Here is a 70,540-nt window from a genome sequence, read left to right on the forward strand (position 1 = left end):
GAGCCAGCGCTGTCCAAAGACATCTCCGTGGTCATGTGGCCGGCATACTAAATGCCGTAGGCGAACAAAACGCTGTTACCTTCCTGCCAAATGTGGTTCATATTTTTCTACTTGCATTTTTACATGCATTCGAACTGCTCGGTTGGCAGAAGCGAGGACAAGTAACGGGAGCTCACTCCGTTACACAGCGCTAGGGATTCGAACCACTGAACTGCTGATCAACAAGTCAAGCATTTTAGCCACTGAGCCACCACATCCCTTTCAGGCATCTGCTGGAGGCTATTAAGAAAGACTGGAGGCTGCTTTCTGCCTTTAAGAACATGTTTCTCCATTTCTGCTTTGGGGAAATATAATATTCTACCTCTTTTAATATTCCCCAAAATATTTCACTCTCCAGAAGGGGGAGGGGGACTTCCCCACACAGGAATCTCCCACGGGTGCCAATCATACAAGCTACAGAGGATGGGTGGTGTAATTCAGCATCTTCTGAGGAGAAGAGCTGATCTGGAGCCAAGTATGCTTTTTCCTCTGGATATCAGATTCCTTTCGGGCCTTGCTCAAAGTGTTTACAGGAAAAGACAGAAAGCTTGGGTCAAGTCTAGGACGGGTCAGCACTTAAGCTACGATGATTAAACTTTATGGCACGAATTTATTTGACTCACTGACGCATCCTCGGATGAAATATGTGACGTCAATTAAAAGACCGTTCTAGGAAGAAGTCAGAAAGTTCCTGAAAGTTGGAGCATCATCCCAGGTGGGCTTTTTTTTTTTTTAAAAAAATGATATTCTGTAATACAAGAAATGATGTTTTCTTGGAATTTAGTTGCCATGGTGAGGCAGATGTGAAAGTGACCTGGGAAGAACCCAGCTGCAGCAGAACATGTGACGTTGATCACATGAGCCATCTTCAGTATGATTCATCTGTAGTTAATGAGGAATCTGCCTCTGGTTTTCCTTTTCAGTTTGTCCTCTTTTTGTCAGGCTTAAACCTGACTTTTCTTGCTTGCCTGGAGTCTCTAGAGATGAAAGTTGATTTCTCCAGGGCTTAAAAAAAGGAGAAAAGGCTTGCAAGGAGCAGTAGAGAGAACCAGGGCACAGAATATGAATTGAACTGCAAAAGCAACTGAATTAGAACCGAGGTAACCACGGAGGCTCAGTGGCTAAGATGCTGAGCTTGTCAATCAGAAAGGTTGGCAGTTCAGTGGTTCGGATCCCTAGCGCCATGTAATGGAGTGAGCTCCTGTTACTTGTCCCAGCTTCTGCAAAGTTAGCAGTTCGAAAACATGTAAAAATGTAAGTAGAAAAATAGGGACCACCTTTGGTGGGAAGGGAACAGCGTTCCCTTGGTGTTTAGTCATGCCGACTACGTGACCACGGAGACATCTTCAGACAGTGCTGGCTCTTCGGCTTTGAAATGGAGATGAGCACCGCCCCCTAGAGTCGGGAATGACTAGCACATACAGTATGTGCAAGGGGAACCTTTACCTTAAAATCCAAAATAGTTGCACTCGGGCTAGAAGCACCAAATACTTTCTTCCTTTTTCAATGATTTGCGTGTTTATTTGGAAAGGGGGCACTGCGACTTGCAAAAATTTTCCCATGCATACATTTAAATGGGAAATTAACTGATGGTTAATGGTTAACTGATGGTAGCCTCAGTTAACCACTTGATAAATTTGCAAGAGGGTCCCATCCACTGCAAGATTCCAGACTGAGGAACAATTTGTTTCCGATTAATCCCAGCCTAATTTCATTTAAATGCCGTGTCCTTCCTCCAAAAGGCTCAAGGCAATGTTAATGAGCTTTCTTGTTCGAGTTCATTCTCCTGGCAAGCTAAGATGGGTTAGTCTGAATATAAAGCGATTGCTGAGCCCTTTCCTCTCATCCTGGCCTTGTACTGAAGGGAATCTGTATCTAAACCAGAGTCCCATTCATAATCTGCTGTATCAGGGAACGGCAACCTGCGGCTCTGGAGCCGCATGTGGCTCTTTCATCCCTCTGCTGCAGCTCCCTGTCACCGGTCGGCTCCAAAATTGATAGGGCTTTCCGTTGGGACAGGTAGAGGAAAAAGGGACGCTGAGCTAGGAGGAGACTCTATGGTGGGGGAACTGGACTTCCGGTTGGCTCCAGAATTGAATGGAAGGCTTCCGTTTAGGACCCTTATGGCTCTTTGAGTGTTTAAGGTTGCTGGCCCCTGTGCTAAACACACACACACACACACACACACACTTTTTAAATTGCATAGTGGTTCATTTTTATTTGCAAAATCATTTATCAAACATGTACTGGCTGTTCCTTTGTCATTCAACAATCTAACTGAGAGCTAGCCAATGTGTTCAACTGAAAATGATGCCTTTTTTTTCTGGGGATAAGTGCAGGGGTGTCAAACTCAAGGCTTGGGGGCTGGATCCGGCCCGTGAGGTGCTTAAATCTGGCCCACGGGGCCGCCCTGGAAATAGCGAAGGACCAGCCCGTGGTGCCTCTGCCAGCGATAACATTTTCGCTGGCAGAGGGTTGCAGGAGGCCATTGCAACTGACAACGGAGCTCACGAGGGCTGCGTGCGGCTCTCCCAGGCTCTGTTTTCACTGGCAGGTGGTTGCAAGAGGGCATCGCAGACGGAAACAGAGCTTGGGAGAGCTGGCAGAGGGTTTTTGCTGGCAGAGGGTTTGGGCCACCAAGGTCACCCCCAAGTGACATTGAGTTGGCCAGGCCCACCCCAGCCATGCCCCCCCGCTCCCCCGAAGTCTAACACAAATCTGATGTGGCCTTCAATGAAAGCGAGTTTGACACCCCTAGCTAAGTGAATAGGAAAATGAGATAGCTCTTCCTTTTTTTTTGTCTATTTACTGTCCTCTCCACCTACTTCTGTCTCCATATGGGAAAGCTTTCTCTTCCCCCAAAAAAACTTTATTAAATTTCAGAGAAATATAAAATACAAAGAAAAAGGAATCTCAGGAGGCAAAGTTCTCATCTCCACTGACTCTCCCAGGGTCACGAATGTGATGGGTGGCCAACAGAATCACTGTTAGAGATGGAGGGTAAGATCTCTTGTATTTTTCGGACTATAAGATGCACCCGAGTATAAGACACACCAAGATTTTGAAGAGGTAAATTTTTTTTGCAAAAAAAGGAGGAGGGCATGCAGAGCTTTGGGGTGCTTGTAGAATGCTCATGGGGGCTGTGCGGCCCCAGGAGCACTTTGCAACCATCCAAAACCCTCTGCACGTCCATTTTTGCAAAGGGGAGGCCAAAAATGCTATAGAATGCATAAAAATGCTTCAGTGTATAAGGCACAACCAGATTTTCACCCTCTTTTTGAGGGGGGGGGAGGAAGGTGCATTTTATACTCTGAAAAATATGGTATATATATATACTCGCCATGTCAAGTTGCCAGATCTGATTCTCAAAGATACTCTGTAATATATTGCTCTTCCCATGTAAGTCAGCCTTCTCAACCTGGTGCTCTTTAGATGCACTTTGGGCAATTCTTAATTCTTGCAACTGCAGGCCCAGCATATTTAGAAACCACAAGGATGGGGATCACTTTTCTGTTATAATTTAGATCCCTCTAGTTAAATATGTTAACTACAAAATACAAAGTAATTATAATTTCAGTTCAGGTGTCAAACATACTGGCAGAAACCTTAATTAAAATCAACAGGTAGATTACATGCAATTAACACCATCTCCTTCTCTCAGGAAAAAGTGCTATAAAATTCTGATTTCTATCTCTTTATACAATTTCCTTTGGCAAAGGATCCTACAAAGGAGCTAAATTGAAGCTAAATTCTTCAGTTTTGCAAATTCAGTAGTGGAGATGCACATGACACCTAGTGGCTGTTGGCTGTAACTACATCATCCCATTGTAAAATGCCTTCAAGACATCACAAACTACAAACAGCTATCAATCAGGCTTCAACCAGGAATTTTGGTGAACATGGATGAATTGCGCAAAATAACCCCAGAGGTCTAGTCTAGTCTAATCTAGTGGAAGAACAGATCTCTTAAGGCGGTTCTTTTGCAATAACAAAAAACAAGACGGAAGATTTGCAACATTCTCAGCTTTTGTTGGCAAAAGCTGTTGTGGCCTGCCAGCTGCCAGCAGAGCTGGCGGCAGACTCGGACAATGAGGAGGTTGGGGAAGAATGTGGGCCAGTTCTGGAGTCTGGGGAAGGCTCTGATGGATGCTCTGCGTCGGAAGCAGAGATAGAGCCAGGCCCATCCAACATTTCCCCGCCACCAGAGAGGCAGCTGCCTTTGGAGGCTGAGTGTGGAGGAAGAACAGCTGGGGCCTGTTCCAGATGCACGTATATGCAGAGATGTTAGGAGAAGAGAACAATGGAAAATAAAGAGTCAACTTGGGAAGCAAAGCATACGTGGATGCTGAATAGCCCCTCCCTGGCTGGGGAATAAAGAGAAGGAAAGGGGAGTGGTGGTCGCAGGAGACAACAGTTCGGATTTCTGAAGATTTGGCTCATCGTGTTTTGTGCCACAGAGGCTACTTACCAGAACTTAATTTGCAGCAATCTGGCAATTATTGCAAGGAATTGCTAAGGACTATTGCCTGGACTTCTCGGTGTGTGAATGCAATTAATTCACAGGAGATAAATAAAGAGGGATTTTTCGGGACAAGGAGTCTGCTTCTTGCTTCTGCTAAGGCTGGGTCAGAACAAAAGCATTAGTTGTAGAAACCTTTGAAAGCATTCAGCACAGACTGAAGAGCAATGGAATAACGGTGGCTTTGCAGCCCACATCCCCCATAGCAACCACTAAAACATTTTTGGAAAATGACCAAGTGCATATGACATAAAGTGGAAAAAAATGCAGGTGTTCCCACCAGGAACTCATCCCCCTCCCACCTTTGTCAATGGATCATTAAGGCCTGAGCCAGTCTATTCTACATAACAAAGATCTACCTCCTTCAGGCAGAACTATAATAGGAATCCCAAAGTCTTTTCATTACACCACCACCCAGCAAGTCAACCAAGCTTGGAACTCAGGACAGCCTTCAGAGTTTCCCCTGCATGGCCCCATGGGAGTCTGACAACTAATCAGAATGCAAGCTCAAATTCAAAAGCCCAGAGAGGGCATAAAACCCAGGGACTTCAGCATCTCCTCCCTTTTTTCTCCTTCACCCAAGATTTCCAAGGCAGGTGATCCTGTCCACCATTAAAACCAGCTTTCCAAACAGCCTCCATGTTTTCAGTGTCTTTCTCCCCACTTGGAACTGAACCCAGAAGGACATTTCTTCCAACAGTACACACTTAGTGCCTAGAGCAGGTTTGAGGCATATGGCTGGGAATTGAAGCCCCCAGGTCATAAAAAGAGCCATAGTGGCCCACCTCTGACTTAGCAGTTGAGGCGGAAAGCGATGATTTTAAATCTGCCACTCAAATGCCAGGGATTTCCTACAAAGAGAACATGCTCTGGCTTGAACCTCCATGCATGATATCTTTTAGGGGCCTTACTACATGTTCCACTTTTCATACTAGGCATTCCTTTGGAGAGTAAACTGCCTTGGGTGGAGGCTGGGTGACTTATCAAACATTAACAACTAACAGAGGCAGTTTGGCCTAATGGCGAAGACACCATGCTAGAGAAGGTGAAACTCGCACCTGAGACATGAAACTTTGGGTAGTCACACTCTCTTCCCCCAACCTATCTCATGGGGTGCAGTTATGCGGAAAATTGGAGAAGGACCAGGAATGTTCACTGCCTTGGGTTATTTATAAAAACAAGACAGGGGACTTTTTAATTGGACCCAGAATTATGGTCAAAAGTCATAGCAGCCCAACTTAGGATTTGGGGAAGGAGATGCAATTGTTGGGGAAATTTTGGATGGAGCAGACATGATGATAGTGGTGGTTTATGGGAATTTAGACACCATTGTGGATTTTCTATGACTTACCGTATTTTTTGGTGTATATGATGCTCCAGACTATAAGACGTACCTATTTGGGGGAGGAAAACAAGAAAAAAATCTGCCCTTGCCTCCCAGCATCCATCTGGCCCATTCGTCAAGTCTCGTTCGGCACTGCCACAGCCCATTCATCACGGCCGCCCATTCGCTGTGGCCCGTTTGCCGCCACCGCTGCGGCCCATTCGCCCGTTTGCCGCCACAGCCAATTTGCCACTACCATAGCCCGTTCAGCGCGGCCCATTTGCTGCTGCCGATCCCCACCGCCTGGAACCAGCCAAAAAACGCAATGCTTGGAGGCCAAAAATGCGACATGTGGAGGCTGAAAACAGCCAAAGAGTGGAGGCTGGCAGGTGGGTGGGATTTCGGCAACATTCGGTGTATAAGACGCACCACAATTCTCACCATTGTTAGTGGGGGGAAAGTATGTCTTATACTCTGAAAAGTACGGTAAATAAAATAATAGATTGTTAAGACAGGGATTTGCAATTTAAAAGGGATTCTGCGATCTCATTATGGGATTAGACAGCATTAATCTCAGATGACATTTCCTTTACCACTTTGCTACAATTCCTTTATTTATTTATTTTTTTAAAAAACACACTAGTTAAAAAAAAAGACACAAACCTCCACAGTATGTAATGAATCTCACACATTACAATAAAAATAATACAGGCAGAAAATACAACTCAATGAACAGCCACAAACTACTGTGCTAACAGCTAAAGTCCTTGTTTTCATTTGCTCCACAGAAGATGCAGTCCGTAACCAACCAAGAGCTGTTTCTCTGATAAAAGTCAAACTTGTGGAAATTAAGAGTCCTTAAAAAGAAGAGATTTGAGAGAAGTACCTTTACGTTGTACCAGTTCCAGTGAGCAGAAGAAAAGCTCTGATATTATTTCCATGTAAATTATCTCTTTCGATTCTGTTTAGAATGCAGCATCCAATTCTTCCTAATATAGGTAAAGGTAAAGGTTCCCCTCGCACATATGTGTTAGAAGTTCCCGACTCTAGGGGGCAGTGCTCATCTCCGTTTCAAAGCCAAAGAGTCAGCGCTGTCCGAAGATGTCTCCATGGTCATGTGGCCAGCATGACTGAACGCCTAAGGCACACGGAATGCTGTTACTTTCCCACCAAAGGTGGCCCTATTTTTCTACTTGCATTTTTTACCCGCTTTGGAACTGCTAGGTTGGTAGAAACTGAGACAAGTAATGGGAGCTCACTCCATTACGCGGTGCTAGGGATTCAAACCGCTGAACTGCTGACCTTTCGATTGACAAGCTCAGCATCTTAGCCACTGAGCCACCCTTTCTCTTCCTAATATAAACCCATCCAACCCATCCAATTTTCCACTACTGGCGGTGGAAATTATTCGGGAACATTAGTATTTGAGCTAAAAATACTACACCCTTTAGCTTGTAAGAATTTAATTCAGATGGGGGCTTTGACAAACGCAGGGAGGGGGCGTCTGACCCTCTCGGGTGCCAATTAGCTCTTCCGTCCCACCATATTCACAGTGGGAACAGCTCGTCCTGTTTTAAGTAGATCCAACCTAGCAACCTAGCAGCTCTGGGAGATCCACGCACTAGAGGATCTTTTAGATAATAGATAATAGATCAGAAGGCGAAGCCGTGCAGATGTTCATTTGCCTGGTGAGGTCAACCCCACCATCTGGGGCTCCTGGTCAGTCTCTGCAGGAGGCCTTGGCAAAGTGAGGCTGCTTTCCTCTTATGGCCCCACAGATGGGGGTGGGTAAGGATCCCCAAATTGTATGAGCTGCCCAGTCCAAGGGATGCCACCGGGAACCAATCCACCACAACAGGAAGGACTGGCAGAAACAGCAGATAAAAGGGAGGCCCCTCCATGGCTCTCCTATCCTCCATCGCCCAGGCCGAAGGAAGGGTCAGGGGCCAGGAAGCAAGGCCATGCCTAAGCGGGCAAAGCCATCAGTCTGGGGGCTCAGAGCCTGTCTCCCTGCCACCTGACCCTGGGAAGAGCGGCAGCTGGCCAGGCCCGCAGACACTTCCTGCTCCAGGTAATGCCGAGGAAGGCTTTAGAGAAAGAAATGAAGACTCTTCTCCATTAAGCTAAGGGCTTCCCAGGGGTTGGGGGTGGGGGAGAGGCTGGTTGAGCAAAAGGCAAGAGTTTAATATGGCCTTGTTTTAAAAAGTTTTATCAAAAAAAGCTTCTGGAATCACTTGAGCCCTTGAGGTAATTCCGGGGCTGAAGGATGCGGCCAATTTGTATCTTCACTAAAAAGAGAGGGAGGGAGGAAGAGGGAGGGAGGGGGAGGGGGAGAGGAAGAGAGGGAGGGATGGATGGTGGGAGAGAAAGGGAAGGAGGGAGAGGGGGGAGAGAGAAAAGGAGAGAGTGGGGAGAGAAAGAGTGGGGAGGGAAAGGGAGGGAGGGAGAGAGGGAGAGAGAGGAAGGGAGGGAGAGGGAGGAGAGTGGGAAGGGAGAGAGAGGGAAGGGAGGGAGAGAGGGGGAGGGAAAGAGAGGGAGGAAAGAGAGGGAGAGGCAGAGAGAGGGGGGATGAAAAGTGAGGGGGGAGAGAATCGGGAGTGAAAGAGGGGGGAGGGAGAGAGGAAGAGGGAAAGAGGGAGGCACAGGAGCTGTGCCAGCATGCCAGAGGCTGTGGTTTGGAGGCCTCCTTCTGGGCGCAGGGCTGTGGAGAGCCAGATCAGGGCCTGGAAGGCGGCTCCCTTCCTTTGCTTGTCCCCTCAGAGTCGCGGCTTCCTTGGGGGCTGCTCTCACTCTGCTTCAGAGAAGAACCACCGGACATGTCCGCCTCATCCAAGCCAACAAACAAGGCCACCCTGCTTTCCTCCTCTTCCTCCTCCTCATGTTGAGCTCTTGCAACTAAAGGCTTCACCGGTGAATCAATGCCTGGCACATTAAAGACAACACAAGAGAAGGGTCACAAAAGTGGAGCTGGGCCGCACCACCGGCCCCACGGTTGAGAACTTCATCTCCCAGACATGACCCCTCCTTTGATTACCAACCCTTAAAAAAAATGGAACAGCCAAAATTCCTTGAGAAAGAAAAATTAGCACTTCCTAGTTGAGATGCAAGGCATATCGCTCTTCTATTATTTGTATTAATCTAAAAAAGGGATGTTAAACTCAAGGCCCAGAGGGCAGATCTGGCCCACGGAGTGCTTAGATCTGGCCCGCAGGGCCGCCCTGGAAAAGCAAAGGACCAGCCCATGGTGCCTCTGCCAATGAAAATGGAGCTCGGGAGGGCCGCATGCGAGATCCTCCGGAGCTCCATTTACACTGGCAGAGGATTGCAGGAGGCCGTTGCAGCCTAAAACGGTCCTCGGGATCCTGTTCTTGGTGGCACAGTGCTCAGGCCACCACAGACATCCCCAACACATGTGATGTCAAGCTGGCCACACACACCCTGCCCACCTCTCCCCAGCCCCCCCCCCCCCCAGGTCAATGAAATGGAGTTTGACCTCCCGATCTAAAAGAAATATCTGCAAATATTAGTTCTCGATCAGCTGAGTTTGCAGGGGGAGATTCTCCAAAGAACTTGACAATGTAATATTGCCGTCTATGCCCTTTTGGTTCTTGGCTTCTCCCAAAAATAACGTACTGTTGAGGTGGACTAGGTGATCTCCAAGCCCCTTTCAATCCTAAAATAGTATGGTCTGTCAGCTCTGGATGATCTGTTGAGCACAGGCAGCAATGAAAGGAAAACCGGGCATCCAGAAAAATCAAAAACACCTGGCTTGTCAAAAATAGGGATCTGCCAGCCACAAAGATCTCTTTATCCAATGGGGTCTGAGTTGCTCTTCTCGCTAGAGATCCTCCAAAGGGAAAGAGGTCTACCTGCTTGTCCTTCAGCCCCTGCAAATCCCAGATGGACAGTGGGGGGCCCTCCTAAGGCTAAGCTGATCTTGCTTTGGGGCAGTGGTGAAATCCAATTTTTTTTACTACCGGTTCTGTGGGCGTGACTTTGTGGGCATGGCATGGCTTTGTGGGCATGGCAGGGGGAGGATACTGCAAAATCCACATTCTCTCCCAATCAGCTGGGACTCGGGAGGCAGAGAATAGATGGGGCGAGGCCAGTCAGAGGTAGCATTTGCCGGTTCTCCAAACTACTCAAAATTTCTACTACCGGTTCTCCAGAACCTGTCAGAACCTGCTGGATTCCACCCCTGCTCCTGGGGCGCTAAGGTTGCTCGCTGACTCCGACTTACTCAGCTCTTGGTAAACCGAAGTAGCTTCTTTGGCCAAGAACAGGGGTGGCTTTTGAGGAGACCGTATCTCCATCCTCATGAACTCTTCACAGCAGTGCTTCCACTGACCTGGATGGCAATCAGGAAAAAGGCCGAGTTAAAACAAATATTACTACTACTACTACTACTACTACTACTACTACTACTACTACTACTACTATTATTATTATTATTATTATTATTATTATTATTATTATTATTATGATGTTAATCTTTGGTGAGATTCACAGCCTTTGGGGCTGGTTGGTAGCTCAACAGCTCGAGTCCTAACCAAGGACCTAAGAACTGTTAAGGTAACGTCGCAGGATAGAAGTTGTTCCAAGTGGGGTGGTTTTTTGTAGAGTCAGAATGTTCAAGTCAGGTAAATTTATAATTTTCAAATAGCGAAGTAGCCCTTTAGGTATTGCTCCAAGGGCTCCAATTACAATTGGGACAACACATGATTTGTTTTTCCACAGTCGCTCAACCTCAATTTGCAAGTCCCGGTATTTTGTGATTTTTTTCTTGCTGTTTATCTTCAATTTGTGCATCACCAGGTATTGCAATGTCAATGAACCATACTTTTTTCTTTTCAATTATTGTTATGTCAGGTGTGTTGTAGGCCAAGTGCCTGTCAGTCTGGATTCTGAAGTCCCACAAGATTTTGACTTTCTCATTCTCTAAAACCTTCTCAACCTGATGGTCCCAGTGGTTTTTGCTGTACTCAAATCCAAACTTTTGGCACAATTTCCAGTGAATAATCTTAGCAACGCGGTCATGGTGTTGTAGGTAGTCAGTTTGTGAAATTTTGCTGCACCCACTGATCAAGTGGTCAACTGTCTTATCTTTCTCATTACAGAGGTGACATTTGCTGTTGTTTGTTTGTTTGTTTGTTTATTGGATTTATATGCCGCCCTTCTCCCAAAGGACTCAGGGCGGCGTACAACATTAAAAAAAACCACATATTACAAAAGTTAAAAAGGAAATTAAAAGTATCCAAAAACAAACCCAATTAATATTAACAATAAAAATTTAAAAATTAGATTAAAATTAACAATTAAATTAATCATTTATTTTATTCTGTTCAGGCCAGGCCGGTGATTGGCCGGTGGTTACCAGGTTGGTAGTAACATGTTGAATTTTTGCCTTCATGCAGTTTGTAGCTAAATAATAATAATAATAATAATAATAATAATAATAATAATAATAATAATAATTATTATTATTATTATTATTATTATTATTATTATTATTATTATTATTATTATTATTATTATTATTATTATTATTATTATTATTATTATTATTATTATTATGTGAGATTCACAGCCTTTGGGGCTGGTTGGTAGCTCAACAGCTTGAGTCCTAACCAAGGACCTAGGAACTATTAAGGTAGAGTAACAGTAGAGGATGTAAGTTGTTCCATGTAGGGTGGTGTTTTTTTATTGTTGTTGTTGTTATTATTGTTATTATTATATACTTTATTCATTAAACATGAAACTTAGCCAACTGAACATTTAAAAATGCATTACAAATTACTGTTTGCTGCCAGCTTCCTAGGTTGTTGTTGTTGTTATTATTATTATTTGGTGAGATTCACAGTGTTTGGGCTGGTTAGTAGCTCAATTGATCCTTGTTTCTTTCCTCCATCCATCTATACCATTTATCCCATATCTGGTAGTATTCTGATTCTTCTTTTCCCTGGATTTCTTTAGTTAGTTTGTCCATTTCAGCACAGTCCATAACCTTTCTTATTATTTCATCTTCGCTTGGAATTAATTTGTTTTTCCATTTCTGGGCAAAGGCAATCCTTGCCGTCGTAATTATATGTAATATTAAATACTGGATTTCTTTTTTGTATTTCGCAGTCATTATTCCTAATAAAAAAAACTTCAGGTTTCCACTCTATTTTGACACCTGTTATTGCCTCTAGCCACTTTTTGATCCTTTTCCAAAAGGGTTTTAGCCTCCTAACAGGTCCACCATAAGTGGTAATATGTTCCATGTATTGATTCACATTTCCAACATTTTGGGGAGGTATTTGTTGAGGTTTTAGCTAACCTTGTTGGTGCCAGGTGCCATCAGTAAAACATTTTGTACTGGTTTTCCTTGTATGCAACTGATAGTGTCATTTTTAAATTTATTCCCCAAAATTTTTCCCATTTATCTAATTCAATATTATAGCCAAAGTTCTGTGCCCATTTTATCATTTGTTCTTTCACGATTTCCTCTTCCATTTTATGCTTCAGGAGAAATTTGTATATTCTCCCTATCATCTTTCTATCTGAGCTTTGAATTATTTTATCCAATTTGTGTGGTTATATTTATATATTATATTTATTAAATTTATAGACCGCCCCCTCTCCCCGAAGGGACTCGGGGCGGTGGTGTATAGACGACACAATAAAAACAGTATACAAAATTAAATATTCTTAAATATCCGTAAAATCAAATTAAATACTAGGCTGTACAGTATGATAAAAATTAAAACAACCTAAAAACCTACCCCTAAAAATTTAAAATACAGGCTAGAGGGACACAAAAACTATAGTTAGGCCAGGCCAGCTAAGTTGAACAGGTGGGTCTTAAGCTTCTTACGGAAGGAGCGGAGATCGGTGGTTATTCTAATATCGGGGGGGAGGTCATTCCAGAGGGTCGGGCCCATCACAGAGAAGGCCCTACTCCTGGGCGTCGCCCGCTGGCACTGCCTAGTGGACGGCACCCGGAGGAGTCCCTCCCTGTGAGAGCGAATCGGCCGCAGGGATGTATGGGGCAGGATGCGATCCCGCAGGTAACTAGGTCCTGTGCCATGGAGCGCTTTAAAGATGATAGTCAACACCTTGAAACGCACCCGAAAAGCCACAGGTAGCCAGTGCAGCCCGTGCAGGAGAGGTGTTACATGAGAGTACCTAGTACCTCTCATAATTGCCCACGCGGCCGCATTCTGGACCAACTGCAGCCTTCGGGTGCATCTCAAGGGAAGCCCCATGTAGAGGGCATTACAATAGTCCAGTTGGGACGTCACTAGCGCATGGGTGACTGTGTGAAGGGCGCTCCGGTCCAATAGGGGGCGCAATTGGCGCACCAGTCGAACCTGGTGGAACGCCCCCCTTGCCACGGCCGTCACATGGTCATCCATTGACAGCCGGGCATCCAAGAGGATGCCCAAATTGCGTGCCCGCTCTACGGGGGCCAGCTGTTCGCCCCCGATGGCCAGTGATGGAACCCACTGGTTGAACCGGGGCACCGGTAACCACAGCCACTCCGTCTTGGAGGGGTTGAGCCTGAGTCTGTTACTGCCCATCCAGACCCGTACGGCCTCCAGGCACCGGGAAATCATTTCGACGGCCTTGTTGGGGTGGTTCGGGGTAGAGATGTACAGCTGAGTGTCGTCAGCGTACAGATGGTACTCGACCCCAAAACCACGAATGATCTCACCCAGCGGCTTCATATATGTGTTGAATAGGAGAGGCGAGAGGACCGACCCCTGCGGCACTCCACAAGTGAGCGGCCTCAGGGTCGACCTCTGCCCCCCTGTCAGCACACATTGCGCTCGGCCAGAGAGGTAGGAGGAGAACCACCGCAAAACGGTGCCCCTCACCCCCAACCCCTCTAGACGATGCAATAGGATACCATGGTCGATGGTATCAAAAGCAGCCGAGAGGTCTAATAGGACCAGGATGGAGGAGCAACCCCCATCTCTGGCCCTCCAGAGATCATCCACCAACGCGACCAAAGCCGTCTCCGTGCTGTGGCCGGGCCGGAAACCGGACTGGCGCGGGTCTAGATAATCAATTTCCTCCAAGTGGCGTGGGAACTGTTGTGCCACCACAATCTCTACAACCTTCGCCAAAAAGCAGAGGTTGGAGACAGGACGATAGTTAGCTAATATAGCTGGGTCCAGGGAAGGCTTCTTGAGTAGGGGCCTCACCACCGCCTCTTTTAAGACGGCTGGCAAGAACCCCTCTCTCAAGGAGGCGTTGACTATCTCCTGGAGCCAGCCTCGTGTGACCTCCCAGGATGCCAGTATAAGCCAGGAGGGACACGGGTCCAATAAACATGTAGTGGCTCGCAGTCGCCCACGCAACCTGTCCATATCGTCGGCAGTAACAGAGTCAAACTCCTCCCAGGGTGGCCCCTCAAGACTCGCCTCCGGCGTCCCTCCTAGACCACTGAAGGGGACCAACTCGCTACGGATCTGAGCGATTTTGTCCTGCAGATATTCCTCTGCTCTACCCTGCAAGGGGGCTTCCCGCGGCCTCTGTAAAAGGAGGGAGCGGGTCACCCAAAACAGGGCGGCAGGGCGGTTGTCTGCGGGCGCAATAAGAGCGGCACAATATTGACGCTTGGCCACTCTTAATGCCACAATGTAGGTCCGTAAATAGGCTCTCACCTGTGTTCGGTCAGATTCAGAGCGTGAAGATCTCCATCTACTCTCTAGGCATCTCTTGTGGTGCTTCATCACCCTCAGCTCCTCGGTAAACCAAGGGGCCTGGGTGGATCGCTGCCGCAGGAGAGGCCGCAAAGGCGCAACCCGGTCCAAGGCCCCGGCAGCCGCACTGTTCCATGCGGCCACCAGGTCCTCCATCCGGGAGCGGGTCAGGACTACAGGAAGTGGCCCAAGCTCCGTCTGGAACCTGTCAGGTTCCATCAGGCGCCTGGGGCGGAACCATCTAGGACATTCCGGTTCCGCCTCCCCGCGATGGGGAGTAGCGCCCGGGAAGTCGAGCCGGAGAAGTGAGTGATCTGACCATGACAGGGGTGTAATAACTAGTTCCCCTACTCCCAGATCACTCCTCCACTGGTCAGAGACAAAAATAAGGTCCAGCGTGTGACGTCCCTCGTGTGTGGGGCCCTGAATTATTTGGGTCAGGTCCATGGCTGTCATGGAAGCCATGAACTCCCGAGCCACCTCGGATGATCCCCCTGTCGACGGCAGGTTGAAATCCCCCATAATCAATAGCTTGGAGGTCTCAACCGCCATCTCGGTGATCACCTCGAGGAGCTCTGGCAGGGCCGCTGATGCATAGCGAGGAGCCAAGTATACAATCAGCAAGCCCAACTGTTTCCCTGGGCCCCACTTCACGCATAGGGACTCACACCCGGATATCTGTGGCACAGTGAACTCTCTCGGCTCCAGACCTTCCCTTACAATAACCGCTACCCCACCACCCCTACCCAGGGCCCGAGGCTGATGAAATGCACGGTACCCCGGTGGGCACATTTCCATGAGGGGGAGACCCCCCTCGCGGCCCAACCAGGTCTCCGTTATCCCTGCAAGGTCCGGCTCCCTCTTCTGTTTTGGTGTCATATAATTTAGTATCATTATTGTGTTTAGTTTTGATTTGCAAGTAGGCTAGCCAGTCAACTTTCATGTTTTGTTCTGCCAATTCTTCAATTGTTTTTAAATTTCCCTGTCCGTCAATTAAGTCTCTGTATCTTAGCATTTTATTCATATCTATAAAATTTGGATGGATCGTCCTTTCTGTCGGTGATAGCCAATTCGGGATTTTCACATCATGGATTTTTTTTATTTTGAGCCAGTTTTGCAATAATGTTCTTCTAATTAAATGTTTTTGAAAATGTTTGTGCGTTTTATTTTTATCATCCCATAGGAATGTATGCCAGCCTGCTTGCAAATCATGGCCTTCTAAGATCAAAATTCTTTTATTCTTTAACTCTATCCAATCCTTCACCCATGTTGTTACCACTAATGTGTATAATTCCCAATTTGGTAATGCTAGACCTCCCCTCTCCTTGCTGTCTTGCATTGACTTTAGTTTAATCCTCGCTTTTCGTCCTTGCCAAATGAACCTAGCGGTTATTTTGTTTAATTCTTGAAAGTTTTACCTGGGTTAATAGGTGCGGCTTGCAACAAGAATAAATATTGGTAAAATATTCATTTTGACTGTGGCTATACGTCCCATTAGTGATAGCTGAATATTTTTCCAGCTTTCTAAATCTTTCTTTATTTGTGTCACTAGTTTATTATAATTATCGTCTTTAATTGTGGAACATTTTGCAGACACCCAGATCTCCAACTATTTCACTTTCTTAGTTATTTGCATTGTAGTTGCTAATTCCAGTTCCTCTTCTTGCTTTTTTGTCATGTTCTTGGTTATCATTTTTGTTTTGCCTTTATTGATTTTTAGTCCTGCCATTTCGCCATATTCTTCTAATTTTTGAATTAATTTCAGACTGGATTCTAACGAATCCTCTAGAACAAATACTAAGTCATCGGCATAGGCTTGGGCCTTATATTCTTCATTTTTGAGTCTCAAACCTTTTATTCACTGTTCCTTCCTAATTTCATTTAATAAAATTTCAAGAGTTAATATAAACAGCAAAGGAGAAAGGGGGCATCCCTGTCTGGCTCCCTTTTTTATTTCAATCTTCTCTGTTAGTTCTCCGTTCATCAGAACTTTGGTTGTCTGACTGTTATAAAGTTTTTCTATCATTTTTGTAAATTTTTCTCTGAATTTCATCCTGTCTAATAGTGTTATTATAAATTTCCAAATTAGGTTGTCGAATGCTTTTTGTGCATCAAGGAAAACCAGTACCATTTATTTTTCTGGATGCACCTTGTAATATTCTATTATGTCTAGGATGACTCTTGTATTATTTTTAATGTGTCTGTGAGATAAAAATCCGTTTTGCTTCGGGTGTATTTGTTCATTTAATTCTTGCTGCCATAATTGCTGCAAATATTTTATAATTGGAATTTAGTAATGAAATTGGTCTGTAGTTTTGGATTTCCTGTAGGTTAGTTTCTTCTTTCGGGATTAGATATTATTGCTTCCGTTCTAAAATTGGATTTTTTGTATGTTATAAAATAAAATAAAAAACTTATTACAAAAAAAAAGAGGCCAATATTCTCCATTCTCCATATTTAAATACTAGCAATTCCATTTCAGAATAAGTGTTTTCCCCATAAAAACGTGTATCACTGTAAAAGCCCTGTGAAGCGGTATATAAGTTTTAAGTGCTATTGTTATTTGGCTTTTGGGCCCTCCCTCTGAGGGGAGGGCCCAAAAGCCAGATTCTGCCAGTTTTGTCAAATTCCATTATGGCTACGGAGGGGAGGGGGGGTTGCAAATGTTGAGGCTGTTGTGCAAGGGCAACCAGGGTGTTAGAATACTGCATCCAGTTTTGGTCACCACTCTATAAAAAAGATGTTGAGACTCTAAGAGTGCAGAGGAGAGCAACCAGGATGATTAAGGGACTGGAGACTAAAACATACGATGAACAGTTGCAGGAACCGGGCATGGCTAGCCTAGTGAAGAGAAGGACCAGGAGAGATAGGATAGCAGTGTTGCAATATTTGAGGGGCTGCCACAGAGAGGAGGGGGTCAAGCTATTTTCCAAAGCACCCAAAGGCCAGACAAGGAATAATGGATGGAAACTGAACAAGGAGAGATATTCAACCTAGAAATAAGAAGGAACTTTCTGACAGTGAGAACAAACAACCCATGGAACAGAAGTTGCCTTCGGAAGTTCTGGGAGCTTCATCACTGGAAGCTTTCAAGAAGCGTCTGTACTGCTACCTGTCAAAAATGGTGTAGGGTCTCCTGCTTGGGTGAGGGATTGGTCTAGATGAGCTACAAGGTCCCTTCCAACTTTGTTAATCTAAGTTTGCACACTTTCCTCCGACCAGGAAAAAGGAAGACGAGCCACTTACTGAAATCAAAAAAGTGCTGCGAGAAAGCTTCCATCCACTTGCAAAGATCTTGGCAGTTTTCTGCTTGGAAAATCTGAGCTGTGGCCTCGCCAGGCTCAGGGTTGATGATGGAGAAAAGGTTGGCTTTTTCCCCAGCTCCTTTATCCACAGGACGAATGTGAGTCTCCTAAACGTTACACAAAAAACCATACTGTTCCCTTGCGCACATTGTGTGATCTCTTTTAACCTGGTTTCAGCTGAAACACACACACACATCACACTTTCTGCTCTTCTCTTGCGTGTCCATCCACCCAAGCAACCCTTCAATGTGCAGCTTTATTATTTTTTTTACATCTTATTATCCTGGTGGAAAAATAAATAAATAAATGTCCCAAGAACTGACAGTCCAACACAACATGCAGAATATTTTCACAGATTTTTTTTAAAAGAGGCTCTACAGTTGTTTGAAATCCACGGAGCTGTTTGCAGCTTGTCTGGTGCATTTGTTCATTTTAAACCTTTCATTCTAAAAATAGAAGATTAAGTTATGCATCCATAAATCTGGCCTCCGGTTAATGCAGGTAACCATAGAGACCAGTAGAAAATTAAGGCAAGGAGTTTTGCATTCAATAGTTTAGAATGGTGGGCATTCCCACGGCGTTCCCACCAGGAACTCATCCCCCTCCCACCTTTATTTTAAGGCCTGAGCCAGTCTATTCTACATAACAAAGATCTACCTCCTTCAGGCAGAGCCATAATAGGAATCCCAAAGCCCTTTCATTACATCATCACCCAGCAAGAGTCAATCAAGCCTGGGACTCAGGACATCCTACAGAGTTGCCCCTGCATGGCCCCATGGGAGTCTGACAACCAATCAGAATACATGCTCAAATTCAATAGCCCAGAGAGGGCATAAAACTCAGGGACTCTCAGTATCTCTTCCCTTTTTTTACTTCACCCAACATCTTCAAGGCATGTGATCCTGTCCACCATTAAAACCATCTTTCCAGTGTCTTTTTCCCCACTTGGAACTGAAGCCAGAAGGACATTTCTTCCAACAGTTCATTTAGCATCTGTGCCATGTCTCGTGCCACAAATGCTTTCACGAAGCAAAAGCTGTTCTCTGATAAAAACCACTTTATTCTTCCTTTGATTATTCAAGGGATGGAAGATGCTGATTTCAGCAGTAATAGGCCCCTCCTTCCGAGGCTGCAGTGCATCTGCAGCAGAGGGAAAACCTCCAAGGAACTGCCTATTAAGGATTTTATTTGAAAGCAGCTTCTGTAGCAGAATAGATTTAAGCAAGCTGCCAGGCCGATATCTTCCAAACGCCTTGCTGTAGCAGACAATACTTGACAAGAAGTCAGGAACGGATCTTCACTCTAATGAATTGAACTAATTGTCTCCTGCAAACTCCCCTCCCCTTTCCCTCCACTTTATTCCCTTTGGGAGGGGCCATTCACCGTCCTCCTGTGTCTTTACTCCTGAGTCGGCCCCTTGTTCCTTAGCTGTTCCCTTTGTCTGGCGACTCTGCGCATGCGCACTGGGAATGGGCTTCAGCTGTTCTTCTGCCCCACTGATGTCTGACTCTGAAGGCAGCTAATAACTGGCATATGGCCCTGGTCCCATCTCTGCCTCCAACACAGAGGCCTCATCAGAGCCTTCCCCAGATTCCAAGACTGGCCCATGTTCCTCCTGTTACATACTAGCTTCAACCATAGTGGTTTCCATCAAGGTCCTCTGTTCTGGCGGGAACAGAGGTTTAATCTCATTGGTCAAAGGGTCTGACAGCTCCCTATAAAAGGGCTGCTGTCAGACTCAACCTTCGCTGGATTGTTTCACTTGTTGCATTTAATAAAGAGCTGTTGTTACCGTTAGCCTGTGTGTGCCTATCTATTACCCAATCTAACACTGGCGACGAGGATGGGATTGGAAGACAACTAGGCAAACCAAAAAGAGCGTAGCAATCCAGCAAGCACATCCAGCGCGGCTTCAAGCAGCCATTTTTGAGCAGCAAACTCAAAACTCCCTCAGGACACAAAATGGCCATGCACGCCCCACCGATTCCGTATGACCCAGTCACCGAGCACTGGAACTCATATATGCTACAGTTTGACTGCTTCCTCGAGGCCAATGACCTCATGGGCCTTTCTGAAGGCCGCAAAAAGAACATGTTCCTCGGTTACTGTGGACGGAAAGTGTTCAAGACTGCCAAAGACCTGTCAGAACCAATGCCGCTACAATCAGTCACTTGGTCCATGCTCCAGCAGATGCTGAGGACCCACTACGCTCCCAAGCCGTCTAAGCACGTTCACCGGCATGAATGTAACATTCGCAACCAGTGGAAAGGTGAATCAATCAATGAGTAAGTTGCGGCGCTACGAAAGGCCACAGCGTACTGCGAGTTCCGAGACCTAGACAAACTCATTCTTGACCACATAATTTGCGGTGTGTGGGACATTAATTTACAGAGGAGGTTACTTGCCAAGTCTAACTACGAATTGCTTTAGACGAGTCCAGGGCGTCAGAATAAGCCGTCAAGTCCACAGAGACACTGCAGCATCAAAACACTCCGTAAGAAGTGCGGAAGAATACACGCATTCACCGCGAGGCTGCAGAGGCCGAGAGCTCTGAAGGCGAAGATGACAGCTGCCGCATACGCAGTAGCCACGCCAAGCTGGCGTGCAAATTCGAACAATTCCCGCCTTGCGCTAGCTGCAGAGGAGACCATGCCTGATCGGCTTGCTGTTTCCACGATGCTATCTGCCAGCGCTGCGAGCGAAAAGGGCACATCACAAAGGTGTGCAGAAGCGAGCACCCCACGACGACCTGGCAGCCAAAAAGCCAAGCTAACCGCCAACAGAGGCCCAACCAAGGGGCATGGCAGAAGCCACCACGGCACTCAGGGGGCGACGCCAGAGTCACCTATCACACCTCAGTCAGCCAAGTCTGAACTAGGCAGCCAAAAAAGCTGAAGGTCACAGTCCTCATCGAGGGCTCTCCATGCAAGATGGAGATCGACACGGAGTCATCACTGACCATCATGCCATGGTCTACGCTCAAGTGGGCGATCCCTAGCCTAAAGAAGCAGCATCTACGCGCCCCTGACATCCACCTTCACAATTACCAGGGGAACCAAGTCCCCATCGTGGGCCAGGGCACTTCTGGGTGCAATTCAAGAAGTACAGCGGCCAACTTCCAGTGACAGTGGTCAGCGGCGATCTGCAGAGCCTCCTGGGGCTTGACTGGTTCGAAGCCCTGGGCCAAGAAGTGACTGGTATCAACGCCTTGAAAGACGAAAGCGTTGAAGCGATTTTTAAGGAGTTCGAAGATGTCTTCAGCACCGTTCTGGGTAAGTATGTGTGGACTCCAATCTCCTTTAATTTGGACCCCAACTTAGCCCCCATAAGGCTAAAGCCCAGGAGAGTACCTTTCGCTCTTCGCCCCAAAATAGATCTGGAAATTGACAAGCTCGTAGGCCAGGGAATCCTAGAGCCGGTTGATCACGCACACTGGGAGACCCCTATAGTGACACCTGTCAAATCTGATGGGTCTGTCTGCATCTGCGCAGACTACAAATGCACAATCAATAAAGCGTTACAAAAAAACCGCTTACCCTCTGCCAATTGTACAGCACCTATTACATTCATTAGGCCCTGGCAAAGTATTCGCTAAATTGGACGTGGCGCAGGCATACCAACAATTGTCTGTAGATGGCACTACGGCGGAGGCCCAAACCATTGTGACACGCAGGGTGCATTCAAATGTCACCGCCTGCAATTTGGTGTTAGTATCGCCCCTGGACTGTTCCAAAGCGTCATGGAACGGCTTTTGCAGGGGATTCCAGGAGTCGTCCCCTATTTCGACGACATCTTGGTATCGGCTGAAAATGAGGCGCAATTGTTCAAGTGTGTACAAACTGTTTTGGCTCGAATTAGAGACAAAGGCCTCCATTTCAAAAAAGAAAAAATGCCAAATTAACGTGCCAAGGCTTGAATTCTTAGGGTACCTAATCGACGGCTCTGGGATTCACCCGACCACCCAAAAAATTCAAGCAATACAGGACGCCCCTACACCTCGCAATCAAACCGAGCTGCAGGCTTCTTAATTTCTACAGCATCTTTCTTAAACAGAAAGCCACCGTTGCTGAGCCCTTACACCGTCTCCTGGCTAAGAACGCAAAGTGGTCCTGGGGCAGAGTCGAAGCCACCGTATTTGCCACGGTAAAGACTTCTCTCGGCGGACACTTTCCTGGTACAGTACAGCCAGACCCTGCCACTGGTGTTGACCTGCGACGCTTCACCATTCGGCATCAGAGCTGTCCTCAGCCATCTCATGCCCAATGGAAACGAGGCTCCAATAGCCTTTTATTCTAGGACCTTGTCCGCTGCCGAGTGGAAGTACAGCCAGCTGGACCGTGAGGCTTTGGCTGCAGTAGCCGGAGTAAAAAGGTTCCATGAGTACCTATACGCCCGTGATTTTGAACTCATCATGGACCACAAACTGCTACTGGGCTTACTGGCTGGGGACCGACCTATGCTTGTGTCGTTATCGCCACGGATGACCAGATGGGCCATCTTCTTTGCTGCCTACTCCTACAGTCTCATCCACCGACCAGGCTCCACTTTGGGGCACACCGACGCCTTGAGCTGCTGCCTGCTGCCAGAACTTCTTGCTGACCCTACCCCCAAGACGCCAGTCCTTTTCATTGGCTGCTGAGAGACTGGTCCTGTCTCGTCCAGTGACGTTGCCCGTCACTCTGCAAAGGACTCCACCATTTTAAAAAAATTGAACTGGGTGTGGAGGGGGTGGCCCAAGGGGCCTGTTGGGTCTGAATTCAAAATGTACCATTGTAAACGTGATGAGTTATCTGTTGTAAATGGCTGTTTGTTGTGGGGGGACCGGGTCATTTTTCCACCCAAACTGTGCATTGCAGTATTAGAGGCTTTACATGTAGGGCATCCTGGAATTGTCAGGATGAAGTCTTTGACTAGGAGTTACGTGTGGTGGCCTAACATGGACAGGGAGATTGAAGAATGGGTGGCTACTTGCACACCGTGCCAGGAGTCCAGACCAGCTCCCCCAGAGGTGCCCGCTAAGGAGTGGGAGCGACCTCAAGCATCGTGGTCTAGGGTGCACATTGATTTTGCTGGCCCAATTCATGGCCAGACATTCCTTGTAGTTGTGGACGCCTACTCGAAATGGCTAGAGGTAGTCCTGATGACCTCCACTATAGCAGAAGTGGTAATCAAGGTACTACAGAGACTTTTCTCCACACATGGCCTGCCCGACGTCTTGGTCTCTGACAATGGGCCCCAATTCACGGCCATGCAATTCGAGACCTTCTTACCGTGTTTCCCCGAAAATACAACATGTCCTGAAATTAAGGTCATGCCAGATTTTCGCGGTGGGCAAAAATATAAACCCTCCCCCTAAAATAAGCCCTAGTGAAGGGGTGGGTTTAGCCAGAACAGGGGGCAGCCCTTCCCTTCCCCGGTCACCTCAGGGCTTCTTGGCCCCTTAATCGGATCAGTTGGGCTGCTCCGTTCACAAAAGTGCTGATTCGCGGGTGCCGCTCAGGCCTCTACCTACAGCAAATGCTGGTCGCTCTTGCAGCCAATCGCTGCTGCAAAAGAAGCCAGAGCCCAAGCAACACAACCCAAATGCCTCATGCCCTCCTTGCCTAACGGTGACAGTCACAGCTCACAATTCCGTCCACGGAACAGGAAAAGAAGGCATTAAAATCCATACTCTTGGGACATCGGAAGAAGCCCTGCGAGGAGACGCTGCTACCAAAGTGCAGGAAATCCCCCCTCCCAACCTGCAAATCATCCTTTCAAAGAGGAGTTTCACCAGGATGAAGGTGACACAAACGCCGCCTTAAGCCACCTCTTCATCCTGGTGAAACTCCTCTTTGAAAGGACGATCTGCAGGTTGGAGGAGGGGGGAGAGATTTCCTTCACTTCGGCAGCAGTGTCTCCTCGCAGGGCTTCTTCCGAAGTCCCAAGAGTATGGATTTTAATGCCTACAGGAGGTAGGAGCTTCTCACCTGCATATTCACATTGAAGGCTTGAAATGGGGCGTTTTTGCGAATGGCTTGAAAATGGGGAGAGAGATATTTCTGCCTCTTCCCATTCTGAAGGTCAGCACAGACTGAGAACAGGATACGTAAGAGACGAAATCCCCCCTCCCCATTTTCAAGAGGTTTGAAAAGCGCCACATTCCAAGCCTTCACATTATCCAGGATTGTAGGATTGAAGGCATGTGGGAGGGAAGATTTTGTCAGTCTGTGACCTTCAGAACAGGGGAAAAGGCAGGAATATCCCCCTCCATATTTTCAAACGGTTTGCAAAAACGTTCCATTTCGAGCCTTCAGCATATTGCAGGTTTGAAGGCTCGGAATGAGGCATTTTTGCGAACAGCTTGAAAATGGGGAGGGGAGATTTTCCTTCCTCTTACCCTGTTCTGAAGCTCAGCACATAGGATAAGAGGCAAAATCCCCCCCACCCCTTTTCCTGGCAATCGTTCTTTCCTTGGGATTTTAGCGCAGACGCACATCTCCCAAATGCTCTATCCGAAGCCTTCTCTGCGTCTGTGCAGAGCTCCCAAGGAAAGGATGGTGTGTGTGTGTATGTGAGAGAGGTCCCTCACCCCCCCCCCCCGCAAGGCAGCCACATCCCTCCACTAACCTGCTTTCCTGCTCCATTCTCCACTGCCAAGTGCAGGGCAAGAAAAGTAGTTTGTTAGTTTACTTCCAACTTCGCGAGATCTTTTTTTTTTTTTGCGAGAACTTTGTTTTGTTTTGTTTTGATTTTGATTGGATTTATATGCCGCCCTTCTCCCAAAGGACTCAGGGCGGCGTACAACATTAAAAAACACACATCCCAAAAGTTAAAAAGAAATTAAATACATATCAAAAAAAAAAAAACACCCAAATTTATAGGACAATACATTTAAAAATGAGCTAAAATTAACAGGCCAGGCCGGCTTGCTGGAAAAGCCAACTTTTTAGGGTGCATCGGAAGGACCGGAGGTCAGGGATTATGCAAAGCTCCGGGGGCAGCTCATTCCAGAGGGAAGGCGCTACCACAGAGAAGGCTCTCCCCCTGGGGGTCACCAGCCGACATTGTCTGGCCGACGGCACCCTGACGAGGCCAACTTTGTGGGATCGTACTGGACGGTGGGAGGCTACTGGTGGCAGTGGGTGGTCTCGCAGGTACCCTGGGCTACAAAGCGAAGGTTGGAGACCGGACGATAGTTGGCTAAAGAAGCTGGGTCCAGGGAAGGCTTCTTAAGGAGGGGCCTCACCACCGCCTCCTTCAAGGCGGTGGGAAAGAACCCCTCTCTCAATGAAGCGTTGGTAATTGCCTGGAGCCAGCCTCGTGTCACCTTCCGGGAAGCCAAAACTAACCAAGAGGGACACGGGTCCAGCACACAAGTGGCAGCACTGAGTCTCCCCATAATCCTGTCCATGCCTTCGGGGGTCACAGGGTCAAAGCCATCCCAGATTGTCTCCACAAGATTCATCCCCGTCGACTCGCCCGAATCTACCCAGTCAGATTCCAAGCCTGTCCGGATCTGAGCGATTTTATCCTGCAGATACTGGAATTTTTTTTACCATAGGCACACAGTCTACTTTTCTTGTCCTGCATGTGGAACGGAGAATGGAGCTGGAAAGCAAGTTAGTGAAGGGATGTGGCTGCCTTGGAGGGGGATGGTGTGTGTGTGTACGTGTACGTTCGTTCTGCCAGGAAGAGCTCCCCCCCTCCCGCGAGGCCAGAGCAGCACAGTCAGCTGTTCCGCAGCCAGCAAACAGGGCAGGTGAAGTCCAGGATGCAAGGAGAACTTGGGTCATTGTGGCCGCAGGCAAGCAGATGGTGGGACGGAGAGGGTGGGGCTGGTGGGCTTGCTGCTTCCTGCACCTGAAAAATAATAAGCCCTCCCCCTTTAATAAGCCCAAGGCCATATTTCGTGGGTCAAAAAAATAATAAGACCCTGTTGTATTTTCAGGGAAACACGGTAGCAGCACAGGGAATCAGACATGCCCTGGTCACGCCATTCCATCCGGCCTCCAATGGGCAGGCAGAGAGAATGGTGCGATCTGCAAAAGAGGCCCGTCTCTAGGATGGGCCTGGGAGATTGACAAACACGGGTTGATCATTATCTGCTAATCCAACATATCACACCCAGTGCCACTACAGGGAGAAGCCCCTCTGAGCTTCTCATGGGTTGCCGGCTAAGGTCCCACTTAGACCGGCTACACCCAAACTATTCTGCCGCATTGCCCTCTGAATCCACAAGCAAAATTCGGAACTTTAGTGTAGGGGATTCAGTTTACACCCACAACTATGCTGGGGGAACTCTGTGGATTCCTGCCACAGTGATAGGCATCACCGGGCCTCGCTCTTATCTCGTAGAGCTCGAGGACGGTCGGAATTGGAGAAGGCACGTTGACCAACTCCGTGGCCGCCTCTCCAACTCCACTCTTAGACAACCAGAGGTACCTCCTGCACGAGTTAGGCAAAGCCCTACCCAAACGGAGCAATACGCCACTCCTTCCACAGGTGGTTCAAGCCCAAGGGTACCGGGGAACTTAGCTGGTTGTGTTGTAGGCCCGCAGCGAGCTCCGAGCGAACCAGCTCTAGAAGCTCCAGACGCGTCCTGTGAAAGGTTCCAGGATTTTCCACCAAGCGGAGCTGCGGAGCAAACAGGTCCGTCCAACCTGCTCAAAGAACACCCTCCGACTGAACTGCGCAGGTCAGGCAGAGCTACCCAAAAGCCCGCCTACCTGCGTGACTACGTGACCAGTAGGATTGTTCCATCTAAGAGGGGAGGGGTGTTACATACTAGCATCAACTATAGTGGTTTCCACCAAGGTCCTCTGTTCTGGCGGGAACAGAGGTTTAATCTCATTGGTCGAAGGGTCTGACAGCTACCTATAAAAGGGCTGCTGTCAGACTTAACCTTCACTGGATTGTTCTCACTTGTTGTATTTAATAAAGAGCTGTTGTTACCGTTAGCCTGTGTGTTCCTATCCATTATCCGATCTAACACCTCCCCAACCTCCTCGCTGTCCAAATTTGCTGCTAGATCTACTGACCGCTGGCGGGCCACAACACTGCCCAAATCTGGGAAGCTCTTTGGCCTACGGAATATCCAGCTCCAGTCCATTGTGAAAAGGTACCCCCTGCTTTTTAAGTCTGTATTTCTCACCTGGGGCAACGCCACCCTTCATACATACATACATTTAACCAATGAAAGATGAATAAAAGTGGAACAAAACCCTGACCATTTAATCTTAAAACAGTTAAGCAATGCTTGGCTTTACCCGGTTGATGGGAACAGACAAGGCAGGCTCCGCGTCGGCCTCTCTTTCTTCGGGGGCAGAGAAACAGAGCAGCTGGCCCCCTCTCAGCACACAGTATCGCCGCCTCCAGGATTCCCCCGGGACACCCCCTGATGGCTGTAAGAAATATCATCAGTCACAGATCGCCCTCCAAAGATTATTTCACTCGCAGGCAAAGTACAAACCCTTATCGGGACATAGGAAGTTAGTCCCCACCCCTCTCCTAGGAAAATGAGATATTTTAGGAAATATTAAAAGGGCAGAATATTTCCCCCTAAAAGGGAGGCAGAAACTCAGCTTCCCCCACCTTTGTCAAAAGGCCATTAAGGCCTGAGCCAGTCCATTCTACATAACAAATATCTACCTCCTTCAGGCAAAGCCACAGTAGGAATTGCCTAAAGCCCTTTTATTACATCATCACCCAGCAAGGCTCAACCAAGCTTGGGACACAGGACAGCCCACAGAGTTGCCCCTGGATGGCCCCATGGGAGTCTGACAACCAATCAGAATACAAGCTCAAATTCAAAAGCCCAAACAGGGAATAAACCCAGGGACTCTCAGCATCTCTTCCCTTTTTCCTCCAGGACCTCAAACCATGTGGTCCTGTCCACCATTAAAACCATATTTCCAAACAGCCACCATTGTCTCCAGTGTCTTTCTCCCCACTTGGAACTGAACCCAGATGGAAATTTCTTCCAACAGGGAAAAGAAAAATCTCAACAAATGGCCTCTGTGACACTGATGACAATATTTTATGAAGGGCGAAAGCGAGTCTCGAAAGGATTGATTGGGACAACCGGGGGCCTCTGGCATCCGCCACCCAGAGACCCACTGAAAATGTTGCTTGACATTTGAATGACAGAAAGACATCTTCTCTCCGCTGGGCGCGTCATTCAGTCTCTTCACCTAAATTCATAGGGTGCCTTGACTCCCCGCACTCACAGATGACCCAATATAATCCAGACAAAACCTTTCACTAAAAGGACTAGGTACCCCAGCCATAAATCATTGATGAGAGTAGTGCTTCCAGGACCTTTGCTGGAATGGCCCTCTTGGAACAAAACCAGTAGCGATAAAATTCAGATATGATAAGGTAAAGGTTCCCCTCGCACATATGTGGTAATCATTCCTGACTCTAGGGGGCAGTGCTCATCTCCGTTTCAAAGCCGAAAAGCCAGCGCTGTCTGAAGATGTCTCTTTGGTCATGTGGCCAGCATGACTAAACGCTGAAGGCGCATGGAATGCTGCTATCTACCCACCAAAGGTGATTCTTATTTTTCTACTTGCATTTTTATGTGCTTTCGAACTGCTAGGTTGACAGAAGCTGTGACAAGTAACGGGAGCTCACTCCGCTATGCGGCGCTAGGGATTTGAACCGCTGAACTGCCAACCTATTTGATCGACAAGCTCAGCGTCTTAGCCACTGAGCCATCGCATCCCAGATATTATAACAGGAGGCACAAATTGAAGAAGCCCTCTCCTTGCCAACATCGCAACGATACAGATGTGCAGTCTCAATGTTCCGAGACTGCAGCCGATACTTTTGCCGCTGGGTGGACAATCGGACCTAAACTGTCCGGCAGAGGCGGTGAACAGGAAGAATATGTCTTGCTGATCTCAGGGACATCGCAAAGTCCCTGATCGATCCAAGAGAAGTTCTTCAAGCCGGTGACAAAAAGTCCAGCCACCAGGCTGATGAAGTCAGGGCGGCTCCAAAACAGAAGGATATGGAAAGAGAAAGTGTTTCCAGCTTGTGAGGAATTTTTACCGTTTTAAAAGAGACTGCCTATAAAAAACTTAGTTAATTTAAATTTGAGAACAGAAGAAATAAGCGGCGGAATTAGGCTTTGAATGGTTTTGGACAGTGAGTTACCTTACTTTTTAAATGTTATTTTCATGGATGGAATTTATGCAAGCCTTTTAAACCGAATGGATAAAGTTTTCTTCTTCTTTTTTATCATTATTTTTTGCAACCAATGGACTAAAATTCTCCTTCATTACTGCGTGTGTTTTCCCCTTTTTCTTCTCTATTTCATTCAAGAATTTGACTTTTTAAAAACTTGGAATAAAAAAAGATACAAAAAGCAACAAAGAACATTGTAACTACAGAGGGGAAGACAACACTGCTACTCAGAGGCTGGAGGTTTGTGTATTGGAAACAAAACACTTTTACTTTCCTCACTGATTATTCTGGCTTGGCACTTCAAGGTCTCAATGTTTTGTCTATAGAGAGTGATAAGAAGAAAAGCATACAGATGTTCCTTTGAAGCATATCTTTAACCAGAGAAAAGTGAAAATAAGACCTTATTGTGAATTTATGCTTAATCTTGTAAAAACCTTCCAAGCCAGAGCAGCAGTATATGTCAGCTGCAGATAATGGCACAATCTCAACAGCAGAAACAAACTTTAAGTTTGCAAAAGATATTGTTAGAAATTCAGAAATTATCAAACACATTTGAGAGGATGGAGAAGAAGTTGGAAAATCTAGAGCATCTAACAGTAAAATATGATGAAGAAGTTGGAGATGTTTATCAAGTGGAAAAAGTGGAGGTTAGAGTCGTAAAAACCGAAGAGAAAAATGACTACAAAGAAATTAAATCCGCTGATATCTATAGTGATTGGTTTGTGTCTGGAAATGGAAAGAGTGGAATACGGAAAGAGGAATTAAATGGAGGGGAACTCTACCCAAATGGCAAGATACAGAAGAAGAAAAAATAAAAGAATTTATGGATTTAAAGAGAGAAATTTTGTTAGCAACATCGTTGAAAACACCACTGACAATTAAAGATAAGCTGATTAAGGAAACAGAAGAAGGGCATAGAAATTACATGAGAGACTTAATAAGCAATGAGTTGCAAAGAGGAGTCCATACAAATTTGATTAAAGAGATGATTAGAGGACTGATACCACAAATGGCAGAAGACATGAGATTGTTTTGCTACTGGAAAGATACAGGTTGACAGATGAAAGGGTATAATCTAAAACTAGTTAAACTTAGTGAAATTTAGTGACAATAGATATAGTTAAATAAATAATTGATAATGATAATAATGTATACATATGTATTGCTATGATAAGTAATACTTGGATATGAATATTGAATGGTACCTATGAAAGGAAGATTAGAAATTTTTTTGGTTATATTAAAGGTTAATAAAAAAGAACTACGTTAAATTTAGTTAAGTTTTATTTATTAGGGGGGGAAATGTTATGATAAAGGACACAGTCAAATACAGAAGGAATAATGATAACAACGTATATATATATGCATGGGTACAACATAAAGAAAGTGGATATAAACTGTAAACAGTGATTTGGAAAGGAGGATTAGAATTTTTTGTTATTAAATATTATGGATGTTTAGACAGAAGAGGCCATAATGATTCAGTGTTATTGGAGGATATTAGAAATAGCAAATGAAATGCCAGTATGTGGTTATGTTTTAAATCTTGATATATTTTATGATGAAGGATGTTTAAACAATTATAGTCAAATGAAAATGGAGGTATGATGATGGCAATATGTATAAATATATCTGAGTTAAAATACTTGAGTTATATGAATTATGGTTGATGACTGTGGAAGAGATGCACGAAAGTTTTTTGTAACCAACTGATACACTTTCTACAGTATGTAAAGAGGGAGGATTCTTTGTGTTGTGTCTGTTTTGATATATATACATATATATATGTATGTGTGTGTGTGTGTGTGTGTGTATGTATATATATATATATGTGTGTGTGTGTGTGTGTGTGTGTGTGTGTGTGTGTGTTTGTGTTACAACCCCTGGTATGCCCAAATATTTCCCTCCCATATTTGGGCATACCAGGGGTTGTAACACAAACACATACTTATTTCCCTGGCTTAGCTGATAAAGGAGGAGAACCGGTGGTGTAGTGGCTAGCAAGTCTGCCTAATATGTAACACATCCCAGGTTCAAATCCCAGTAAGGGTATGGCTAGCTGATGAGAGCTAAACAGCTTGAAATGGATCCATACTAAGATATATACAGCCCGGGTTATTAGCTGGAGTTTGTGTTTTGGTATTCCCTCTGGGCAGCCCCTCCCCCCCCAGGTGAGTGCGGCCTCTCCTTCTGGGAGAGGTCTTCTGGCTGGACCCACTACCCTCCTTCCGACCAGGGCAGGGAGCGGAGAAAGCAGGAGGACCATCCCTTTCTTGAGAGGGGAACAGATCTGCTGCCTCTCAGTGTCCAGCACAGAGGGAGGGATGGAGGGAGCTTCTACCTGTTCTGACTTAGAGTTCCCAAAAGCACGAAGCCGACTCCTCATCCCAATAAAACCCCTTTTATTTAGTTTAAACTGAATTCCTCTCCGACAAAGTCCCGGCCAACAGTCTTTCATGAGATTTCACAACTATGGACCTTGATCAGGCTTGGAGAGTTGCCAGGCCGATATCTTCCAAACACCACTCTGTAGCAGACAAAGTCAGGAATAGATCTTCACCCTAATGAATTTAACTCATTGTCTCCTGCAAACCCCCCCCCCTTTCGCTCTTCTTTCTTCCCTATGGGAGGGGCCATTCCCCATCCACCCATGGCTTTACTCCTGAGTCAACCCTTGTTCCTTAACTGATCCTTTCTCTCGGCAGCTCTGCTCATGCACACACTGGGAACAGGCTCCAGCTGTTCTTCTGCCCCACTGATCTCCGACTCCAAAGGCAGCTGACAACTGTCGGACGGCCCTGGCCCCCTCTCTGCCTCCGATGCAGAACCCTCATCAGAGCCTTCCCCAGACTCCAGGACTAGTCCAGGTTCCTCCCCAACCTCCCCACTGTCTGAACTGACACCAGCTGGCGGGCCACAACACCACCCTACTCTTGGCATCCAAGGGGCAGCCTGGGTTATCAGTGCCCTGGGAGGAGAGGGACTGCCCTGCGGGATCCAGTTGAAGATGGCAAAAGGACTGCCAAGTCATCCTCAAGATTGAAGAGGCATTTCAAAAGGCTGCTGTCCAAACAAAATGTCCATCGGGCATTTTTACCTGTTCATTAAGAAATCCAGTCATGGCATCACGGGTCATGCAGTCCGGCTGAGCAACCAGGCGACAACAGAGGGTGCCATAGAGCGGAAGCCAAGAAGGAGAATCCTCTGCAAAGACAACCCAGGACAAACCGGCCTCTTAGGCCCCATGCTCTTTGGCCAAATTCACAATGAACAATAACCGAACAGGCGTGGAGCTAAGAGCCACATCCTAATTTATGAATTCACTCCACAGTGAGATCTTTAGACCGGAAGAAAAGCGAGAGAGAATGAGGCTGGTGCCAGGTCTGCTCCTTCCCCAGGAGATTTCCCCAGGACAGAAAGGGCACAGGGGCCCTCTCTCTTCCATGGGCCTGGCCACTCCTGGCCTTCGGGAAGCCAAAGCTCTTATATCAGCAACATGCCACCCAAATCCCCAGCCACAGAGGGCAGAGGGGTGAATAAAAATCGATGATATTTTTAAAAATAAAAAAAAGTTTAAATTAAATCAGATTTTTTTTATTTTTATCAAATTTATTTTAATAAAATGCTTTTATTAAAATCTATCTAAAAGATAGTAAAAAAATCTATCTAAAGAGTAAAAAAATCTATCTAAAGATAGTTTCTATTTAAGGTAAAAGTAAAGATTCCCCCACACTTGCGTGCTAGTCGTTTCTGACTCTAGGGGGTGGTGCTCATCCCCCTTTCAAAGCTGAAGAGCCAGCGCTGTCTGAAGACATCTCCATGGTCATGAGGCCGGCATGACTAAACGTGGAAGGTGCACAGAACGCTGTTACCTTCTCACCAAAGGTGGTTCCTATTTTTCTACTTGCATTTTTTACGTGCTTTCGAACGGCTAGGTTGGCAGAAGCTGGGACAAGTAACGGGAGCTCACTCCGTTACGCGGCACTAGGGATTCGAACTGCTGAACTGCCGACCTTTCTGATCGACAAGCTCAGCGTCTTAGTCACTGAGCCACCGTGTCCCAGTTTTCTATTTAAGATACATTAATTTAGTTTATTCAGTATGAAATGGAGCTTAGTGAAGTAGCATGAGGCTGTATATTCTGCAATATTTACATTTTTGGTAAACTCATTCAATGAATCCAAGCTCTGCAAGTGGAGATGACATGCACTGCATTGATACATTCACAGAATTTCACAGTAAGATAAATAGTAAAACACAGTTCAGGAATATTCTTTCATTCCCTTGTTTTGCAAATCTATGTAGACTACAAACTGTATGATTGTTTGAAAAGAAATGCATCTGTACCACCAGGCTCTACGTGTGAGGAGGAAGGGCAAGCCGTAAAAATGAAAGTGAAACCATCTAAGCAGCCTATAAATATAATATTAAAGAGCTCCAGTCATTTCAAATCCATCATGGAAGCACAGTGGGCATCCCCTCACCTGTTGCCTGCCGCGTCCCTCACCTTGTTGTGTCCCTGCCGCATCACAGGCCGTCCCATTAAAGTGAATGGGGTGGTCGGTGAGTCAAGAGTGGGTCAGAGGAGGAGCCACTGTGGGACAGAGATGACAGTTGCTCTTTAAATATTATGATTTGAATTACGATTTTCTTCTGTCATTCCATACAGATGTCCAGGGAGAAATGTTTCCTGAACTCAGACAGGAACAAAATTCCACCTGAATGGATTGGAGGGACACAAGGCACAGCTCAAAAACCAATGCTTCTCTGAAGCCGTCTTGGAAGGATTTGGGCAGTGGTGGGATTCCAAATCTTTTCCTACTGGTTTTATGAGAAAGTGCTTTGCGCATGCGCACAGCACTCAAAGACCGCCCTTGGTGTCAGCGCTGGTAAGCTGAGCTGTTTTTTTTAGCTCAGCTGAGGCGCAGCAATCTGCTCTGCCGCGCGAATCAGCTGAGCTAAAAAAACAGGGAAATATAGGGCAGGAAACGACGGGGGTGGGAGGGCAGGGCCAAATGGCCCTCCCACCCAGTTCTCCGAACGACTCAACATTTATTTGCCGGTTCTCCGAACTACTCAATATTTCTGCTACCAGTTCGCCTGAACTGGTCCAAACCAGCTGAATCCACCTCTGATTTGGAGGGATACAACATGTGCAACGTAACTTACCGTTTCCCAGGAGTGTAAGGCTGTGGGCGTTGAAGCCGTCCTTGACGTTCTCCAAGCTCAGGCAGGCAGAGGCCAGCAAGCTGTATTTCACACCACTGGTTAAGAGAGAGGAAACACATACACACAGATGGATCCAATGGCTCTCTCTCTACATTTGGCCTTTACTATCCATGTTTCCCCCAAAATAAGACAGTCTTATATTTTTTTGCCACCAAAAAAAAGGCACCAGGTCACCCCATTTGCAGGCATCACCCCTGGCCTCCTTTTTGCTGTCAAATGCCTTCAGGCAAGGCTTTCCTGAAAGTCTCTGCAGCCAATAACAGAGCTGTGGATCAATCCAAAGGCTTTGTAGGCTGCAGAAGAAATGGGCTGGCAAGCCAGGTGTTGGGGTGTGTGTGGCCTGGCTGCAACTGTCTAAAGGTAAGTAGTAGAGCAGCTCCATCCCCCTAGCCCCATCCTAGCTTAACTTTTACCTGTGCACCCTGGAGTGGGCGGGATCTTAATTAGGGCTTATTCTTGAGGTAGGGCTTATATTGGGGACACATGCGAAAATCAAGCTAGGACTTACTTTTGGGGTAGGTGGTATATTTGGGGAAACAGGGTATTTGTACCTCTCCCAAAAGCCAGGGGAGAATTGGTGGGGAAGGACGGACGGGAGGCGATGGTGATGGCAATGGTAATGCTTGGAGCGTCCAGAACACATGAGGTGCTCACAAAGCTTGTGTGAATGACCTACCTGTCCCTTGGCCTCAGCCACCTTCCCTCTCCCAAATCCCTCTTTTGCTTTGTGGCTGAGTTAGAGCCGAATCAAGGGCCAGTTTCCCTCAACAAACAGCTTCCTTCCTTCCTGATATGCTGGCACTGCCCAGGCATTCTCGCTGAAAGCCAAACAATCACCGCTGGACACTTACCATATTTTTCAGACTATAAGACACACTGGAGTATAAGACACACCATGATTTTGAAGAGATAATTTATTTTTTTAAGTTTTTGCACTCTGCATGCCTCCCAAACCCTCTGCACGCCTCGTTTTTTGCAAAAAAAAAGGGGGGGGGGCATGCAAAGGCTTTGGGAGGCTTGTAGAGTGCTCCTGGAGGTGGGGGGGGGAACCAAGCAAAAATGGCCCATTTGAAGGAGGCCAAAAATGCTGTATTCAGTGTATAAGACGCACCCAGATTTTCACCCTCTTTTTTGGGGAAAAAAGGTGTGTCTTATACTCCAAGAAATACAGTATATCAAAATAATCCAGTAGCTGATTTTTTATCTGGAATTTGCATGGCACAAGCAGAGACTGTATCAAGGGTCTCCTGGCTATTTGTCTGTGTGTCTGTGTCTGTGTCTGTGTCTGTCTCTCTCTCTCTCTCTGTGTCTGTGTCTCTCTGTGTGTGTGTGTGTGTGTGTGTTGGCTTATCTGCCCGTGAGTTTAGGAGCTCTTCGCAGCTTCAAAGGCGATAAGGGGTTTCTCTTGTGAGAACACAAGAGGGATTTCTTAAAATTCTGCTTTTCTGTCCACAGGCCCCGGAACCATGTAATATGTAAGGATGAAGAATGGCTTTTTCAGCCCATAAATTCAAAGAGTTCTACATCAACCTATTTTTTGGAAAAAAAAAATTACTTGTATGTTATGGTCCCTCACCATACTGGATGATTCCCCTGCCCATCTTGTGGAGAAGAGTGGCAATGCCAATGGAATGGACCAAGCCATAAATACTCTCCTGGGAGAAGTTAGACCCCCAAAATGAGTGAAGCAGATATGATAATGAAGCAGTTTGCTTTTCTGCATTAACCGGTCCAGACACACTCACCACCTCTGAGCCCCCCCGACTCCCCCCCCCCGGACTTCCTGCCCGCTATGTCTCCTGCTTGGGGGGGGGGGGCTCCCACCCAGGGACGCATTGCAGGCACCAGAGGCAAAGGGTCACCAACTTGTCGGACCTCAGGGACCACTACATTCATAATTTTAAATCCCTTGGACCACCAATATGATTTTTTAAAAAGAAAGATAAATAGTATTTAGTGCAATATAAGAAAATGCAAATAATTTTTCAGCAGACCACCAAAATCTTCTTGTGGACCACCGGTTGGTGACTGCTGAACCGCTTCCCCCACTTCAGGAGAGACAGAAAGTAGATTTTTGGAGCTGAACGGCTCCATAGACAGAAACCACCCTAAGACCCCACCCACCCAGTGGTGAAATCTAATTTTTTTTACTACCGGTTCTGTGGGCGTGGCTCGGTAGGCATGGCTTGGTATGGTCATGTAACTATGTAGTCATGTAACTGGGGGATCAAAAGACAGAAACTCATTTTAACAATATCCTGCTGGAGCAGGGTTGGACTAGATGACCTGCAGGTCCCTTCCAGTGCTGAATTATCCTCTGAAGCTGCGTCGTGCCAGGTTTGTAATCCTTCCTTCTTCTCCTTTTACCCTCCCTCCCTCCCTTTCTTTCTTTTTCTTTCTTCCTCTCTGTCTCTTTCTTTCTTTCTTTCTTTCTTTCTTTCTTTCTTTCTTTCTTTCTTTCTTTTTCTTTCTTTTTTCTTTCTCAGCACCTCCCACCCTCCCATTTTTGGCCTAGCAGGCCTCAAGGAAGCCTGCTGAGAGCAAAAACGGACCCCACCACCCGTTTTTGGCCGTGCGATGTGCGAAAGTCTGAACTTTTTAAAAAAACCTTTTTTAGTATTTTTTGCTACCAGTTCACCCAAACCAGCCCAAACCGGTAGCATTTCACCCCTGCACCCACGCCATCTGAACCCCCCCCCCTCCCTATCCAAGCTCACTCACTGTGTGGCTGTTTTGGTGAGTAGGAGTGTCTCAAGGTCCTTTTGGTCCAAAGCAGAGCTGAATTTCTTCCCGGTACTTTTTCCCAGGGAGGTCTTCAATTTCTTCACCAGCTTCCTGGGGGTGTTGGCAAAGGTCAAGGGGTCTTCCCCGCAGCAGCAACTGTACACCTCTACCTTCAGCTGGAAGTCTGGCCCAGCTCCCTCGCTAGACAGAATGGGGGCAGGTTTCAGAAGGATGATCCTAATTTTTTTTAAAAAGCTACTACTTATGTTTTTGCTATTGCTTTTTTAACTTGGCTGCTCTTCAGCCAATTGGAAATGCTCCCAGCAAAAATTGAAGCAGCCCCAAAAAATCCACACATAAAAATTTAAAAGCACAGAGCAGCATGTGCAGAAATCAGGAGACTCAAGCAAAGCGACAGTCCCTAAATTTGCTAGAAAGTTGTCCATGACTGGAAGAGACAGGGCAACAAGGTCAGCCAATGAAGAGGCATGGCAACTGGGTCAGCCAATGAGGGCTGTTTGGAAACTGAAACAGTATTTGCTGTGTGAGCAGCAAGGAGACAGCAAGGAGCCTGGGCGTGGCTTAGCTTAACTTCTGTACATAAGCTAGACTAGTCTGCGGCTCTGAACTGAAACTGTTCTCTCTTCTTCCTGTGTTTGTACCTACTTACAACTCTTCTCTCTAAGATAAAGGTTCCCCTCGCACATATGTGCTAGTCGTTCCCGACTCTAGAGGTCGGTTCTCAACTCCGTTTCAAAGCCAAAGAGCCAGCACTGTCTGAAGACATCTCCGTGGTCATGTGGCCGGCATGACTAAATGCCGAAGGCGCACAGAATGCTGTTACCTTCTCACTAAAGGTGGTTCCTATTTTTCTACTTGCATTTTTATGTGCTTTCGAACCGCTAGGTTGGCAGAAGCTGGGACAAGTAACGGGAGCTCACTCTGTTACACGGCGCTAGGGATTCGAACCACCGAACTGCCAACCTTTCTGATCGAGAAGCTCAGCATCTTAGCCACTGAGCCACTGCGTCCCTATCTCTTCTCTCTACCATGTTGGAAAACCTGCTTTTGGTGTTGTATATTTACTTTGTGTGTGATATTATATATAAAAAGAAGTTAATGAATCCTGCTGAATCAGTCCCCTGTGTGTGCGTTCTGGATGTGATTGCTGCTGCAAACTTTGACAAAAGTGACTGAGAAAAGCTCTCTTTTCTCCCTGAAAAACCACCCCCTGTGCACATTGCTGCAGTCCAGTTTTGGTTTTTGAGGGCTAAAGACCCCTTGGTGTATTCCTCAACCGCCAGGAACGAGCCAGTCACTCTATTCCCCAGGGGCATTCACAGCTACTGCAGTTTTCAGGTTCAAGCGGAGATGGCGTCACACGAAGCTTACATGTTCTAAAATTTTAAAGCAGTGGATTTTGGGTGCCCTTACTGGTACGGGAATACTCACAATATTGTTGTATTTTCTAAACAGATGTCCGTGTCTGCCTTACCCACAATGAGCAGGTCTGAATCATACACCTGAGCTCCCATTTTGAATAAGCAAAAAACAGAGTAACGTTCAGTTCCTGCAAGGGGGAAAAAGGCAGAACACTTCAAAATAATGTGTTGTGTCACACACTGTACAGCAGCACAGCTGGCTGGAGAATTCTGGGAGTTGGAGTCCACAAGTCTTAAGGTTGCCAAGTTTGAGGACTTCTGCTGTATAGTATGTAATTACTTATTTATGGGATTTACTGACTGCTTCAATCCAGGGTGGATTTGATTTAAATCAAGTCGATTTAAATCACAATTTAAATTACTAGTAAAAAGGCTTGATTTAAATCAACTCGATTTAAATCATAATTTTTAAAGAGCCACTGTCATCTCTGTCCCGCAGCGGCTCCTCCTCTGACCCGCTGTTGACTAACCGACAGTCCCAATATTGCAGAATATACAGCCTCATGCTACATAACGAAGCTCCATTTCATGCTGAATAAACTACATTATTAATGCCTCTTAAATATACAACTATCTTTAGATACATTTCTACTCCAAAAGCATTTTTTAAATAAATTTTTTTAAAAATCTGATTTAAATTTCAAAAATCCAATTTAATTTTTTTAAAAAACATCATCGATTTTTATCCACCCTGCTTCAATCTTAGGGAAGTCACACATTGTACAGGGAATGAAGTGTAGTAATAAAATAAAAGTATGCAAAGAAGAAACAATGGAACCAGTAACTGGTTTGATGTCCTTAATGTTTGTACAACTTAGCAAATCTCTCAACTTTACAAATGAACTTTAAATAGCTCAGAAATTCATCGGGGGTTCTGACCATACATTACGTCTGGAAGTTCAAATTCTTGAAATCAACTTTGTCACAAAGCGATTAATTAAAACACAGAGAGAGAAACTGCACCAACATTATGAATGCAGAATAGGGAATTGGAGTATTTGGCTGTGTGAGCACCTCTGAACTTACAGAAACACAAAGTTAAGCCCCACGGTGGCGCAGTGGTTAGAGGGCAGTACTGCAGGCTACTTCTGCTGACTACCGGATGACTGCAATTTGGCAGTTCGAATCTCAACAGACTCAAGGTTGACTCAGCTTTCCATCCTTCCCAAGATCATAAAATGAGGGCCCAGATTGTTGGGGGCAATATGCTGACTCTGTAAGCCGCTTAGAGAGGGCTGTGAAGTGGTATAGAAGTCTAAGTGCTGTTGTTTTTGCTATAAATCCATCCGTGGGGAGGGGAAGGTTGCAAAAACAGACCAGGGCTAATCTCAGAGGTCTAGCCAGCATCTCTTCTAGCTACTGCACTAACAGCAGACAAACATTTTGGTGATTTTACTTGCCAAGTATATTTTCTGTCTCTGAGAGTTCAGCCAAACACATGGAAGGACTCACTTCTGTCACTGCATGCTTTTCTGAAGAGCACATGTTCAAAAGCAAAAGGTTCTCATCAGCCGATTTCAGACAGCTACAATTCACAAGCTCAGCTATAAACTGACACTTAAAGACCTCGACTGTGAGAATAAATGCTGGATGATGCTTTGCATTGAATCAGCACTGATGAAAAGCTTCAGCTTGGCTAAAGAGGTTGCATCACCGCCCAAAAATAAACATACGTACTGTCTTTGCTGTTGAAATGATCTGAGTTTTTCCACATCAATGGAATTCGTAGATCTAAAACAAAGAGAGAGAAAAAATAAGTCCGTTGCACTCCTAACCCAATCCAAAAATTCAGAATAGATTCTATTTTCTACTTTTTCTAGAAATGTTCTCTCTCAACATTCAGTGTTAATTCAGTGTTAATAATGCTGGCTGGGGAATTCTGGGCATTGCAATCCACAAATCTTGGCACAAGTTGCCAAGTTTGGAGATCTATGGCTTACTGCCATGAGTTGTGGTGGTGCAGTGGTTAGAATGCGGTATTGCAGGTTACTTCTGCTGCCTGATGGCTGCCTGCAATTTGGCAGTTCAAATCTCACCGGCTCCAGATTGAGTCCTTACCATTCTTCCGAAGTCAGTAAAATGAGGACCTAGATTACTGGGGACAAGATGCTGACTCTATAAACCGCTTAGAAAGGGCTGAAAATTGGAATATAAGTAAGTGCTATTGCTATCAGGGTAGGTGTAAAAGTAGCATTTGGAAAGCAAGTTTTCTGTTTGTTTTTCAGCTCACTGACATTATACCCAAGTGATTCCCTCTCCACACTGAGACTGGAAGCAAATTTTTGCTTCCTTTCTACTCAAATCGGTACTGAAAAAGTAAAACTATGCTTTTTACAGTAGAATCCCAGAATTTGCATAGGTGCAAAAACCTTTTAAATGTTAAGGTAATGGAGGAATTTATCCTCCAAGCCAAGTCTCATCGGAGCCAAGGAGATGAAACTGGAGCTGGCATTTAAGTGGGAAGAGGCATCAGTGTGAGCTACCAGCCAGATCAGCATAGTTTACAGCTATAGTCCTCGAGTTATGAATGGAATGGAGCCTGCCTATTCCATGCGTAACCCGAGGATTCGTGGGAATGAATCTCATACTTTGAATGGGATCACTCCCTCCTTTCTCCCACATATTCGCTAATCGAATGCAAGGCTCGTTAAGTGCGCATGAGGTATTTTGGGGTGGGGAAGAGCTACTTCAGACCACCCAAGGCCTCCCCTGAGCCACAGATACCTCATTCTCCCTCTCTTGGGGTCCCCACAATTGCTTCCTGCCCCATCCTTCTGCATGTGGTGACTTACTTTGTGAAGATCTGTCTCCTCTCCGGGCTGTATCTTTGCTTGCTTCCTCCTTTCTCATCTACAAACAGCTTGGAGAAGTTCTTCGGTGATGAAAAGGAGGCACTGAAGCCTGCGCGTGGCCCTCCAGCCCCCCTTTCCCGCCTCCAGAGCCCTTTTCAAGCCGTTTGGCGGTGAAAAATACAGACCAGAAGTGCACGCTTGAAAAGGGCTCTGGAGGCAACAAAAGAGGCCTAGAGACCTGCACACAGCCTTCCATACCTCCTTTTCATCGCCGGAGCCTTCTTCAAGCCATTCATGCACATTTCTGGTCTGCATTTTTTGCTGCCGAACCACTTGATAGGTGGGATAGGGGCGGGTGAATGTTGCAGAGCCTCTCCAGTCGTTCGTAAGAGCAAACAACTGCTGTGGTGCTGCAACATTCATAATTTCGGGGCCCGTTCCTAAATGCTAGGGGGCGCTTATCATGTAACTTCGAACATTCGCTAAGGGAACGCTCGTAACCCAGGGATTACCTGTATTGTGTTCTCCAGTTGCAGACAACAGAAAACAAACATACCTGAAATGCCAACCTTCCCTCTACAGGCTACACGATCTTTAGCTGCGACATCTGAACCTCTAACAAAAGAAATAAAAAACACTAATTAGAAAGAAAAAAAGTTCATCATTTCCCCTTCTCTTCCAAGGTAACCTCATCAGTAATCAAATAAATGGATACCACTAATAATTTAAAGCTAAACCTTTTAGGGATTTAAAACCACCTACATTCTTGCATTCATTAAAACTCAGGTGACCCTGAGAACACAAATAAACCGCCAAGTGTTTCAAGGACCTTCTAAAAGGATGCAAATGACCAGCTGTCTGTAAGGAATATAAATCCTTCCATTCCCCACTATCTTATCAGAGCTGAAGAAGCTTCCTAGATGAGAAGCGAAACAGCTTCAAAAGAAAAGAAAAATCAGGAAAGTCCAGTTGCCTCCTGAAAAAGCACTTTTGCAACAACCATGACCTGGATGAGGGAGAATCTCTACAGACTAATAGATGGAGAACTGCGGGAAGAACACTATCTGACCCTCAAACTAAGGGCTTGTGATAATATGAGCTTTGGCCAGCAGATAGCGCCAACCCATCATTTGTAACAGGGAAACGGGAAGAGACAGATTGCAAATATTGAGTAGCCAAGGGGCCTCTTGCTCATTGTTACCTTTATCTCACTCTCTCTTACTTGACTGTGGCTGATTGCCCCATTGGGTCTTGATAGGATCAGTTGAGAAATCTACAAAGTTACTCTTGCCATGTGGACAACCACGAGGCTGGCCTAAGTCAAGGAATAATCTGCAGCCCCTCCAATGCTGCTCCTGTCGCGAATCTCCCCTTCAATCTGTTTTTAAAAGCATCTTTTAAAGGAGCTTCACTACTTTTTTCTTTGTGCTTTATCCCGGTTACAAAGTGCCCACCAACCCAGGGAGGAAGCTGGGATAAAACCCCAAGGGTGGGGGGGGTCCTGTGGCTTAAGAGGAGGGAGCCTCGGTCAAAGACGGGAAGGGAAGCAGAGAAAAGGCCAAAGGGGGGGGGAGGCAGGGCCTGGCAGACCATCTGGCGCAATCCAGACTGGGATGGCTGGAGATGACTGGGAGAGCAGAAACTTTCCAGGACCATGAAGAGATGTGGGTGGGGGTGAGTTGACTGGAAGAGCAGAAACTGTCGAAGACCATCAAGGGTGTGTGTGTGTGTGTGTGTGTGTGTGTGTGTGTGTGTGTGCATGATTTTCCGCTACACCGGGGCCGCAAAAACTCTCTGTGTGTATCATTTTCCGCTCCACCGAGCACCAGAAGCTGCCGCTGCCCTGCTTCCCTTCTGCCTCAAGGTATCTGCCGAAGCACTCCGGGGCCCCGGGAGTGGGAGTGTGGCTGCTCGGCAGCTGCCCATCGATCCCTTCCAGAGCTGGCCTTTCAGGCAGCGTCGCCCCCAGCCCGCGGGGTAAGCGGCCTCAAAGGAAGCGCTTCCCAAAGACTTTCGCCCGCCCTCCTCCCCACCCCTGGGGGTGGTGGTTTCTCTCTCACCGTCCCTCCGCCGCCGCCTCGTTCGGCCGCCGGAGTTGGGCGCGGAGGCCCCGCAGACGTCCGTGGCAGAGGGCCAGCGCCTTGGCGGCGCGCAGGGCTTGGTCCCGGCTGGTGCTAGCGGCCAACAGTTTGCAGAGTCCGTCGCGCATCCGCGTCTCCATCTCCAGCTGCTCCTGGGAAAGCGAAGGAAGCGTCAGAGCAAGAGGGCATCCCGACCACCGGCTGACACGCGTCTCGCGTCCCCGTCACCCCCAAGAGGTCGTCGGGATGGGGCTTCGGGGATATATCTTGCGCCGCCCGTCCTTCTCCTCCCGGGGAGCCGCGAGGGATGTTTTCGGAGGCTCCTCTCGGAGCCCCGGCCCCTTGCCTCCTGTTCCCACCCACCCCCCAGCGCCCCGCCGCTCTTACCGCCGCCATGGCCGCCTTCGCTTTTCCCGCCTAGGCCGCTCCCCACGCCCCGCCCCGCTCGCCGCAAACCCCCGGAGGCCGGGCTGCCGGCTTGCGCTTCTGCCCCGGCTCTCTTTGCGATCGCCCGGTGGCCTCCTTTCCGTCCTATCTGGCCCGGCTTCTCCCGACCCCACCCACCCCCCGCCGCCCCCATTGTGCACGTCGCGTGTCGGGATCTCTTGTGCTTCCATACAAGGGAAAAAGAGGCGCGAGGTTGGAGCCAAAGCCGGATTTCTTTCTCAGCAGAGGGTTTGACTAGATGACCTCCAAGGTACCTCCCAATTCTGTTTGTCTGTTAAATGGTATAAGGGCTCCTGAGTAAGCAGGGGATTAGACTAGATGACCTCCAAGATCCTTTCCAACTCTGTTAATCTGAATGGGCAACTGGAACAGCCCCAGGAAGGGACCTCCGAACAAAGAGAGCAAATGGAGGAAAGACACCCAAAGGGGAATGAATTGGCCAAATAAGCCAATTCATTCATATTAGCAGAGTTGGAAGGGGCCTTGTCCAACCCCCTGCTTAAGCAGGAAACCTTATGCCCATGATGGCAAACATATGGCACGTGTGCCACAAATGGCATGCAGAGCCCTCTCTGCAGGCACATGAGCCATTGCTTCAACTCAGTTCCACCGTGCATGCGCCTTGCACCGGCCACCTGGTTTTTGGGTCTCTGCCGCCCATGTGCAGGGGGTGGGGTGCATGCGGAAGATGCGCATGCATGCATGGGGGGCGTGGGTCATGGGGTTGTGTGTGTATGGGCAGGGTGCATATGGGGGGGTCATGTGCATATGTGTGGGGGTGTGGGGTGCATGGGGTTGCACATGCATTGCATTATGGCTGCACAATCACGCATACTTTTGGCATGCAACGATGAAAAGGTTAGCCATCACTGCCATTTAACAGATTAACAGAGTTGTAAGGGGTCTTGTAGGTCATCTAGTCCAACCCCCTGCTTAAGCAGGAGGCCTTATACCATTTAACAGATTAACAGAGTTGTAAGGGACCTTGTAGGTCATCTAGTCCAACCCTCCACCCAAGCAGGAGACCCTAAACCATTTCTGACAGATGGCAGTCCAGTCTCTTCTTGAAAGCCTCCAGTGATAAACCTCCCATAACTTCTGTTCAATGGGTTAACTGTTCTCAAAGCCCGAAATGGTGGGCACAATGCCACATGGAGACTTAGGCTCAGCAGGGCAGCTTGGTTGGGGCCTGCGAGGCTTGAGATGCCCCACAAAACCCAGAAGAGTTTTCCGTGCTTCTCCAGCTGTCAGAAAAGCGACTGGGGGGGGGGGGAGAGACAGGGAGAGACTGGATCACACATTGCACTCATTACCCATTTTGTAGCCCTCCCAGGTTTGTTGCGCATTTCGGCCCCCAAGCAACCCCTGTGTGAAAGAGGATACATCCTTCTCCCTTCGTTCCTTCTGGCAAATTGCAAAAGTGGCAGAGGTGGGGAGCACAAGTTGTGAAGTAGACGAAACCCAACCACAATCAGTGGCCCATGAATGCTGTTTCCTGCACATCATGCTTTGGGCAAATTCTGGCAAATCCCAGCAATAAACCCCTTTGCCTACCATGGATCATCTGAATGGTTGCTCTGTGTGGCCACTGGCGCCCCTGGGGCTGGCCTGCTGGTTCTGCCTCCGCTGGACTGGCCTAATGGTGGACCCCCTCCCGGTTGCCTTGGGAACGGGAAGACACCCCCCCCGAAGGAGGCCTTTTCTCCCCTCTGCTCAAAAGAAACAGGCTCTCTGTGCAGAGCGAGCCAAGAAGTGGGGGTGAGCAAGGGGGTCTTTTGCCCCACGGGGGTGTCTATCGGATAAAGATCGCAATCGATCCTTTGCTGTCGCTCAGCTACAGATTACAGATTAACAGAGTTGGAAGGGACCTTGTCAGTCATTTAGTCCAACCTCCCTTGCCCAAGCAGGAGACCCTACACCCATGATGGTGAACTTATGGCAAGTTGACACAGGTGGCACAGAGCCATTTCTTAGGACAAGGAAGAAAAACAGCCCTATGGGCAACCCAGAAATTCGAGAATGGACTTCTGGTTTGCACATTGCACAATTTTCAGGCTTCAGGACGGTGAAAAATGGCTGAAAATGAAGGCCAAAAATTTTTCTCCAGAGGGAAAAAAACAGCCCAACGTGCTAACCAGAAGTCCTTTCCCAAACTTCTGGGTTGCCCATAGGACTGGTTTTTCTCCTTCCGGGGCTTCCCTGAAAGTCAGAAAACAGGTCATTTCCGGCCTCAGGAAGATCTGCGTAGGGGATAGAGGCTGTTTTCACCCTCCCCAGGCTCCCCGAAAGCCTCTGGAGCCTGTGGAGGGCAAAAAACAGGTCCACCGTACCATCACACACCAAAACCGGGGTGGGGGTGTGGTTGTGCGATCATGCATGGGTGGAGGGCACACGCACACAACCCCTCATGCTCCTCCCGCTTTTGGCACGCCATCACTGCGCTACACCATTTCTGACAAATGGCAGTCCAGTCTCTTCTTGAAAGCTTCCAGTGATGACGCTCCCACAACTTCTGGAGGCAATTTCTGTTCCATGGGTTGATTGTTCTCACTGTCAGAAAGTTCCTCCTTATTTCTAGTTTGAATCTCTCCTTGATCAGTTTCCATCCATTATTCCTTGTCTGGTGGTCGGGTGCTTTGGAAAATAGCTTGGCCCCCTCCTCTCTGTGGCAGCCCCTCAAATATTGGAAGGCTGCTATCATGTCTCCCCTGGTCCTTCTCTTTACTAGACTGACCATGCCCAGTTCCTGCAACCCTTCTTCAGCTGTAATTGGAGCTTGTAGACTTTTGTTTTGTTCACAGCCCAACCAAAGTCCTTTCTGTCACATAATGCCATATTGTGGTTTTGTGTGTTCAGGTCAAATCAAATCAAACCTTTATTGTCAATATGCAACATGTGTACAATGAAATTGAGTCTCCTGGTGCAGCCCCCTCCCCGCCAAAAAAACACACAGAATATATTTCAATAACAATGAAAAAAAGAAAAAAGAAATCCATAAACCCAAATAAGTACGTAATAATTATATTACACCAGTATAAACATGTTTCATGTCATGCTGGGTCCGTGACCTGCCACAAAGATGCCTCACTGTGGTTCCTGCCCTGTCTGGGACACACACACCCTCTTTCTCCCTCCCTCCCTCCCTCCCTTTCTCCCTTTTTTTTTCTCTTTCTCTCCCTCTTTTCCTTTCTCTCTCTCCCACTCTCCCTCTCTTTCGCTCTCCCTCCCTCCCTCCCTCTTACTCCCTCTTTTTCTCTCCTGGCTGCTGCTTCTGTGATGGGAAGGGCTAGTTTTTGGGGTAAGGGAAGAGGCCAGAGGTCGCCTGCGGAGCATATGCATCCAAGTGGGGCCTTTCACCACTTCCCGCGGAGCCCCGGGAAGGTGACCCCCTCCCCTTCCCATCTTGGTTGGCTTGGGGAGCAAAAGGCAAATCCTGGAGCCTTGGAACTGCTCGGCCCTGGCGCCGCGCTCTCCTCCTGCCGCCGCGGTTGGCGGGAACGACTCGGGAGCGCGTCCGTCCGCCGTGATTTACGACGCTGCTGAAAACGGTTCTCCCCGCAGCCTGGGCTGAGCTGTGCAGGAGGCGCGGCTGGAGCGCGGCGGGGGTGCCCGGAGGGAGGGAGGGGGGCAGGGGCAGCCGCGCCGCTACTGCAGCAGCAGCCGCAGCCGCTCCGGAGGTGAGTGTTGAGCGCGGGGACGCCCTGACCGGCCTGCGGGAGGCGAAGGCGGCGGCCCACCGCAGCGGGCAACTTCCACCGCGGGCAACCTGGCTTTGGAGGGCGGGGAGCGGCTGACGGAGGAGCAGCTTCCCAGCACGGGATGCCGCCGGCCCGAGCCTGACGTCATCCGACGGGGTTGGCGGAAAGGGAGTCCCGGGAGCCCCCCTCCCCTCGGTCCCGGAGAGAGGGGACGCCTCGAGGGCATCTGGCGGCCCCCTTCCTTCGCGGGTTCGACGTGGCCCCGGGGGCCTGCCGGGAAACGGGGGTGTGGGGTGGGCGGCCTTCTCAAGGCGGGGGATTTGGGGGAGAGACCCCCGCAAAAGGCCGGCTTTCCTCAGCATCGGCATCCCTCTTTCAGCCTCGGGGTCCGACGGGGCCGCTCTCGCTGAAGCAGGGCCAGGAGAGCCGCCTCGCCGAGGCTGGTTTGGCCGGGGGTTTTGAGCAACCGCCGCCCCCTCCCCACTTTTTACTCTAAAGGCCTAAAGAGGCTTCTTAATCTTAAGCCTTCCTTCCCCCCCACGCCCCCTCCTGCAATAGGGAGCGGGATCTCCGGGCACCTCAAGAGGGGATCCCTGCCGCTGGCTCCAGCCCAGGGGGAGACCGCTTCTCCTCCTGGAGAGGGACGCACCGGGCTGCTGCTCCCCTCCCAAAGAGGCGCTTTGGCGGGCCCCGCGAAGCTTTAGTGCCCTTTGGAAACCCCTTTTCCTCCAAATGTATGTGTGTGTCCCCATCTCCCCCAACCCAGACCCTTGTCCTACACAAGCCCCCCCCCGCCCAACAGGACCCCCCCCAGGGGCTGAATCCAGAGTGATCCAGTCCCAGAGCAGCCCCCCCTCCGTCCTCCCCCAACTGGGTCCTTGTACCCAGGTCTCACCTGTGAGACTGAAGGTGAGTCCTGTGAATTGGCGTCCCTCAGGAGTTGGCGAGTGAGGCCAAATTCAGGGCCTCTGGGGGACTGAGAGGCAGCTGCCTCCCAATCCGGTACTCTCTGGAAGTGCTGGACTCCCCTGCCCACTTTCTGAAGCCGGCAAAACTGTGCCCTGGCCTGGTGATGGGATCTGTAGTCCCCAGAAATTTTCCTGGCCAAGAAGATCCTTGCTGACCTCTCCTTTCTTCCCCTCCCCTGACCGCTAGGATTGGGAAAGGAATGCAACAGAAGGCCTTTGAGGACAGCAAATCCACGTGGCAGGAATCACTGGACCATGCCGGTGGGGCCCGCATGCCCTTTCGCTGCCCCCGGTGTGGGGACCACGCCCGGTTCAGGAGCTTGTCCTCCCTGAGAGCCCACCTGGAGTACAGCCACGCTTTCGAAGACAGAAGCCTCCGGCCCCAAGGTGGCCTCTTCTCGCCCCTCAAGGGGGGGCGGGGCTCCTCCTCCCACCCCCAGGCACAGGGGACCTTCCGGGATGGGGGCAGCAGCGTCCTGAAGCCACGGCTCTCCTACCTGAACTTCTGTGAGCCAGAAGACCCTCTGCCCAGGAGACCCCTGGCGGGAGAGGCAGAATGGCCAGCCGACCTGGGGTCCGGCCACGCCTCGGCCGACCAGGCCTGGGATTCCGCCTGGAAGGCCATGGACTCCAGCGCTTCCTTTGAGGCCCACGTGCGGGAAAAGTTCAACCACATGGTGGAAGCTGTAGACAAGACCATCGAGAGGCGGATCGACAACCTCTCGCGGGAGCTATCCCGAAAGACGGCTGAGCTCCTGGAGGTCCGGGCGGCCTTTGTGCAGCTCTCACAAAAGAAGCAGGAGGTGCAGCGGCGCGAGAGGGCCTTGAACCGGCAGGTGGACGTGGCGGTGGAGATGATTGCGGTGCTGCAGCAGCGGCTCACCGAGTCCGAGGAGGAGCTGCACCGCAAAGAGGAGTAAGTCGGGAATGAGGAGGAACCCCAGTCCAAGAGGGCAGTGACCTTCCTCCTCCCACCCAGCCACACCTTGGCCCTGCTGCTAAAGAGGGGTGATTGGGGAGGGGGGTCAGATGGGGAAAGATCTCTCCAGACATATGCCAGCTCTGGGCCTTCTACTGACCGAAAGGCCATAGATGTCCCAGCTGATGGGCCAGGTTAAGTGGTAGTGTTGTGGCCAACAGCAGCAAGTGGAGCTGGCAGCAGATTTGGATAGTGAGGAGGTTGGGGAGGAAGATGGGCCAGTCTTGGAGTCTGGGGAAGGCTCTGATGAGGGCTTTGTGTCGGAGGGAGAGGGGGGGGGGGGCAGAGCCGTCTGACAGTTATCAGCTGTCTTCAGAGTGAGACATCAGTGAGGCAGACAAACAGCTAGAGCCTGTTCCTAGTGCATGCATGCTCAGAATTGCCAGATGAAGGGAACAGCTAAAGAACGGGGGTCAATTTGGGAGTAAGGCCACAGGTGGACGATGAATGGCCCCTCCCAGAGGAAATAAAAGAGGAGCGGAATTTGCAGGAGACAATTAGTTCGCTTAATTGCTGAGACTCCTTGTGAGGTTTTGCAGCTATCGGCCTGGCAGCTCTCTAAGCCTGATAAGGTCTGTGACTGTAAATCCTCCCTTGAAAGACTTTGCTGGATGTGAATGAGCAGAATTCACAGTCAATTAATAACAGGGTTTTTTGTCGGGACCCGGAGTTTGCTCCATGCTCTTGGGAAGCCTCGGTCAGAACAGGCAGCCTGTTCTCAGAATCCTCAGCCAAGGGTGGGGGGGAAACTTTTCTCAAGGGAGCAATTGCACAGATCCCTGTTTTCATTTCCTTAGTTACCTGCTTTGTGTCAAGTCTCACCTTCGGGGCCTGTCCTTGGCAACAGATTCCTCGGGGGCTCCAGCTCTTCTCCTAAAGGCTCATGTGCAGCTGGGAGGCCTTGCAGGCAGGTCCCCAAATGAAATGCAGCCATGTTTGATCTGGTTTAAAATATGTAAGGTGGAAATTGGGATGGGAAGGAAGCCAGAACGGAGGGCTTTTCAAGGACTTTCTCTGGCTCAGCCATGAGGAGGGGTCGCCCACTTCTCCCATTACTGGAAGGGCGCAGAAGCGCCTGGACTGAGGGGGTCTTTGGGGAGGGGCTGAGTCATTGAGATGTGTCTGCAGCCAATCAAACACTCTGTGTGCTTTGCATGTCCCCCCCCCCCTGCCCTTTCAATCAAATGAGGAGGAGAAAGCAAAGGCAAAGTATGGCCAAGTTTTAGGCCCGTGACAGCAAACCGTGGCTCGCAAGCCCTCTCTGTGGGCACGCAAGCTGTCGCCCCAGCTCACCTCTACCACGCATATGCTTGCACCTCCTGCCAGCCAGCTGATTTTCGGGTCTCTGCCACGCATGCAAAGGGGGGGGGTGCATACGGGAGACACATGCACATGCACGGTCAGGGGGAGCACGGGTGTGTGTGGCTGCCCCCCCCCCCACGTGGCTCGTGTTTGGTCCAAGGAGGCTGCAGGGAGGCCTACTAGGTCCAAAACAAGGCATGTAAGGGGCCAACCCTCCCCCGTGCCCCCATTTTTGGTTCCAGGAGGTTGCAGGGAGGCCTACTAGGCCCCAAAAGGGGTGTGTGTGTCATGCATGCATTGCATTATGGGTACAGGTGCGCAGGTGCGGCACACGACAAAAAGCTCAGCTGTCACTGTTTTAGTCTCTTACAGAAGGGCGGGGGGAGGGGCACAGACCTCCCCTCCAATGGGAGAATATTCCCGAGCAGAGAAGGTTTTGCCCAAAGGCTGCCCTTCAGTCTGCCCACAGTTCCTTCCCCAAGATTTACAGGAAGTTAAAAAATGCCCTGCATTGAGGCCGCCCCACTCTTTCCCCAGGGATTTCCGGGGGGGGGGGGGGAATGTTGTCCCAAACTGGTCACAAGAGCCTTGGAAGTGCGTCCTCTTGTGACTGTACCTGGGGGGCTTTCTCCTGTGGCGCTGGGTCCACCATCCCTGCATTTCCCTCCTCTGCTCAGCTGGGACCAACAGCCTGGGGGGAAACCCCAAAAGGAGGCACCCCTTCACTCCCTGGCTCCACTCGAAGGTCTGCTGCAGCCAGAGTGGATTCGATTTAAATCAAGTCGATTTAAATCACGCTTTAAATCAAGTCAATTTAAATCAAGTTGATTTAAATCAAGTCAATTTAAATCATAGTTTAAATCACAATTTAAATCACTAGTAAAAGGAATTGATTTAAATCAACTCGATTGAGATCATGGTTTTTAAAGAGCAACTATCATCTCTGTCCCGCAGTGGCTCCTCCTCTGACCCACTCTTGACTCACCGACTGCCCCATTCACTTTAATGGGATGGCCTGTGATGCGGCAGGGACACAACAAGGTGAGGGACGCGGCAGGCAACAGGTGAGGGGATGCCCACCGTGCTGCCGTGATGGATCTGAAATGACTGGAGCTCTTTAATATTATATTTATAGGCTGCTTAGGTGGTTTCACTTTCATTTTTACTGCTTGCCCTTCCTCCTCACACGTAGAGCCTGGGGGTACAGATGCATTTCTCTTCAAACAATCGTACAGTTTGCAGTGCACATAGATTTGCAAAACAAGGGGATGAAAGAATATTCCTGAACTGTGTTTTACTATTTATCTTATGGTTACTGTGAAATTCTGTGAATGCATCAATGCAGTGAATGTTCTCTCCACTTGCAGAGCTTGGATTCATTGAATGAGTTTACCAAAAATGTAAATATTGCAGAATATACAGCCTCATGCTACATAACTAAGCTCCATTTCATACTGAATAAACTAAATTAATTAATGTATCTTAAATAGAAAACTATCTTTAGACAGATTTTTTTTACTCCAAAAGCATTTTATTAAAATAAATTTGATTTTTTAAAAATCTGATTTAAATAAAGAAATTCTGATTTTTCTAAAAAAAAAATTTTAATCATCAATTTTTATCCACACTGGCTGCAGCCTCCCAGGGAAAGAAGCCCAGGAGCTGGGTGCAGATTCCGAGCACAAGGAGCCTTCCTGGAGTGCCAGGCGCTGCCTCTCCCTTCCTGGCTCCTTTCCTCCCTCCGGGGAGAAGGATCTCAATGAGGAGTGAAACTTGTTTTGTTGCCAGACATCATAGGTTGCCCCAGCCTGTCCTGCTGCCGATCCTGGATCCCTGGGTGGCTTGGCATCTGAGGTGGGCTGTGGGTGGGCCAGGAGGGCAATGCTGCTTCTGCTGCTCAGCGGGTGCCACTGCTCTATGCGGTCCCAGCACAGCTGCCTTATTGCCCTTGCAGGGAGGTCGTGACCTTTAATCATTTCCTGGAGGAAGCGGCCGAGAAGGAGGTCCGTGGGAAAGCGCAGCTGGAGCGCTTCATCGAGAACCTGCTGCAGCGGGTCGACCAGGCGGAGAAGCAACTGGAGAAGTATCAGCATCAGCATCTGCTGGGCAGCTCCGGAGACCTCAGCCGACATCTGGTGAGTGGACTCTCCGAAGGGAAGAGAAGCTTGCTCGTCTCCAAATCCAGACCTTAGAAGAGTCCTCCGTGGCTTCATCACGTACCTGGCAGAGAGGCCATTCCCTCTCTGGGACCACCTAGGACAGTGTTGGCAAACGTTTTTGGCACTTAGTGCCAAAACTGGAACGTAAGAACATTTTCGGCACCGAGTGCCAAAACAGGTGCACACCTGAAACCAAAAAAGCAGATGATCTTCTGGTTTCTGGTGCGGATGCACGCACAAAGACCAACTGTCCACTGCCCATGCGCCAGCTCCGCCTTGCCTTTCAGGGGTACTTGCGTCTCCCTGCCCATCCCTCTGGTCCCCGTCGGGTTGGCGGGATATACCCACCGATGACCCAGTTCCGCAGGGTAGAGAAACTTGGGTGGGGAATGCTGCCTTCCGCTGCTGGAAAGCCGGAGCACCTTTCCAGACTCAAAACAAGCCAACGCAGCCCCCACCCCTCTCCCACCACTTCTGCCAAGGGAGCACGACTGCTTCCCAGGTGGCGCGTCTCCTGGGCGGCGGCTCTTCTGCTTTCTGGCACTCCTACGCTTAGGAAGACAAGCTGGCTGGCGCGCCAGAACCCGGAAGAGCAATGGGTGATGGCTCCGTGTACCTAAGAGATCGCTCTGCGTGCCACTTCTGGCATGGGTGCCATAGGTTCGCCATCATGGATCTAGGACCCTCATTTCCTCCCTTTGAAGGTCCCCGGAGAGGGTGTGCCTGCTGCTAGCGGCCGCATCTAACTCAATGTAGTTGGTGACCAGAGGGAAGTTTGGCCTCCGTGATGTGGCTGGACCCACATTTAAAGAGATGGAAATGCCCACTTATATTCCTGGAGGAAAAGATTTTCCACTGGCGGCACTTTGAATACAGGCAAAATGTGTGCAGTTAGAGTGTGTGTGTGTTTGTGTATGTGTGTGTCTGCAAGAAGTGATCATCCTTATCCTAGTTTCCTTCAAGATTTTTGGGGAAAACCTCCTTCAAAGCAGCTGAAGCCTTTTCAAGCAAACTATTGTTGTTAGTCACGATGTCGTGTCCGACCCATTGTGACCCCTTGGACAATGTTCCTCCAGGCCTTCCTGTCCTCTACCATCACCTGGAGTCCATTTAAGCTCACGCCAACTGCTTCAGTGACTCCATCCAACCATCTCATTCTCTGCTGTCCTTTTCTTCTTTTGCCCTCCATCTTTCCCAGCCTTCGGCTCTTCTCCAGTGAGTCCTTCCTTCTCATTAGGTGGCCAAAGTATTTGAGTTTCCTCTTCAGATCTAGCCTTCAAAAGAGCATGGATTGATCTCCTCTAGGACTGACCGGTTGGATCACCTTGCAGTCCAAGGGACCTGCAGGAGTCTTCTCCAGCACCAGAGTTCAAAGGCCTCCATTCTTTGGCCCTCAGCCTTCCTTATGGACCAACTTTCACAGCCATACATTGCAACTGGAAAAACCATAGCCTTGATGAGACGCCCTTTTGTTGGCAGGGTGATGTCTCTGCTTTTTACTATGCTGTCTAGATTTGCTACAGCTTTCCTCCCCAGGAGCAAGCAAACTAAATCACCCTAAACAAAGTGCAGGATAGATTGCTTGTGGATTTGAGTTCTGCTGCTAAATGTCAGCCCTGCCCCAAATGTGGGCTTCTAGGTAAAAACGATCCTTAACTCCAATGATAAAGGTATTATTTACTAGAAGTCAAGTGAATTTGCAGTAGCGTAAAGCCAGAACTCAGAGTTCGGGCCAGACTTTTGCCACTTAAATTCCCTCTCTGGGTCCCTTCCCCCCCTTTTTTTTGGGGGGGGGGGTGTCTTTCCGTTGTCCAATCAAATCCAAAAGAGATGTTTTGGAAGCAGTCCTTCTACATGTTGGCATTCCTCTCCCGGGGAAACGACCTCGGTCAGGTTCTCCCAGAGAAGTCTCCTCACAGTTCAGTTTTACTTTCCCCCAGGAAACCTTAAACACTCAAAGAGCGCACGATAGCACGCACACTCGTGCTTTTGGAACCCGAGGCGAAAAAGGTTCGCCATCACTGTCCTAGGGTGGCGTCCTTTTTCCTCTACCTGTCCTAACCGAGAGCCCTATAATTGTGGAGGTGACCGGCGACAGGGAGCCGCAGCAGAGGGATGAAAGAGCCACATGAGGCTCCCGAGCCGCAGGTTGCCTGCCCCCTGTCCCAGGCCCTCGCCCTCCCTTCCAGCCTCCCCCTGGGTTCATGGCAGACTGGCAGTGCGGTAGCAGTCAATTTGCTCAGGCAGTGCAGGACTCACCCACGAGAAGTGGGGACTTGGTGAAGGATCCGGAGCCATTGCGTGAAATAAGGAAGAAAATCTCTTACCGAAATAGAATTTATGAGGATTGCAACAGGCAAGGAAGCTCACCAGCCTACAGCCAGGCCAGGCTGGAGAACATTCCAGAAGGGGATTATGGAGTCCTGAACAAAAGTTGTTTGCTCCGATGGTCCCATGGTGGCAAATTTCAATCGAAGTATTCTCAGTTGATTAATGTTGACCATGCTGTGTAGAAATAAACCCCATTGATCTCAGCAGAATTTGCATCTGTATGCAAGAAACGCAGGATCGCAATAATCAATAATTAATGATCCATTTAGTACTGGTTCAGGTCAGTCTAATAATTTCTTCCTTTTTTAGTTTGCAGATTTGTCGTCTTTCAAGAAAGCCAGATGTCTGTATGTATGGCCTCCACTCCTTTTCCTATGGGTGGGTGGGTGCTTGAGCTTGGGTGGCTAAAACTACGTTTTCTGTTTCTGGGTTACCTTTGCCAGATCTGACACTCATATTCATTTGCCCCCCCCCCTCTTTCTCTCTCTCCCCCTCTCTCCTTCCCCCTTCTTTCTCCCTTTCGTTTTCTCTCTCGTTTTCTCCCTCCGACTCCCTCTCTTTCTCCCTCTCTCCCTCTTTTCTTCTCTCTCTTTTGCTCTCTCTCTCCCTTCCCCTCTGCCTCCATCTCTTCCTCACTTTCTCTTTCTCCCTCCCTCCCTCCCTCCCTCCCTTTCCCCTTCTTTCTCTTTTTCTCTCCCTCTCCCTTTCTCTCACTTCCTCTCTCTCTTTTGCCTTCTCTTTGTGCCTCTCCCATTCTCTCTCTTTCCCTCACTTTTTTTCTCCCTCTCTGACTCTCCCTCTCTTTCTCCCTCCCTCTCTCCCTCCCTCTTTCTCCCTCTCTTTTTCTCTCTCATTTGCTCCCTTTCTCTCGTTCTCTCTCCTTTTCTTTCTTTCCCGTCCTCTCTCTCCCTCTTAATCTCTCTCTCTCTTTCTCCCTCTTTTTCTCTTCCCCTCCCTGGCTCTCCCTCCCTTTCTCTCCCTCTCCCCCCCCCCCGCTTTCTCCTTCCCATTTACAGCTGGGAATACCCCCACAGTTCCAGTAGCCCCCCTGACCCCAAACCTCATTCGCTTCAGAAAGGGCGGCTCTTCCTGAAGAAAGCCAAGGACGAGAGACTCGCAGGCGGCCCTCACCCTGTCAAGTGGTTGTATGAATCCGCGGAAGGCGGCCGGGACATTGGGAGGCCTCAGAAGAAGGCGGAAGCAGCCAACAACATCGCCCGAAAGGTTAACGCAAAATCGAAAATCGGCAAAAAGAGCAAACCGGTTTACTGAGGCACCCATATATCCCTGTGGTACGCACGCACGCACGTGTGTGTGTGTGTGTGTGTAGCTAGATAGATCGATATATCTACGTATATTCTAACATAATTCGCTTTTGAACCAGAAGCTGGAGATTCCCCAGAAGGTCCCTCTGGAGCTCTGCTGAGGTTGGCCTGGAAGGTCCGTGGCACTTCCAGGGTGTAGCGTCTGCCCCTTGAAGGGGGAATACTTAGGGGGTCTGGCTTCCCAGAAGCTGCACATAGCCCACCATCATCCTCATGTCTTTCCCTACTCATTTGGGCAAGGCCTTGATATATTTAAGAGATAGCCGAGATTGCATATGTAAATGGCCTCATTTCCATGTGACTTTGAATGAATGATTTATTTTCAACAGCTGATTTTCAGCTGAAGTTCAAAGCCAACCGGGAGCCTTTCCATTTGCTTCCAAGCCTGTTCCCAGAATATCACAGTGAGATACTTTGGCAAGCCATCACAATGTAGCTCCTTTTCCTGCAATCCATCTGGAAGACTCCATTCTGCCTGGCACCCTGAACATTTACTTTTAATTGTTGTGAGGGGTGAGGGCTGGGCAGGGGTGGGTCCCTCACCCTTCCCAGCTCCATCGATTCACCATGACTAGTGTCTGTGAGACCCACGTCGACACACCTTTGTGGGTTGCATGTTGCTGAGATGCTCCCCTGTCGCTCCTTGCAGCACCAAGGCTATGCGCAAGGGAAGTGCGTAATACATTATCTGTGGAGGGTTCCCGAAATCTTCCCCCTAGTGGTCAAAGTTTTGGAAGCTTCTCGCATGGGGCTGTTCTGGCCTAGGCTTCCCCAGCAGCACGAAGCCAAGTCCTCGTCCTGATAAACCCTTTTTATTTAATATACAGTGAATTCCTCTCCAGCAAAGTCTTTCCACTCCCACAGTCTTTACGATAGTTCACAATTACCGTCCTTTATCAGGCTTGGAGAGTCGCCGGGATGGTATCTTTCAGATGGATAAACTCTCCCAAGACTTTTAACAACATACAATTGTCGGTTGATTGCACTGTTATAATGCCATTGCTCAGAGACCCTCCTGCCATGCGAAGGTCAAGCAGAAGTGCCTGGTTTGTCCACATGTACAGCTCTGCTTGCCTGGAGTGAAGGCAGGAGGGGCCTTGCTGTGCCTGATGGATCATAGACAAATCTTGGCCCAGGGCATTGATGGACACAGGGTGTTGGCCCCAGAAGCTGAGCCAGCAGCTGCCCATCCCTGTGTCAGGGTTCCAAATAGCATCCAAAAGCAAATCAGAGTCCAAGGCAAAGTATTGCTCAAAGTTCCAATTTATTAAGAGAGCCATGTTGGCACATCTGGGAAAACCCAAATCTTCCCGGTTTTCCCCACCCAGTTGAAAGTTCAAGATCTTGCCCTCCCCACACACCACCAGTCCATCACATGGTCCAATCTCCCACTGCCATGCAGGCAGCTTCCACCCATCCAGTTCCAGAGAGGTGCAGAGACAAAGGATGACCTTGGCTTTCTAGAAAGAATTTTGTTATGGCTACATATCATCTAACTGTGTACAATCCCCCCTCCCATTTTCCCATAATAGAAAAAGGCATAGTAGAATAATAGAAAGTGTGGCAGGCCAAAGATCCAAGAGAAATATGGCTGCAGGCCTGACACCTTGGTTTTTTGACCAAGCAAGGAAGCCTGCAGCAATTAGTTTCCCTCCGCTTCGGATTGGGTGACAAGACCAACGGACAGAAGCCACTTCCCCTGGTCTTCCCAGGAGGTTCTGACTTTGCCAAAGAAAGAAGGGGAGAAAAAACCGGGGTGGGATTTCATTGGTGATGCCTTCCCTTCACCCATTGCGTCTTCTCCGTTGCTCCGGGTGGCTGTCCTTGGGTGACGTTCACCTTCATGCCAAATTTACAGATATTTTACCTTCTCTCCAGTACGAAAAATATATATTCCCTGAATACCCATCACTCCTTTTTATAAATGCTACTGATAAAAGATGTGAAATGTCTTTATGTGAGGTGGTCCTGCGGTAAGCGTATTAAGCCTTGTGGATTGTTTTCCTTACAAGATTTAAATTTACTTGGGAGGGGGGAACATTGGACTGTGGCAATAAAAACCAGGGTTTGCAATATATTTAAACAGAGGTGGGAAAACAAGCATTTGTAACTGTAGGGATCAATCGATCTGTTAAAACATTGCTTTATTTTATAATGCCGAGGGATTTTGGAAAGGGGGGGCACATGTCCACCTTCCTGTTTCAATTGATAGTTCTATCTTTGGAGCTGTTTAAAATAGACCCCAAATATGCCAGCTGTAGCTGGGCTCACACCTCTGACCTGCACAGATCTATAGAACCATTAGATGGCGACATTGCATTGGAATTTCTGTATCTAGTTGCCTTCATCCACCCATTGGCCAGCAGGTGGCAGTACCAGATCAAATGGCCCTGAAAACAAGTCTCACCCAGCCTCCACAGCCCCCCCCCTCCCAATCTGATGTTGGGGACCCCTCTGCCTGCTTTTATCCCAATTTCCTGGGGAAATTCCCTTCCCACACTTAAGAAAGAAATCTGGCACGATTCCTTGCCCTGCTAGTATGTTGTAAAGCGCGATGCTCCCTGTGTCTTCCCTTGGCTCCAACTAGCTCTGTGATGATGAACCTATGGCACGCATGCCTGAAGGGGTACGCAGAGCCATGTCACCTGCCACGCGCGGCATCGCACGTTCCTCTTCTGGGTTTCTGGCGCGCATGTGCGCGTGATGATCAGCTGGCCTTTGTGTGTGCGGCAGTGCCGGAAGCTGGAAGACCTGGTCTTCCATTTTGTTGGCATGAAGCCTGTGACAGCTGACTGTCACGTGCACATCTGCGCCAGTAACCGGAAGGCTAGCTGCTCGGCACTCAGGTGCGTGCCAGAAACCAGAAGTTCATTTCCTGGCATGTGCATGCCCCCTGGGCAGCTCCTCTTCCGGAGGATTGCAGCCCAGACGAGTGCTCGTGCACGGACGCTCCCTTTTTGGCATTCGATGCCGAAAAGGTTAACCGTCACTGAACTAGCTGGTAGCTTTCTGGATGTGGGCTCAAAAGCTGGCCGGGGTAGCAAAGGGGTCCCGAGGAGCTCCCCCTCCCCAGATTATCTCTTCCTTGGGGATTTCAGCTCAGAGCTGGGGAAGGCAGCCTTAGCAGAGGTGCTGGGCGTCTGGTTGGGGCCATGGGGACTCATGAAGAGAGGGGGGGGTCTCTTTATAGCGGTTGATCCCAGGGCTTTGCAACACTAACTTTCATCCTGGGTTCTTTCGGAACCCGGCCAGAAGGGCTGCCTCTTTCCAGGAGGGTCTTGGCTGCTCCATCGCCCCCCCCCCAAAGAGGACTCGGTCCATTTCCACCTCTCACCTGCAGTTGCTGCTTCTCATGACAGAAGACCGAGGGCCGGTCGTTTCCTTGCTACCCTCAAAAGCTGAGTCAATCAGTTCCAAAGCAGTTGGAATGCACTGTAATGCCAAAAAGAGAGAGAGAGAGAGAGAGAGAGGAAGAAATACATTTTAGATGACTATGAAAAAAAGTCTAATAAAGATTATATTTCTCAATTACATTGTCCTGTGTGGTCTTCTGGTTTTCACCAACCTAAAGAATCGCCTTTGGCTTCTGCAGTTCTCCGATCTCCGTTGACCAGCGGGGTGACCTGCACCCCCAGGCCGAGAACGGAGTTAGGCTGAACCTTTCTCAGGCCTCTCTTCCCCCTCAGCCCGGGAGGGGGTGCAAGTGGGTTCTGCATTTCCTGACCTGAACCTGTGCCAGCCCATAAGGCTAAGGGAGGTGTGGGAGGTCCTTGACCAAACTTCCAGACCTGCAAAAGCTCCTTGCTGGCTTCTTACTCGGCTATAAGTTGTGGCTGAACTATCTGGGCTTCTCAGAGACTGCTTGACCACTGGGCCCTATCTAACAAAATGAAATTCAGTGTAGAGAAAAGTAAAGTCCTACACTTAGGCAAGGAAAACCAAAAATGCACATATAAACTGGGAGAAACCAGGCTTAATAGCAATGACTATGAGAGGGATCTTGGAGTCTTAGTGGACAACCAGCTAAATATGAGCCAGCAGTGTGCAGTGGCAGCCAAAAAAGCCAATGCAATCCTAAATTGCATTAACAGAGGGATACAATCAAGATCAAATGAGGTACTAACACCACTCTAAAGCCCTAGTAAGACCACACCTAGAGTACTGCATCCAGTTTTGGTCACCACACTATAAGAAAAGGTGTTGAGACTCTAGAAAGTGCAGAGAAGAGCAAGAAAGATGATTAGGGGATTAGAGGCTAAAACCAGGGGTGAAATCTTCCTGGTTCAGCCCGGTTTGGTCAAGCCAGTAGGGGACGATGGTTGTTGGTTCTGCAAACCGGCAGAAAAAATAATGCTTTAAAAAGCAGGGGGGGAGGAAAGCTTCCGACAACCGCACAGCTCACAGCTGATTCGCACAATTGTTGGAAGCTATTTTTTCTGCTTTTAAAGCATTTTTTCCCTGCCGGTTTGGACAAATAGGCTATAAAAAATATAAAAAGTTGGCTTTGCCCACCCAGTTACATGACCACAACTACCACCTAGCCATGCCCAGAGAACTGGTGGCAAAAAGTTTTACATTTCACCACTGGAAGAGAAACTAGGATGATTAGGAGACTGGAGGTTAAAACATATGAAGAATGGTTATGGGAACTGGGCATGGCTAATCTAGTGGAGAGAAGGACCAGGGGAGACATGATAGCAGTCTTCCAATATTTGAGGGGCTGCCACAGAGAGGAGGGGGTGGGGGTGGGACTAGATGACCTACAAGATCCCTTCCAACTCTGTTAATCTGTTGATATTAGGAGTCTCTCCTATCTTGATAGAGACACCCTCTTCAAAGTCTTTCTGTCCACATGGCGGTACAGGATGGTCCTTCAAGACCTGAGCTGCTGGCCTCCTCTCTGTCAGATGTCAGGCCTCATTACCCAAGAGCTCCCTCGAGTATGGGCCTTCTTTGTTATCACGGCAGCTGGGTGGGCTGCTTAGCTGGCCTGGAGGGAGGGAGGAGGGTGTTCTGGATCTCTTCCTCTGCCAGTTAGGTTGTCAATGTGTCACACCCTGGCCCAGAGGTCAGAGCAGCTACAGGAAAGAGCACCAGAGGATCACACCAAAACATCTAGGTAAGGGATGGCTAACCTTTCTGTCGTCGTGAGCCAAAAGCGTGTGCGCCCACACTCACAATGCAATGTGTGTGTGACACCCCCCCATGCCCCATTTTGGGCCTACTAAGCAGTGGTGGGTTCTGGATCCCTGGGCCTGGCGGTGTCCACATGGACGCGTGCAGCACGCGGATGCGTTTTACCGTTTCCGCAAGCCTTCACGATGCTCCAGCTGCTCAGCAGAGCGTCACATAGGCGCTGTACAAAGTGCCGAAGACTTAAAAGACCGGTAAGGAGCTCGGGTGGGCGGGTGGGCCCTCTGGAGCACCGTACCGGAACGGTATCCAGTGCTCCGGGCAGTCTCCTGTACGCCTGTACCAGCGCGTACCGCTTGCAACCCACCACTGCTACTAAGCCTCCCTGCAACCTCCTGGGAGCAAAAGCGGGCCGCGAGGGCGGGGTGTTGCATCCTGTTGTGCTCCCCCCATGCTCTGCCCACCCCTGCCCATGCACGTATGACTCCCTGCCTGCCTATACGTGCGCGACCGACTCCCCACCCTTCATGCATGCGTGCACATCTCCCATATGTGCCTCACTCCCCATGCATGCATGGCAGAGAGCCAAAAATCAGCTGGCTGGCGGGAGGCACATGTGCATGTGTGGTGCAGCTGAGCTGGGGCAGCACCTCACATGCTTGCAAAGAGGGGCCCTACGCGCTACCTGTGGCACGCATGCCATAGGTTCCCCATCATGACTCTAGGCCAGTGTTTCTCAAACTTGGCGACTTTAAGTCCTGTGGACTTCAACTCCCAGAATTCCCCAGCCAGCTATGCTGGCTGGGGGATTCTGGGAGTTGAAGTCCACAGGACTTAAAGTCGGCAAGTTTGAGAAACACTGCTCTAGGCTGAAAGCAGCTTGCTCTGCCACCAGTGAAGGGTTTTCAGTTTGAGCCTCTCTCAAGCTTTGGAGTCATCCTTCGCGCAGCCTCTGCACAGGGGAGGCACTGATGTCGGTTTGTCCAGTAATCCAGTAATTATCCTGCTCTTCTCCTCCAGCCACTCCTGGGCGCTTCCTTGAAGTTTCCCCAGGAAGTCAGCTCAGAGAAGGGCCTGTGTGCAGGGTGATTCCCTGCTCCATCAGTGAGGCCGGAAGGCAGCCTGGCAAAAGAGGAGGAAATTAAAGCAAGCATTGGGAGAAAACCCTTCCTAGGTTCAGTTCCAAGTGGGGAAAAAGACACTGGAAAGATGGTTTTAATGGCGGACAGGATCACGTGCCTCGAAGATGTTGGGTGAAGAAGAAAAAAAAGCCGAGAAGCTGAGAGTCCCCGAGTTTCACGCCCTCTCTGGGCTTTTGAATTTGAGCTTGTCTTCTGATTGGTTGTCAGACTCCCGTGGGGCCATGCAGGAGCAACTCTGTAGGCTGTCTTTTGAGTCCCAAGCTTGGTTGAGTCTTGCTGGGTGATGATGTAATGAAGTGGCTTTGAGATTCCTATTATGGCTCTGCCTGAAGGAGGGAGAGCTTTGTTATGTAGAATAGACTGGCTCAGGCCTTAATGGCCCATTGACAAAGGTGGGAGAGGGATGAGTTTCTGCCTTCCTTTTAGGGGAAATATTCTGCTCTTTTAATATTTCCTAAAATATTTCATTTTTCTAGGTGAGGGGTGGGTGCTCACTTCCTACACAAGTTGCAATATTAACGAAACACCCACCCACACAAACACACAGCCTATGGAATGGGTTGATTCTGTTTCTGGATCACTTTTACAGAATGGGAAGGACTTGTTTTTCTTCCTGAATCCACGAAGCATGAAGCTCTGAGAGCCACAAGCCTTCAGTCATGAATAACACAGAGACCCCTCCTCATCTGCCCGGTTGCAGACTCAGGAGACAAATGGGTAGGTCTAAATATAAGCGAGCCGGGATCCTTGCAAGACCGCAAAAGGTCACCGGACTCGCTTATAGTACAGGGCCACGGCAGCCCTCCCCCCCCCCCCCCCGCCCCATGCTTAATTGCAGCTTACTTACCTTCTCGGAGTCAGCAGGCAGCAATAGAGCGCCAAACAGGAAAAAAGGTAAGTGGGGTTAGATAGGGTTCTTAGAGGCGGGCGAGGCGATTGGTGAGGTAGCCAATCAGTGGGCGGTGGGCGGGGCTAGGATAGTGCAGACGGGCGGGGGGAGCGAGCAATGGAGCAGCTTCTGGATGGGCGGGGCAGGAACTTACTTCCGGGTTCATTGACCATCCGGTTCGCCCGATCTGGTGCGAACCGGCAGAAACCCACCACTGGCATGCATGCACAGGGTGGCGGGGGAGTTCAGGTCACCTGGTGTCCTACCTTCCATTTTTATTCTGCGGCTGCCATGCCATAAAGGCTGAAAGTCTCCAACTCACTCCCTTTAGGGGACAGTCCAGGCTAATGACCTGCGATGTTGCATTCAGTGCAGGCATGAAATCCAGCAGGTTCTGACAGGTTCTGGAGAATTGGTAGCAAAAATTTTGAGTAGTTCGGAGAACCGGTAGCGGAAATTTTGAGTAGTTCAGAGAACCAGCAAATGCCACCTCTGGTTGGTCCCAGAATAGGTGGGAATGGAGATTTTGCAGTATCCTTCTCCTGCCATGCCCACCAAGCTACGCCACACCCACCAAGTCACGCCCATATAACCGGTAGTAAAAAAAATTGAATTTCACCACTAATCCAATGGCTATGAAAAAGTCTGTGCCTCTTGCTAAAAACAAATAAATAGACCAGTTCCATACTCTGCCCTTATATCTCCCACTTATTCATCATGCTTTTCTCTCCTTCCTCTTGGCTGCTTTTTGCTTCCTTTTGCCAGGTAGCTCTTTTTGATGTTTACTACACATCAAACTCTTGGTACATTTTCTGGCTACCTGGATTTAATGGTGCACGTGCTTCCTCTGATCTGCATACAGGGTCTCACTGGGAATGTGCTGGGCACAAATCAGCAATTTTCCATCTGGAGGGAAAAATATCACTGAATTTCACTGAATTGTTTAGGCAAGGAATGTTTTCAAATATTTGCAAGTTTCATACCTACGTTGAGGTAGTGGTGTATCTGCAGGTGAAAACCTCATCTGAAAAGGATCAATTCCCACTTAGCATAAATAGCAATCCAGAGGCAAAAATACGAATGCAAAGTTTGTAAGACTGACATGCAACGTGTCTGCAGACTAGTGTAGGAAGTTAGCACCTACCCCTCACCTAGAAGAATGAAATATCCTAGGAAATATTAAAAAGATAGAATATTATATTTCTCTGGATGAGAAATGGAGAAATATGTTTTAGGCAGGAAACAGACTCACTCTTAGTAGCCCTCCCCCCACCTTTGTCAATGGGCCATTAAGGCCTGAGTCAGTCTATTCTACATAACAAAGATCTATCCCCTTCAGGCAGAGCCATTTCATTGCCCTTCATTACAACACCTATCAAGTCTCAACCAAACCTAGCACACAAGCAACCTACAAAGCTAGCTATGACCTCTGACAACAACCAATCAGGATACTCTTCCTGTGCTCCAGGAGGTTCAAAGCCCAGAGGGGGCATAAAACCCAGGGACACTCAGCATATCTTCCCTTTTCACCCAGGAGCTCCAATGCACATGATCCTGTCCACCATTAAACCATCTTTCCAAACATCCTCCATGTTTCCAGTGTCTTTTCCCCCACTGGGAACTGAACCCAGATGGACATTTCTCCCAACACTAGTTTTGCAGCTCCGAATCTTCTCTCAAACCTTTGTTTGGGGGAAGACACCACCACCACCACAAGGTTTTGGATTCTGAGCCTTACTCAAAACTTGAGGGGTGCTTTCCCCACGGCAGGCAAAGTGCCGCATTTTTCGGAGTAGAAGATGCACCTCCACCCCCAAAAAAGCAGGTGAAAATCTGGGTGCATCTTATACACTGAATACAGCACTTTTTGGCCTCCCAAAACTCCCCCCCTCACAAAAATGGATGTGCAGAGGTTTTGGGAGGCCTGCAAAGTGCTCCTGGGGGTTGGGGAGGGCAAAAAAGAGTGAACAATTGGCCGTTTTTGCTGATCTTTGTCCCCCCAACCCCCAGGAGCACTCTACAAGTCTCCTAAAGGCTATGCACGCCCTATTTTTGGCAAAAAGCAGGCCCGCTTTTGCGAAAAACAGGCTGGTTTTTGCTCTCCCCCCCCCCAGACCCAGAAGCACTTTGCAGGCCTCTCAAACTTTCTGCATGCCCCATTTTTCACAAAAAATGAGGCATACAGAGGGTTTGGGATGTCTGCAGAGTGTAAAAACCTTTTTAAAAATTTACCTCTTCAAAATCTTGGTGCATCTTATACTCCAGTGTGTCTTATACTCCAAAAAATACGGTAGCTGCCAGAGTGCAGCTTGGACTTTCTGCACATGCTGGTCCTCGAAGTCATCCCCTTAACAGCCTCCGTAAAGCTAATGGGCCACTGAAAGGGTCTCGCATGATCTGTCTTCTAGGAGGAACCTTTTAGCAAACTCCTGTCAGTTTGGTGCAGCTGTGAGAGAAGCCATGTCAATTTTGCGGAATGAGGTGGATACGGGAAAAAATGCCTTTGAATGGTTGAATCACAAGACAAGTCAATCGGCTACTTCCTTCCATGACTAAATGGCCATTTGGGGGTGGAGGTGGGGGCTTCCTAGATTCCTTTGTTTTGTCCCCAACCCCATTGAAGGGAATTGTGCCAACATCCAGGCCCAATGAGGCCAGGCTTCGAAGATCTGGCAGCATGTCTTCTCGTATTTCTCGTGTGGCTGGGGAAAACTTTAGCCAAAAACATCATCCTTTTTCAGGTGGCTCCTTCAGGCACTGTTTCCCCTGACAACAGCAGCCAGGTCTGTGACCCCATAGAAAGCTCTCGCCAAGAGAGTTCACTTGAGATTCAGGGATTTAAATAGCCACACCGGAGACACTTATAAATGCCATCTGGTTGAGTTAACATACTTAGGGACCTCTGGTCCAGCGTATCTGGCTTATATAAGGAGGCACAATGGGTTCTGTAATTTGCTTTTAGTTACCGGAATAATGTAAAAACACAATGCTCCCCTGAATGTTGGAGTAGAAGCCCCCTCCCCTCTTATTCCAAAGACAGTTCATCTAAATGTCAACCTATCCCCCCGCCTGTTTGACTGCTGCCTTTTCAGCATATATTTTGTTATGACCTGCCAGCAGCCAGCAGAGCTGGCAGCAGAGTCGGACAGTGAGGAGGTTGGGGAGGAACATGGGCCAGTCCTGGAGTCTGGGGAAGGCTCGGACGAGGGCTCTGGATCAGAGGCAGAGAGGGGGCCAGGGCCATCTGACAGTTCTCAGCTGTCCTCGGAGTTAGACAGCAGTGAGGCAGAGGAACAGCTGGAGCCTGTTCCCAGAAGAAAAGAGCAGCTCAAAAATCAGGGCTAACTTGGGAATAAGGCCACAGGTGGATGGTGAATAATAGGAAATTTCTCATAGGAAGTAAAAGAGGAGCGGGCTTTTGCAGGAAACCATTCGTTTTTTCGTTTTGGGAGTGTGAAGATCTGTCCATGAAACTCAGAGATTCTGTGCCAAATCTTTCCTTGCACAGCACCTCATTTGGGAAAATATTTACATGGCAGCTTTCCAAAGTAGATAAGGTCTGTGCTCAAAAATTCACCTTTGAAAGACTACCAGGCCTTTGCTGAATGTGAATGAGAGGAATTCACATTCATTTAATAAAAGGGATGTTGTCCGGACCAGGAATCCGCTTCGTGCTTTTGGGGGAAACATAGGTCAGACTCAGAACAATAGATTTACTCCTGTCCTTCTCTCCTACAAGGACTTCTTGTTTGTGAGACTGACCACTCACCTCTTCTCCCAAATAATTTACTCGGCCTTATTTGAATAGGAGAATACACACACACACGTACACACATCACATTCAGTGCAGGTAAATTAATGGTATGGCTCTGGCTGAAATAACTCTCATTGACTTGTTCCTGTCTTCTTAATCTAAGAACGCTTCCCTTGATTGATTTTATTCCTTGTGGTGCTCAACGAGCCACTGTGGCTGAATTCACACATACATAATGCTACACGGTACAGCTAGCATTAAAAGGTAGCTAAGCTGAAAAGGAGGTAGTGACATATTTTATATTTTCCTGGGCTCCAAGATCACCGCAGGTGGGGACTGCAGGCAAGAAGCTAAAAGACGCTTGCTGCTGGGGAGGAACACTATGGCAAATCTAGACATCATACTAAAAAGCAGAGACATTACCCTGCCAACAAAAGTGTGTATAATCAAGGCTATGGTTTTCCCAGTTGCAATGGATGGTTGTTAAGGTTGGATCATAAGGAAGGCTCAGCAACAAAAAATGGAGACGATGGTGCTGGAGAAGACTCCTGTGAGTCCCTTGGACTGCAAGACTATCAAACCGGTCAGTCCTAGAGGAGATCAACTCTGACTGCTCTTTAGAAGGCCAGATCCTGAAGAGGAAACTCAAGTACTTTGGCCACCTAATGAGAAGGAAGGACTCCCTGGAGAAGAGCCTAATGCTGGGAAAGATTGTGGGCAAAAGAAGAAGGGGACGGCAGAGAAGGAGGTGGCTGGATGGAGTCATTGAAGCAGTCGGCGTGATCTTAAATGGACTCCAGAGGATGGTAGAGGACAAGAAGGCCTGGAGGAACGTTGTCCATGGGGTCACGATGGGTCAGACACGACTTCACAACTAACAATAACAACAAGCTGCAACAATAGCCTGGCTTGGCTCCACTAAGAGAAGGTATTCATGGGGGCCCACCAAGGTCCTTGTCACACATACACCCCTCCTGTTATTTCCTGCTATTTCCCACTTGGGCATCCAGTGGACGAGGGAGAAGCTGGACTGTCAGGGTGGGGTGGGGGCTGCTGGATGTGTGCCCCCTTCCCTAAAGAGCCTGAAAAACTCTGTTTTGCTGCAGGAATATAACTGGGAATCAGACCACCTGACTGGGATCTTTGGAAGCCTCACCAGTAGCCACATAAATCAAGGGAGAAACACTGGAGCAATTTTGAAGTCAAGTGTCCAAGGGGAAAGAACCAGAAAGAAACCTCTACCCCAGAGATGGTATTCAGCCAGTGCTGACCGGTTCTGGAGAACCGGTAGCAAATGGGGATTTTGTAGTATCCTTCCCCCAGGAGTAGGAAGGGAATGGAGATTTTGCAGTATCCTTGCCCCAGGAGTAGGAAGGGAATGGAGATTTTGTAATATCCTCTCCCACAGGAGTGGGGAGGGAATGGGGATTTTGCAGTATCCTTCCACTGCTACACCCACCAAGCCAAGCCACACCCGCAGAACTAGTAGTAAAGAAAAAATTTGAATCCCACCACTGCTCTAGCCATTGCATGATTGGGCACCTGCCCAGTTAACTCTCTGGCTGAGCTTTGGGGCTCTGAAAGAGATTCTTGGGACTCCTTTGCCTCTGGCCACCCTTCCCGTTCACCACTGGCCGTCGTCCCCCTTCAGCAATGCCCCGTATGGCTCTGACACACACCCCGCTTTCTGCGGCTGTTAATGCTACCTAATGGCATTAATCCATCATTGGTGGTAAATTTGGAAAAGAGCATTCTGCAGCGTATTAAGCGCTGCTGCTAGAAATGATTTATTTCACTCATTTCTCCAGCTAAATCAGAACAGATAAAACCAGATTATTATCTAAGCTCAGTTAGAAAAATGTAAAACCCAAGGAAGCAATGCAATTGGTATTGCAAATCCAGGCATAATCATCTTCCTTTTCACACCGTTGGAAGAAATGTCCTTCTGGTTTCAGCTCCAAGTGGGGAAAAAGACACTGGAAACATGGAGGCTGCTTAGAAAGATGGTTTAATGGTGGAGAGGACCACATGGCTTGAGCTCCTGAACAGAAAAGGGGGATCCCATGCTTCCAGATGTTGGGTGAAGAAGAAAAAAAAGAGGCAGGGATGCTGAAAATTCCTGGCTTTATGCCCTCTCTGGCCTTTGATCTTAATCTTGTATTCTGATTGGTTGTCAGACTCCTATGGGGCCATGCAGGGACCACTCTCTAGGTTGTGTTTTGAGTCCATGTTTGGTTGAGCATTGCTTCTTCCCAGGTGCCCTGTGGTGAGATGGGTAAAGGGCTAATACTATCAGGCCTTAATCCCATCACCCTGGAGCTGAAGGGGGAGATCTTTGTTATGTAGAATAGTCTGGCTCAGGCTTTTTAATGGCCCATTGACAAAGGTGCGGGCTATTAAGAGTGAGCCTGTTTCCTGCCTAAAAACATGTTTCTCCATTTCTGATCCAGGGAAATAGAATATTCTGCCTTTTCAATATTTCCCAGGATATTTCATTTTTCTAGGAGAGGGGTGAGTGCAAACTTCCTACAACACCATAACAGCAAAGCACCTCAAAAGCCCAGGAAGTCCTTTGGGGTTCCACGGACTTGCACCAAAGCAAAGTTTCTCCCTTGGGACCTCGGCATTCGCTCCAAACGGAGCCCACTGATCCAAGGGTCAAAGGACTCCTGAAGATAAAATCATGGAGGATGATTTTGCAAAACTTTTGCTGGAACTCCTTTCAAAAACATTTGGTTCAAGTGCGATTTCTTTACCGCCACTGTCTCTGCATGAATTCACTCGTCTAAGTGGAAGGAGAAGGCCATGATTGCACAGGGGATTTCTTTTGCTATCAAGCACCCAGCCTTCCTATTCTGATCCTGTCCCTCTCCACCAGCACCCTTAACTTCTCCTGCTCGGCCACAAACCAAAATGCTTCTGCTGCTGGAATCACTGGGAGGTCACTGCAGAAGGATGGGATGGAGAGAAATGGAAGACTCCTCTGTTCTCAGCCCTGCATTAAAATTAATTTTTGATTTCTTGGGCTGATTCATTCAACAGCCTTTCCTTCCTTCCTTCTTGCCCTCCCTTCTTCCTTCTTCCTTTTTTTTTCTTTTT

The 70,540-nt window shown here is 48.4% G+C and overlaps 2 protein-coding genes across 7 annotated transcripts; one reads left to right on the top strand and one right to left on the bottom strand.

Annotated features, from left to right (window-relative positions):
- Positions 1–817: 817 nt before the first annotated feature.
- On the bottom strand, positions 818–43,746 carry RTKN2 (rhotekin 2). 6 transcript variants are annotated; one of them, XM_081956523.1, is made up of 12 exons: positions 43,702–43,746; positions 43,294–43,466; positions 41,790–41,848; positions 40,119–40,172; positions 38,452–38,569; positions 36,997–37,200; positions 34,216–34,310; positions 32,144–32,250; positions 27,126–27,260; positions 17,819–17,984; positions 10,123–10,230; positions 818–1,044 (listed from the first exon to the last, which is right to left on the bottom strand). In XM_081956523.1, exons 1-12 carry the CDS (start codon positions 43,708–43,710, stop codon positions 959–961), a joined length of 1,314 nt encoding a protein of 437 aa, XP_081812649.1. In that variant the 5' UTR covers positions 43,711–43,746; the 3' UTR covers positions 818–958. The 6 variants fall into 6 exon arrangements, with proteins under 6 accessions (XP_081812649.1, XP_081812651.1, XP_081812647.1 ...); XM_081956521.1 differs by lacking the exon at positions 818–1,044 and adding an exon at positions 6,466–8,804; XM_081956522.1 differs by lacking the exon at positions 818–1,044 and adding an exon at positions 6,466–8,804 and having other exon boundaries at positions 43,294–43,460; positions 43,702–43,722.
- Positions 43,747–47,389: 3,643 nt separating this feature from the next.
- ZNF365 (zinc finger protein 365) lies at positions 47,390–60,051 on the top strand. Its single transcript, XM_081954293.1, has 5 exons — positions 47,390–47,438; positions 48,615–49,343; positions 52,663–52,843; positions 55,508–55,545; positions 56,215–60,051. The coding sequence occupies exons 2-5, from the start codon at positions 48,628–48,630 to the stop codon at positions 56,468–56,470; spliced, it is 1,191 nt and encodes a 396-aa protein (XP_081810419.1). The 5' UTR covers positions 47,390–47,438; positions 48,615–48,627; the 3' UTR covers positions 56,471–60,051.
- Positions 60,052–70,540: the final 10,489 nt, after the last annotated feature.

Source organism: Natrix helvetica, assembly GCF_964273705.1.
Source record: "Natrix helvetica genome assembly, chromosome: 5".
Taxonomy (NCBI): Eukaryota; Metazoa; Chordata; class Lepidosauria; order Squamata; family Natricidae; genus Natrix; species Natrix helvetica.

Excerpts from the sequence above, each read along its gene's own strand:
- RTKN2 (XM_081956521.1), bottom strand. Across the intron at positions 40,173-41,789 it reads AGGGAAGGTTGGCATTTCAG|ATCTACGAATTCCATTGATG; the intron begins GTATGTTTGTTT and ends TCTTTGTTTTAG. Across the intron at positions 38,570-40,118 it reads TCATTTCAACAGCAAAGACA|GAACTGAACGTTACTCTGTT; the intron begins GTACGTATGTTT and ends TCCCCCTTGCAG.
- ZNF365 (XM_081954293.1), top strand. The coding sequence starts at position 48,628 with ATGCAACAGAAGGCCTTTGAGGACAGCAAATCCACGTGGCAGGAATCA. Across the intron at positions 49,344-52,662 it reads GAGCTGCACCGCAAAGAGGA|GGAGGTCGTGACCTTTAATC; the intron begins GTAAGTCGGGAA and ends TTGCCCTTGCAG. Across the intron at positions 55,546-56,214 it reads TTCAAGAAAGCCAGATGTCT|CTGGGAATACCCCCACAGTT; the intron begins GTATGTATGGCC and ends TCCCATTTACAG.